This window comes from Spea bombifrons, chromosome 4 (genome assembly GCF_027358695.1).
Source record: "Spea bombifrons isolate aSpeBom1 chromosome 4, aSpeBom1.2.pri, whole genome shotgun sequence".
NCBI lineage: Eukaryota > Metazoa > Chordata > Amphibia > Anura > Pelobatidae > Spea > Spea bombifrons.
In genome coordinates, this window is record NC_071090.1 from 89,353,821 (window position 1) to 89,425,909 (window position 72,089).

At 39.8% G+C, this 72,089-nt stretch overlaps 1 protein-coding gene and 1 long non-coding RNA gene across 5 annotated transcripts; both read left to right on the plus strand.

Annotated features, from left to right (window-relative positions):
* The first annotated feature begins 7,075 nt into the window (after positions 1 to 7,075).
* LOC128490086 (uncharacterized) lies at positions 7,076 to 18,184 on the plus strand. 2 transcript variants are annotated; one of them, XR_008353912.1, is made up of 7 exons: positions 7,076 to 7,636; positions 7,984 to 8,115; positions 8,655 to 8,875; positions 10,083 to 10,140; positions 10,275 to 10,325; positions 13,841 to 13,867; positions 17,933 to 18,184. It is a non-coding gene; the product is annotated as an uncharacterized LOC128490086 (long non-coding RNA). The 2 variants fall into 2 exon arrangements; XR_008353913.1 differs by lacking the exon at positions 8,655 to 8,875 and having other exon boundaries at positions 7,078 to 7,636.
* A 1,066-nt stretch (positions 18,185 to 19,250) lies between these two features.
* On the plus strand, positions 19,251 to 57,525 carry CHD2 (chromodomain helicase DNA binding protein 2). Of its 3 annotated transcripts, XM_053461803.1 has the most exons (39): positions 19,262 to 19,872; positions 20,219 to 20,350; positions 29,562 to 29,781; positions 31,239 to 31,325; positions 32,480 to 32,538; positions 33,485 to 33,589; positions 34,145 to 34,300; positions 34,618 to 34,751; positions 35,401 to 35,626; positions 35,709 to 35,809; positions 35,909 to 35,953; positions 36,771 to 36,949; positions 37,447 to 37,571; positions 38,144 to 38,360; positions 38,474 to 38,563; positions 39,714 to 39,904; positions 41,027 to 41,215; positions 41,306 to 41,468; positions 41,769 to 41,921; positions 42,895 to 42,966; positions 43,108 to 43,257; positions 43,859 to 44,007; positions 44,095 to 44,191; positions 44,346 to 44,438; positions 45,136 to 45,303; positions 45,714 to 45,889; positions 46,213 to 46,254; positions 46,696 to 46,835; positions 47,342 to 47,468; positions 49,568 to 49,718; positions 50,064 to 50,180; positions 50,411 to 50,536; positions 50,691 to 50,819; positions 52,498 to 52,632; positions 53,539 to 53,717; positions 54,179 to 54,278; positions 54,829 to 55,033; positions 55,250 to 55,532; positions 55,816 to 57,525. In XM_053461803.1, exons 2-39 carry the CDS (start codon positions 20,286 to 20,288, stop codon positions 56,126 to 56,128), a joined length of 5,457 nt encoding a protein of 1,818 aa, XP_053317778.1. In that variant the 5' UTR covers positions 19,262 to 19,872; positions 20,219 to 20,285; the 3' UTR covers positions 56,129 to 57,525. The 3 variants fall into 3 exon arrangements, with proteins under 3 accessions (XP_053317780.1, XP_053317778.1, XP_053317779.1); XM_053461805.1 differs by lacking the exon at positions 50,411 to 50,536 and having other exon boundaries at positions 19,251 to 19,872; XM_053461804.1 differs by lacking the exon at positions 31,239 to 31,325 and having other exon boundaries at positions 19,263 to 19,872.
* The last annotated feature ends 14,564 nt before the right edge of the window (positions 57,526 to 72,089 follow it).

The following is a 72,089-nucleotide window of genomic DNA, read 5'->3' on the forward strand; positions in this document are numbered from 1 at the left end:
ATCCCTTTTATTCAGTCACTTCAGCCAAAAGATGTGAACTTTACTGATGTTCAAGTCAATGAGATAAACTGTTTTGTCTCACAACTGTCCTATATATATTTTAAAGAATTACAAAAGTCATTATGATTTTATGTTTCAGACCAATGGATTTATTGGGTCTATTGTATCTTCACAAAACTTTATTAAGCAAATCTGATTAAAAGTCCTTCTATATTAAAGGAATGCACCAGCCACTATATGAATATTATAGCTAAGAGATCCCTTTAAATTTCCATTGTTTCCCATTCTGCAGAATCCCCCATCCCCATATGCATTTACACCTTTGGACAAACACATCTCCTGCACAAAATATAGAAAACATTGTTCCTTACATGCGACTTACTTATTGTGAGTCAGCTCCAGCAATTGCGCTACAAACACTTTGAGCAGAGGTTTATGCTCATTGAGTTCAATGGGAGCACTTTCCTACCACTGATTGGTTGCTTCAAGCATCCAATCAATGTCAAGAACCACTGGGCCACAGAAGAGGGGGCTGCTGCAGCTTCTACCTGGGTGTTTTTTTATTTTTGTGGAATGCATATTAAGGACATTACAGAGTACTTTAATATGCATTCTTCTTTAGTGGGGCTGTCAGGGACAGTAAACTGATCGGATTGATATGCAAAAGACTACCCAAGGATTATTGGGAAGGTTATAACCTTTATAATCTCCGAGTCATGTGTGTACCTTAATGTGTTTACACAGAAGTACTTACGAAAGTCAGAGAAATGAATGAGAAGTAGTAGAGCGCGAAGGTAAACTTCATAGCGCTTCATTAGACAGCTAATCAAGGATAAACATAGAAACATAAAATTTTACGACAGATAGGGACCAATCGGCCCATCTAGTCTTACCATTTTTTCTGCTATAAAGACTCAAGCCTTGATCAGTCTTCGGTATCGTCTTAGACTCAGGATAGCTCATATGCCTACCGCTTTATCGGTAAAGTAAAACTTCCTTACATTACATTTAAGCCTCCGGCCTCCTAGTTTTAGATTATAACCTCGCGTTCTAACATTTATCTTCCTTTTGACGGAAACTTTCATGTAGTTTGTTAAATCCCTTTGTTTAGAAATGTTTGCCTTGACAGATAATAAAGTTATTAATGACATATTGTAGGAGGTTGGTCCGAATGATCCTCCCACTAATTATATTACAAAGCAGTGCCAATAACATATATATAGTATATACACTATCGTTCAAAAGTTGGGTGTCAAGGAAATTTTAGCTGTATAACATAATCGCAAAAGGGTTTTCTAATGATCCAATGATTTAAACTTAGATTAGCGAACACAACATGCCATCGGAACACAGGAGTGATGGCTGCTGATAAAGGGCCTCTGTACACCTACACAGATATTCCTTCTTCTGTGTGTGTGAGAAACCAAGCGCAGAGTCAATACCTGTGTATTTTACATGATTGTCCTTCAAGGCCAATGTTCTCCCCCTGCCCTCTGTATGGAGATTTATTATCCAGGCGTCGGTGAAAGGCTAATCATGGAATTTGGTATATGAAATCCGTAGACTGGCGCCTATACCAAAGTGATTTTGTTTTTAATGGAGTGAATGGTGTGCAAGGTGTATTGTAACTTATGTATTGAAAATGTTTACAAGGTGGTTACAGATGTGCAAGGATCAAGTCCACACTCCAATAGATCTAGATTTTGTTTTTTAAGAGCTCAATCCTTGGACAATTGAAATGGATTCGACAGATGAAGTAAAAGATTGCTACTCTAGTGAGAAGTGTCACGAACACAGGTTATTGGCCTGGCTGAGACAGTCACACTATGCTTTTCAGTATCAGGGGACATGGAACCAGAAGAGCCACTGCAGACTCCCTGTTCCTGTACCTCTGCCCCTCCAACAGCTAAACCATACCTATCCCCTAAAGCTTGCTTGCTAGGTGTGGGCCGTTGGTGCACATGCCCCTTCACCTCTTTGGGATACAGGATCCTGGGTGCTGGTACAGACAGGCATACCTCTACCTTCTGGGCTCCCTCCCAGCTACCCACTACTCCCAAAGTTTCACACAGTACCTTAGGTGGGGCAGGGCTGTCATTCAGCCCTTCCGGCTCGCAAGCAGTCTCCTCTAGAGCATAGTGACACAGCATCCGGCCCAAATCATTCCCCAACAGAACATTAACAGGGATATCCTCAGAAACACCCACTTCCCGCAAACCTTTTCCCGCACCACAATCCAGGTACACACGTGCCAGGGGCACAGCGGGGCACAGCGGGGCACAGCGGGGCACAGCGGGGCACCCCCCCCCCCCCCCCGATTCCTTTGATGGACATGGTTCTTCCAGGGATTATGTCCTCCGTATTCACCACTTCATGGTGCACCAAGGTGAATGAAGCTCCAGAACCACAGTTACATTCTGCAGGTTATCCTCCCTTTTCCCCACATACCCACCCACAAGCAAAACTGATGGTGCCCCTTCAGGGGAGCTTCCACCTACACGAGCAGGTTGGGGTGGATTTCTAGTGGGGCAATTAATTCTCAGATGCTCAATCTGGTTGCATCGAAAACAACGGCGGGCATGCGACTCTCCAGACATAGCCCCTACCCCATTGGCAGTTGGTGGTGAAGTCCTCACTGCCGATCCAGGTTGAAGTACCAGCTGACACAACTCCACGCCTGGATGCACGAATGTCGGCGTAGTCCTCTGCCCGCTCTGCGGCATCCCTAGCTGTTTTCCTATCGTCTTTCTTTCTAAAATCCATTCTCGTACATCAGGGCTCCCGGTCTGTAACTACTGTTCCAGGACCATTAAGTCATTAACGGCTTCAAGGTAGTAACTTGTACTCCAGTAACCCATTGCTTGTATGCAGTTTCTAATTGTGTAACATATAGAATGCAGCTGGATGACGCACTCTGCTGCATGCTCCTAAATGTTTTCCTGTAAGCCTCAGGAGTAAGGTTAAAAGTTTTTTGCAAGGCAGATTTGATTGCCTCATAATCATTATCAGACTCTGAGTAAAGGGACACAAACCCCACAACTGAAAGGCTTTTCCTTTCAGTTGTGGGGTTAAATATCTCCCCCACTGGTATGAGGATAGTTGGTGCTGCCTGCACACTTTTTCAAAACTTTTCAGGAATACATGTAAATCAGTCTCTTCTTCCAGGGAGGGAAATTCATCCTTGCGGAGCCTACGTGTGCTGGGATCTGATGCATTACTGTTCAGTGAGGACTAAACAGTGGACTGCAGCTCGGTCTTTTCCAGCTCATGTCTCCTTTGTGCTTCTCTTTCTGCCAGCCTTTCCGCAGCTTCTCTTTCTGCCAGCCTTTCCGCAGCTTCTCTTTCTGCCTGCCTTTATTGTCTCTCTGCTTCTCTTTCTGCCAGCCTTTCTTGTTTCTCTGCTGCCTGCTGTTGAATCATCACCTGCATGGCCTCCCAGAGGATTTGAAGCTATCAGTTGCCGAAATAAATCTGTTGTGCAAATGTCCATAGCACTTTGAGGGGTACAACCACTAGGCATTCCAATAAGTAGTGCTCCTGCAGAAGTAGGGAGCTCTGTAACCCTTTCGGTGTCAGTCTCTGGCTGGACAGTGTGCCTGTCAGTCTCCATAAGGTCAGCAATAAGTTGTTCCTTGCTTTTGCCAAAAGTTTGCAAATCCCTTGCTTGGCACATCAATTCCAGGGCCTCTTTGGGTTGTTTGCGCTAGGCCTCCATATTCGGAAATGGTATAGAGAAAGAAAAACAAGAGTAGGGAGGGGGAACTGTTTTGCACTTTGTATGTCTTTTTAAATCAGCACCGAGCCCTGTCTTTGGAAATTACACAAAAAAGGTATGCCATTTCTTCTAGTGCTACAGGTGAATCCAGTCAGCACTAAAAATCTCTAAATCCCAGCGCTATGCCACCAGTTTGTCACGAACACGGGCTATTGGCCCGACTGAGACAGTGGAGAGAGTGTAGCAGTGAAAGGGTTAATGACACCAGCTCCCTGGTTACCTGTTGCTAGTCCCAGCAACCACTAAATTAACCCCAGCAATCCCTCCTACACTATACCCCTAGTATACAATTTGTTGCCACCATCAAGACTTTATATCGGGCATCTTAGGTTACCCCAAACACATTAGAATTATAGTATATCAACCTTACTTTACTAATCAGACATATATAATTAACCCTTTGGTAACATATTCCACAGAAGAGTGAGTTCATATTAATTTGAGAGCAAAAACAAGAGTGCTTAACTTTTTTTTGATGCTTATCAGAATATTTTAATAAAGGCAAATATTGACCTGCTTTTGTCTGATTTGTGATTTGTTTTCCCTCTTCACAATTTTGTAAAATATCCTATGCGTAAATGGGTACCAGGTATTGCTTATTTGAATTTAGTTTTGTATTCTCCCAGTAGATGCATAGAGGTTGCTGTGGAATAATATCAAAGCAGGTGCTTCAAATGCATAACTGTATATTGTTTGTGGGCACGAGAATCCAGGTGGTTGGAAAAAATTTGATTTTCATCATGGGTATTAAGCGATCAGAATTTGCTTTAACCTCTTAATGACAATTGACGGCTTGGGCATGTCACCCAAAAACGAAGGGTTAACGACAATTGACATGTCCGGACCATCATTTACGTTCACTTTCTGCACCCAAAAGGTGTTGCTGTAATGCCTCGACGTCGAAGCATTCAGCAACACCGCGATCGGCATCCCGGGGCGTCAACGTCCGCCATACACTGTTTCAAGAGTTTAGGGGGCAAGAACTCCCACCACAGGGCATGCCGTGACTGCTCCTGAGCGTGGTCACAACCGCCAATGCAAGTGATTTTGTCGCTCGCACGATGGCGGCGCCCTTTAAAAAAAAAAACAAAAACAATCGAGTTGAAAAGACTTCTCAGGAGTGTCTATCCAGGCCCTCCTGAGAATCTGGCTCCACTTGCAGGTTGAATACAGGTATTGCATTCAACCATGCAAGTCAATGGAGCCGAGCTTTCTAATCAGTGTGATTGGTAAAAAATAAAAATAAATAAAAATAAATTAGTTAAAAAAATTGCAAAATGTAAAGTTCCAAAAAAATGTAAAAAAAAAAAATATAAAAAGGCAAAAAAAATAATACATACATAGCGCTTTAGCTTAAAACAATTCTCGCATGGAAACAATTAAAATACTAGCATGCTAAATGCCGATGGGGTGTCTACTTTAAAAAAATGTATGATTTGATGGGGTAAATTGAATTGGCTGGGTTCTATTAACACAGGGGGAAGGATGGCCACACATCTAATTTCCAATTAGAAAAATGCACATCTCCCAAATGTGGCCTTTTAGTTCCCACAAACCTGACAAACCCATGAATGTAGGGTATCACTGTACACAAGAGATGTTGCTGAACACATATTTGGGTGTTGTGTGACAGTGACATATACCAGGAGTTGTAAATTCATAGGTGTGTGGGGAAAAATACACACAAAAAATATTACTGCAAACTTTGAAGAAATGCTGGTGGTAAAATGTATGCATGCAAAGAGTTAAAATACCAGCATTTGAAATGCCCTGGGGTGTAAAAAAGGTTTTATAGAGCACACTGAAACGGCCAGGCTCAAAGATGTACCAAATGCCAAAGTTCAACATTGAAAAATGCGCATGCCCCAAATATGGCCCTTTTGCCCCCAAACAGCCAGGCAAACCCATTCATGTTAGGAGATGTTGCTGAACACTATTTTATGACAGTGCTATATACTAGAACCTGATAGTTCATACCTGAAGTAAAATGTGCGTGAAAAAAAATGCAAAAAAATGACTACCGCAAAGTTTGACAAAAACTGGTGGTAGAATTAGTGCATGGGGTAAATTGCATTGGCCGGCTTCAAAGATACACAAAATGGCACATGGGGGAAGAATTACCAGATTTGGAAAAACGCTACCTGTACTTATTGCCCAATAATGTGCTGAAAAAAACAAAAACATTGGGTATTTCTAAACTCAGGACGAATAGTAGAATCTATTTAGCAGTTTTTTTCGTTACCTTTTATGGATGAGTAAAAGATTTTTCAAGTAAAATTTAGAAAAAGTCATTTTTTTTAAAAAAAAGTCACCATATTTTACACTTTTTAAATAGTAAATAATATGACACAATCAAAACAATGTCATCTAAAGAAAGCTCTTCTTGTCCAAAAAAAAACCAATATATAACTTGTGTGGGTTCAGTAAATGGGAAAGAAGAAAATTACAGTTAAGCACGAGCAGCGCAGAAATGTTAAAACGGCCATTGTAACGAAGAGAACAAAAATTAAAATCAGCCTTTGTCACGAAGGGGTTAAAAGAACTAGTTTTGGGCTCATGTGCCAAATACATTGGGTCATGGATAATGTTCGAGTTCTGCACTGAACACCCCCAACAGTTACCGGTTCGACCATTTATAAAACATTTTACCTTTGAATCCATATACTTTGAATCTATGTACCCTTAAATGGGAAAACATGGGAAACGATAAGAAATCATTATGGGTCCCCATTGAGCTCTTCCAGGTCAGCAAGGCAGACCACCTAATTCTCTAAGTTAGGGGGAGGTCGAGCTCATCAACTCTCTTCAACATCCAAATGTATCAGCACTCAACTAGCGCCAATTCTTTCATTCTGAGGAGAGCCTGTTGGGCTTCCATCTCAACAATAACACCAAAACAATGTTTTTGTTGGTCACCCTATATTTATAATTTTGCATTCCTAAAAGTAGTACATAATTTCAACACTAGGGAGGCGCTGGTGGGTCACCCTATGTACTCCAGCACTTGTGGATATGGGTTATATTTCCTGCTCTTGAAATACCAATTTACTTATTCTAGTTTAAAGAAGTCTTCCTCCCCCCATTACCTCCAGGGGGTTGTGGAGTTCAAATAAAACTCCATTTGCCCCACTATCACTCTACACAGCATGGCTTTCCAATATCATGGCTGACCCAAGAAAGCTAATACCCAATCTCTTAAAACACGGCTTGCTCTTACACAACTTCCTGTCCAGAAAGGAAGTGATCTGTTCCAAGTACTACAGCATTTGCCAAAGATTTGAAGACAAAAGACTCGTTTTTCTTCGTTCTGGCTCTCAAAGGGTGTTTGCCCCTGGTGCTAGGGGGTAATATCCGAGGCACTAAGGCTGCCCTGGCACCTTACATAAAGGGGGTTATCATTGCCTGACCCTTCCCCATTGCTCTTGGATAATGGTGGAAATGAAGGGGTGGGTCTTTCGTGCATCACCTGAGTTCTGGGGTAAATGTAGAGAGTGTCAATCACAAGCCGAGCTCAGAGCTGGGAAGGAGCTACAGATGGCGGCTGTGCCTGAGAGAGCGCACTCAGCCCGCTGCCGTCTCCTGCGCTTCAATCAACTTTCTTCAACTTTGTTTCGCCCCCTGGGGGACCCCCACCCTTCCTCCTGTCGCCGCGAGTATCGAGGGGCTCCGGAGCCCTGGATTTTGAGCCGTTTTTTGGTGTCCGGTCTCCGGCGGGCAGAAGGAGCCGAGGAGTCTGCTTGTTGTTTTCCCAGCTCATGGCGCACCTCCATTTTCCCCGGGACTCTATCATTTTCATGTATTTCCCCCCCGTTTGTTTAAATACAAGGATTCCCATCCGGACCCGGTACATGGGCTGACCAGGTGAGCTTCCTACCGCTATCCATTTATCTTACTGTGTGTTTTTACTGCATTTTGCTTATTTTTCTTGTTTTTTAATCGTCTTTTCTGTGTGATGACGCAATAGTAAATAACGTGATTTACATCGGGGGGTGAGGTGACATGATCAAACTTTACTGCTGAAGGATGGCCTATCCGATCTGTCATTTTTTGGGGGGCACAATTGTGTTTTTTAACCATTTCTTCGGGCTGTGCCGCTTTCGTGTCCTGCTTTGTTCTCCATGTGATCGCAGCGTTCGGTGTGTCGGCTGCCCGTGCGGTAACATGGCTTTAGCTTGGGGGGATCTTACCTTTCTCTCAACTTTTGACAGCAAATACCTGGGCATAGTACTTGAAAGGCCAGTCTGCCATCTGCCTCCGGTACTACGGGCATCCAAGATGATGAGGAATAAGGAGAAACCCTTGGAGGACGAGGACGGCTCAGCCCACAGCAATGCATCGAGGTACGATTTGCAACTTTCCTGCCTGCTTTTCCCTGTCTCGATACATTGTTTACCTGGCAGGCATGCTTCCAGCCTCACATTGGCATATTTGGATTTTTTTTTAGACTTTTCTCCGTTTTCCTTCCTGCTCTGACCTTGACTTTTTTCCTGCCAATTGTAAATTGGAAAAGTTGGATGGGGAATCCAAGGAACCCCCCAAATACCAGTGAAAAATGTGACCATGTCTCCCAGGCACATCTCACCTCTCACCATTGCATTATTTTGTGCTTAAACCGTAGCGTTTATGTTCCCGGCTATCTATGGGTTAACAGGCCAGGCGCCTAATGCAGCCTGCAATGATAAGGAGGTAGCAAACAGCTGAGGGGGAGCAGAAGGAGGAAGGCGAGTGAGGCTGCAGCAGCAAAATGGCGGAGGCAAGCGACGTGAGGCAAGGCTACAGAAGAAGGGAAATTGGGTTAAAATGACCAGATATGTATTTACGGAGGGCCCGTTTAGGGTGGGCGGACAGCGTACTGCTTTTGTCCCCCCTCCCCTTAAAGCTAGGCAGGTTGGGTTGAGTGGAGGGGAGTCGTTGCCTGGTTGGTAGACCGAGGCGAAGGCAAGACAAAATAACCAATAAAAGAGAGAACAGAGCCTTGTGTGCAGAAGAAACCCGCGCTAACGGCTGTTACCCCGACGTGTAGAGTATTGGGGTACCAGGTGCTTGTGGCCCCTGAAAGCCTCCTGCCAGATCCTCCCTGTAATGGCGCCCACAGGCTCGGTAAGTATGGCAGCTTCTTCTCCCTTTGTCCTTGGGTGGGGAAGAGAAAAACACGCGAATGTCCTTGAAAACCTGTGACCCAGGAGAGTCGGGGAACTTCTCCCTCGTCTTCTATCCCCCCAACACCTCTTGGACACGGAGGCTGTTACCCGGAGTTCACTCACATACGCAGATGTTTGGGTTTTTACACAATTTTTCTATAATTTAATGACTTTAGTCCCGGCTTCGTGCATTTCAGCTCTCACCATCTTTATAACCCAGTCCCCTCACCCGAGTTACACATCAGGTGCTTCACATTTCTTCATAATATCCGGTAAAAAAAACAAAAAAAAAAAAACACCGTTTTGATGAACACTCAGTTGACTTTAATTATAATAAGTTAATATTAAATGTCTGCAAAATGAGAACAATGTAATGTCTAAGCTGTAAATATATTACACACATTGTTCTAATGGGTGTTGGCTTTTAACCCTATCTAAGCCGTTTCAATTTTTATACTGCATTATGCTGCAGTTCTCATTTACATTTTTTTTTTTTATTATTTCTTGCCTTTTTTTTTTTTTTTAGTGTCCGGTCTATGTGCTAGTGTTGTCATAAAATGGAAACATTTTTTGGATTTTTGCGTGTATTTTTGCTTATAAAACGTCTAAAAATGTAACATTGAAAGCCGTTCTTTTTTTTTTCTTTTTGTAGAGTTCATAACTGTAGCATGTTAGTAATTTAAGAATTATGCGGTTAAAATTACATAAACTGCTGAAAACCTAGTGATGTTTTTTTTTTATATCAATGCAAAACTTAGGCACATTTAGTATATTTTGTTTGATTTAAAAAAAAATGAATTCCAATTTCTATGGGTGAAGCATTCATAATAAACTAAATTAGAAATGTTTATTTAAAATCCTGTAAATGGTGTACCAGAATACATGAATTAGTATTTTCGCAATAATTTGAGTACCGCAGAATTTTAAGCTTCTATAATTTACTTTATTAATTAAAACATTTAATGTGATGTTCCTACTAAGAAAACAAAATTGGGTACTTTTTATATTCTAAATTAGAAATCTGTCAGCAATGAGTGTGAATGCACAAAGCTTTATTTATTTATTTATTTTGACCACCTTTACCTTTGTTCCTTGATGAGTTAAATATCTCAGGTATGTATTTTTCATAATGAATGAGCGTAACTTTATATTTCTTTTCCTCACAGATGAAAATGTCAACTTGTACATTCTTTCCTCCTTAAAAGGTTTCTTTATGCTCAAAAGGTATGTACTGTAGTTTATACACTCCCATTTTTTTTTAAGTGTTTTTCCGTGCATAACCAAAATACCTGCAGTTTACATTACATTCTACTTCGCATTGGAACACATGTAAATATCTTGTGTTTTTTATGTTTTAGATGCTATTATTTGCTTCTGTGAATTATCAAGCTGATTTTTTTTCTTAACAAGTAAGTATTGTTCCAGTAACACAACTGTTCGTGCACATTACATTCTAAAAATCTTATAATCTTGGCGCAAAGAAAAATAAATCCTAAATTCAAGCTTTTTACTGGTTTAAAAAAAAAAGCGTTCTGTTATGAGTACAGATATTTGTTGTAATATCTTCTAAATCAATTATAAAATAAAATGCAATGTTTAAGGGAGTTATATTTTAGTGTGCATCATTATTGAATAATCGGTCTTAAGTGTATCATTTTTGTGAGAAACCAAGCGCGGAATTAATACCTGTGTATTTTATGCAAAATTTACTTCATAGAAGGGGACATTTTTCCTTTCCCTTTGTTAGCTTAAAATGTATGTGTGGTTAGGATGAACAAATGGTCTACCAGAAAGATAATGCACTAGAATAATATATTTTAAGGCAGTATGCTTATCATGAAGTTAGTGGCGCTTTTTTCATATTTATGAAAACTTTATAGCTACATAAGCAACTATTTCTAGAATCTTGTGCAGTTCAGACGCAACAATGGGACGTTTCCACAGCATGTAACCCTTTCATTTAATAAAGAATTATCTTTACATTATTATTGTGACAGATAAGTAAATTCAGAAATAGTCGATGGGGTTAAGGGAAAAAACAGGTTTCAATGTACCGTCTTTCCATATACATGTATGTTCATCTGCAGCCCGTGTGAGTCGTCAATGGTAATTCTGTCTTCAAGTCTATTACATAAAATGTCCTGTAACGCCTGTCACAATCAAAGACCACCCTTTTAAATGTTAATTGATGGAGAAGATTTAAAACATTTGTTAAAGCTGCTGTCCCCTTGGACAAAACTCAAATATTTAGCTCTAAAAGGACACATCCGTTGGATAGAATTACAGCACTGTATTCATTAATGTAGGTTGTTCCAATCAGTTTCCCTTATCTATAGGTCATGCGTTATTTTGGATGATTTAGCCTGCTCAAACTCCACCCTGAACTGATTTATCTGTTCCTCCATATACTCTCATTTGTCCGTGTCCTGCTGGGTAATTCGGACTGAGCCATTCTACTGTTAACTATGCAGAGGCCTGAAAACGTTATGCAAAAACTGTTTACAAAGTTTAACAAAACTTATATTTTGAGAACTTATATTTTGGAAACTAGTTTTTAATTTTATATTGGTGGTGGTCACCTTCATGCACATTCACTGACAAATCTGTTCTCTCCTATGAAATTGTAAGCTCATAAAAACTGCAGAGACTTTAAAGATCTACTTTTCTTAATTTCTATCGACACAATTTAACTGTGCCTGCGCATGTATCACATCACATGACGATGATACAAGCAAAATAATTATAAATAATAAGTTAACTGGCGGTGGAGAGCTTCAGCGTTAGAGCCCTGCGGGACTAAAAAAAAACAAAAAAAAAAGTCCCGCGCCCGCCACGTGTGTCTAGTCCCGCGCCCGCCACGTGTGTCTAGTCCCGCGCCCGCCACGTGTGTCTAGTCCCGCGCCCGCCACGTGTGTCTAGTCCCGCGCCCGCCACGTGTGTCTAGTCCCGCGCCCGCCACGTGTGTCTAGTCCCGCGCCCGCCACGTGTGTCTAGTCCCGCGCCCGCCACGTGTGTCTAGTCCCGCGCCCGCCCCCTTACCTGATCTGCAGATTTCCCGCAAGGCTGCCTTCGCACTGCACCCTCACAGCGTCTCTTCTCTTGTTCCGCCCAGGAACACAGCGGAGTCACATGATGTGACGTCGCATCATGTGACCCTGCTGGGCTTCTGGGCGGAGAAAGAGAAGGGAGCAGTGCATGTCTGAAATGTGTACAGTTGGCCCGTTGCCATCTAGTGACTTGGTCAAAGTGGTTTAGCTATCTTAGGCACACTGAGAACTGTATCCTTAAATGCTAATAAGCAAAGGGCCATCTAGTATAATCTACAATACAAACACTGCATGCGGTAGTAAAACCATCTACTACTTAGTATAGTGTTATGTCAGCTCTAACCCCTTCTGGGGCATTTCAAGGACCTTTCGGACGAAATTTAAAATGTGTCCCACTGTCTGCCTCGGCAGGAAGTTGCATCACTTCCTGCGCCTCCTGCACTGTGCGACTGCGCAGCAAATGGGGGAATCTGGTATCAAAAGTGTGCAGTAGGCATATGGACAGCATAGACAGACTTGAATACTTAAGTAAAAAAAAAAAAATGCTTTTGCGTGTATAGGTGTGCAACAGAAGCAGAGAATAGCTGGAACTGTGATTTGACACCCCCCCCCTTCAATCTAGGGCATATATACGCTAATCTGCAGTACTAAGTGAAATGCTATCTCCCCCCATTTCAATTCCGTAGTGCATTCTGTTAGACTAAGCTATTTAAACACCAGTTTTAGGTTTGTCTAAGCAAATATAACTTGGCATTGACAGAGCTCTAATAATCATGAATGAGGTAACGTTTACTCAATATAGGTATTTCTGAGAAATGATTTGGGTATTTATGGTACAAAATATCACATTAGCTTTTTTTTTTTCTGGCAAGTCTGTTACATAAAATGTTTTGAAACACCTGGCACAATGGAATAGACAGTTATGTTTCATGTCACACTTATTAAGGTCCGTGGGGGGTAAGCAGTGTTGTAAGTCAGTGAGGTGCAACCAAAACCTTAGAAGTACCTGCAATGGCTAATATTACATTTAGAAAAAGTCTGCTTTGGTACTACATTACTGTATACAACACTAAAAGACTCCCGCTTTTTTAAAAACTATTTAGCTTGTGGCATTGTGTTTAGCATTTCCACATCAGGATTCCAAACAAGTCTAAGCATGACGGGATGAATTAAGAGTTGAACAAAAAGCCTGTCACAATGCACACATTTGGTTATTGTGCACAACAACCTTCAACAACCCTGTAGCCTTTTTTTCCATAGGATACCCTAGATTACACAACTGTGGCTTCAACATAAACACTTGCATTCAGTTTCATAGTTTTCCTATTGACCTCGAGGCCGCAATCTGTTTCTACATTTTTTTTTTTCTCTGTAACTCCCCCCTCCATTTTTTTCTAACATGTCCTATAACCAATGCAGCCTTATGTGTTGATTTTGCTTCATTTATACAACCATTGCAAAGGTGGGGGTTCACAATGGAAATATCCTGAGATGTGGTTACCCACTCCATGAGGTAAACAATTATACACAAAGTCTCTTTAAAAACAATCATACTGATAAAGTAAAACTGCAAACTATAAATAAAGCTTAAAACTACACTGGCAGCATTTCCCTTTCAAATAAAGCATACTATGTCAGGTGTTGCAGGACCAAACGTGTAGTGAGATTTCTTAATTATTCTTTTCTTAGCAGACTGTGGTCTATTAAAATCTTTGTCGTCGTGTCTATTACGTGACTGATAAAGGACATCAATAATTTCATAGCTAAACTAAATGGCAACGAATGTATATATTAGCGAGACTGAAATGCTAACACAATTGTTGTGATCTACAAGTTGCAGTTTCCTGTTTCTAATGTGTGAATTTTTTCTATTCCAGCTATTACAGTCCTATAAAAAGTGAATGGTAAGTTCAGTTTGTTTCTTATTTCAGTCAATGTGTTTGTACGCCTCTACTGTATTGTTGGCTGCTACATTTTAGTAATACTCAGTGTCATTTTGTTTTCAAGAACTTGTCAGACTTAAAGGTGCTGTGCTGAAGTTGGGCTAACTAAATGCAGTAACACTGATAGTATTAAATGCCCCGATACATCCCAAGAATAACTCTTCAATTGTGTAAATGCCTCATTGGCAAAAGAATGTGGACACAGGTTTACCGTGATTTTTTTTTATATCTATTTTTCCACAAAATGTTTAATCCCACAATTATGTTAAATTAACATTAATGCAAAGCTATTGTTTAAGTGGAGCAGCAGCTTTAAGAGCTGTAAGAATAAACTTAGTTCCTAAAAACTACTTTCAGACAAAGCATTAACTCTCATAAAATCTTGGTGCCTTTAGGTTTTAGAACTATATAAACCTTAGTTGCAGGGCTCTGCCTTCTGTTGCAGCTAATTGCAAGTAGTGGTGTGGTACAAATATTAAATGACTTCATTATGTCTTAATAGAAGTTTAATTGTCATTTAGAAACAAAACTCTGACATGATGGCCTATGCTACTCTATACTACGTCATTTGCAGTATGCACAAATTATACCCGTGTGAGTTTAGTAGATTCACTCCCAGGATTTGCAAAGTTTGTTCCCCTCTTGAAGCTGATTATCAGTAACAATATGTTGAAGGGAGTGGAAGTTAGAACAGAAAACTTTGATCTGCTGGTTTTGCTGCTGATCATGGCTTCCCTGCCCATATAATGCCAACTTTACCACAAAATGTCTCCAAAGCAGTATACTGACCAACAGACAAGCACAACTGATGCCCTTTTTACGGTTGAGTAGGAGGTATTCATCCAGTTGTTCACGCCAAGCTACAAATAGGTCCTGGAATATGTACAGCTTAAAATAGACATTTGCTGTCACAGTAATCTTAAATCTCCATATATTGTGCTGTCCGTAATTCACACCCAGGCAGTCTTTTGCACATTTTCATATGTTTGGCTGGCTAGTATCCCCCAACCTACTTTATTTTCCTTCAGTTGGATCTGAGAATCTGTTGATCAGTGATTGTCGTAACGATCGCGTTTCTTGTATGCGTATCATCTCTTGACATAGTATTGATGGTGCTGGTTGAGGAGTATAGTTGAGTTGGCTTTGCTATGAAATGTTATAGAACACTATTGGGCTTGAAGTGAACTAAATTTCACCAAAGCAATTAACACTTGCTTTAGGTAGTTTAAATAAACGACTCTTAGTTTTGATAAAATGCATTATATTGGCTTTTTAAGGGAAATGCGTAAGCTGGGAGCCATAAATGTTACCTTTTTGTATGTACAAGAAATCAGTGTTCTAACTTGGATAACAAAATGATATCCTAACAATGATACTGCCAAAGTTCAAATTCCTGGGAGAAATTCCTAAAGTATGCTTAGTGGTTGTGGACTTTGTAGGGTTTTTTGCCTTTCAGCACCTATATAACGGAATGGATGTGTGGACACAGTGATGTGTGCCAAACATCCCTGGGTGTAGGTTTCCCTGCTAAAGGGGAAACATTAGGGGGTAGCGATGGCTAGAATTACTAGAAGTGGGGTGCATCTGTCTGGAGCAGCCCATGCTATAAGACATCTGTCTGGAGCAGCCCATGTTATAAGACATCTGACTGTTGATGGATTGGTGCTCTGCTTCAGTTGCTATGGGCATCATGTGACTGCATGTTTCTATAGTCTTTGACCGGAGAAATTCTCATGTCTTCTACTGCTTCTATTTTGGTAGATGGATGTGGTAGTTCATATGGAAGGGCCTTTCATTTAAAAACTTTTGAAGGGAATACAGCATTGTGTTGCAAAGATGTCCTAAGTGTTAATGTGGAATTATGTGGCTCCTTTTTACATATTGTCTCTAAAACTAAGCTCTGAGGTGTTTGTCTTCTGTGTGTGGTTTCTTTGAATGTTACACAGCATGTATTGGTATCAATGCCAGTGTTGTGTATTAGCTGCTAGTCTATTGACGGTTTTGTGTCTGGATGTGTATTCCTTTAAGCTAGAACATACAATAACCTGCCAATTATAACATTACATGTATTGTAGATTAAAATAAACCAGTGTTGTGAGGTTTGATCTGCAGTCGGAGTGTATGTATATATTTTCATTTTTGCCTATTGCGTTTCTAATCTTTATTGCTGCTTTCTCTTTTATTATGCTTTCTGTAAGTCTCCATTGGTTCTCGGGCATAATAGGGTGCAGCTACTCTTTAATATGTTCTAATTTAGTCTGTAAGACAAAAATGCCTTTTGTGAATTTGATCATGGTACCTTTCTTGGCTGAGATGCTGTTTATCATTGGAATTTAGTAAATTTTACCTTAGGGAAGTGAAGATCTGTGGCAAATCTGTTATAGCAGTTACCTGATTTTAATTCCCGCCATTTGCCTGACCTCACCCGTACAAATGCTGACAGAGCATATCAACATCCAAAAAGAAAAGGGACACTCCTTCACTAATGTCATTCATTTATCAAGCAGGATTCCCAGTATGGTCCTCGCAGGTAGAACTTCCATGTCTGCTGTGCATGTGCTGGCAGCATTGGGTGCGTGTGCATGGCGGCACTGTTCAGGAATCAGTCTGGCATACTAACTTATAGCAGATAAACGCTGTCAAATTGAGATGGCAAGAGGGTCGTAGACCAAAGCAAGAGTCCCCTGCAAAACTCTTCACCAAGCATTGAATGCAATGGCGTATACATAGATATACCTGACACTGAAGAGTGGGGGTTTATCTTTATGCTAAACATCCTTTATCTGTAGGCCGCCAGTGTACACTTTTTATGTTCTCAACTACTTTCTGTACGCAAATACCACCCTGTGCTGACTGTTTACAGCCATGCTAATAAAGTCCTTTCCCGCATAGGCTTTAATGTCACAAAATGCCTTAAGATGACTTTTTACTACTTTTGTGTGGTTTGTGATATGGAATTAGTGTCTGTCCAGTAGATTGTAATGGCTACAATGCATACAAATGACTAATAACGGACACGTTAATGACTAGCACTTCGTTCCAATAGTGGGGAGAAATAATAATGCAGAAACTGTTGCCAAAGTAATCCATAATCAGAATTACAAAGGTGTGAAATGAATGATAAATGAAGGCAGATACTTAGTCACTTGTGGCTGCATTTTACTTTTGTGGTGCTGGGAGCATCTGGGTTCGATAAGCGTTTGGGTGCCGGTGTGGGGAAGGTGAAGAGGTTTATACTGTCTTTAAAATGGTTTTGTATAAACACCCGGTGGGCCATGTAGAGCCTAGGGGGGCTTAATCTTGGTTATATGGTGATAAATATTTGTTGCTCTCTTGCAATGTCTGCATGCTGGCTGCCATTATATATATGAAATGTTTCCATTAACATTGGACAGCTCTTCCTTTTCTAATCATACAAGCAAAAAGGAGTTCATTATTGGCAAGCGTCAGTAACCTTTTGTAGATCGACTATCATGTATGAAAAGCCATGACAATAAAATGGCTTCCCTAAAGGAAAGTTGTGTGTCCCGAAGGATACAGAAACCGTATGCATCTAAATACCCCCAATGTACTTAAAAAGCAGATGCCCCAAATTACGTTCTGCATTTCTTCATGTGCATTTGATTTAAATACACAACAAACCCAACTGGTGTTTGTGTGATTCTATACTTTGAGGCAGCCATTGCACTGTGTATTCCAGGCTGGACCTGTGAGAATAGGAACTTAAGCAAAGTTTAAGGCCAGCTAAGAACCAAGGAGATGCAGAATTACATGATTGTCCTTCAAGGCCAATGTTCTCCCACTGCCCTCTGTATGGAGATTTATTATCCAGGGGTTGTTTAAAGGCTAATCATGGAATTCTGTGTATGAAATCCATAGACTGGCGTCTACATCAAAGTGATTTTGTTTTTAAGTTGTGTGCAAGGTGTATTGTAACTTATGGATTGAAAATGTTTACAAGCTGGTTACTGATGTGCAAGGATCATGTCCACATTCCAATAGGTCTTTTTAATTTTGTTTTTTAAGAGCTCAATCCTTGGACAATTGAAAAGGATTCAACAGATGAAGTCAAAGATTGCTACTCTAGTGGGAAGCGTAATGGATTGGACTAAAATATTATTCGTTCAAGAATGATCATTTGAAAAATGGACTCTTTACGAAACAATTGGGTTTACTATTGATTTGTGAACTGCTCTTTTACAATGTTTTACTACATTTTGTGCTTAACTTTTTTTGACGATTATCAGAATATTTTAATAAAGGCAAATATCGACCTGCTTTTGTCTCATTTGTGTTTATTTTCCCTCTTCACCATTTTGTAAAATATCCTATGTGTAAATGGGTACCAGGTATTGCTTATTTGAATTTAGTTTTGTATTCTCCCAGTAGATGCATAAAGGTTGCTGTGGAATAATATCAAAGCAGGTGCTTCAAATGGATAACTGTATAGTGTCTGTTGGCACGAGAATCCAGGTGGCTGGGGAAAAATGTGTTTTTTTTCATCATCATAGGTGTTAAGTGATCAGAATTTGCTTTAAAAGAACTCGTTTTGGGCTCATGTGCCAAATACATTGGGTTATGTATAATGTTCGAGTTCCGTGCTGAACACCCCCAACAGTTACAGGTTTGACCATTCATAAAACATTTTACCTTTTAATCCATATACTTTGAATCTATGTACCCTTAGATATGTGATCTTCATGGGAAACGATAAATCATTATGGGTCCCCATTGAGCTCTTCCAGATCAGCAAGGCGGACCACCTACTTTAAGTTAGGGGGAGGTCGAGCTCCTCTACTCTCTTCAACATCCAAATGTATCAGTACTCAAGCCTGTTGGGCTTCGATCTCAACAGTGACACCAAAACAATGTTTTTTTTGGTCACCCTATATTTATAATTTTGCCTTCCCAATAGCAGTACATGATTTCATAGTTCCAATATTTCAACACCAGGGAGGCGCTGGTGGGTCACCCTATGTACTCCAGCGCATGTGGATATGGGTTATATTTCCTGCTCTTACAGTAAAATACCAGCTTACTTATTCTAACTTAAAGAAGTCCCCCCCCCATTACATCCAGGGGGTTGTGGGGTTCAAACAAAACTCCATTTGCCCCACTATTACTCTACACAGCATGGCTTTCCAATATCATGGTTGACCCAAGAAGGTTAATACCCAATCTCTTAAAACATGGCTTGCTCTTATACAACTTCCTGTCCAGAAAGGAAGTGATCTGTTCCAAGGACTACAGCATTTGCCAAGGCTTTGAGGACAAAAGACTCGTTTTTCTTCGTTCTGGCTCTCAAAGGGTGTTTGCCCCTGGTGCTAGGGGGTAATATCCGAGGCACTAAGGCTGCCCTGGCACCTTACATAAAGGGGGTTATCATTGCCTGACCCTTCCCCATTGCTCTTGGATAATGGTGGAAATGAAGGGGTGGGTCTTTCGTGCATCACCTGAGTTCTGGGGTAAATGTAGAGAGTGTCAATCACAAGCCGAGCTCAGAGCTGGGAAGGAGCTACAGATGGCGGCTGTGCCTTAGAGAGCGCACTCAGCCCGCTGCCGTCTCCTGCGCTTCAATCAACTTTCTTCAACTTTGTTTCGCCCCCTGGGGGACCCCCACCCTTCCTCCTGTCCCCATGAGTCTCGGGGGGCTCCGGAGCCCTGGATTTTGAGCCGTTTTAAGCCGTTTTTTGGTGTCCGGTCTCCGGCGGACAGAAGGAGCCGAGGAGTCTGCTCGTTGTTTTCCCAGCTCATGGCGCACCTCCATTTTTGTGCGCTCTGAGCAGCCCTTCCTCCCGTCCTCCCTACCAAGACACCTCTACCCCCCAGACCCCTGCCCCCCAATATTTACTCTCATTTCCCCGGAATCTATCATTTTTAGCCAAATTCTATACATTTTTATGGTTTTTTCCCCGTTTGTTTAAATACAAGGATTCCCATCCGGACCCGGTACATGGGCTGACCAGGTGAGCTTCCTACCGCTATCCATTTATCTTACTGTGTGTTTTTATTGCATTTTGCTTATTTTTCTTGTTTTTTAATCGTCTTTTCTGTGTGATGACGCAATAGTAAATAACGTGATTTACATCGGGGGGTGAGGTGACATGATCAAACTTTGCTGCTGAAGGATGGCCTATCCGATCTGTCATTTTTGGGGGGCACAATTGTGTTTTTTAACCATTTCTTCGGGCTGTGCCGCTTTCGTGTCCTGCTTTGTTCTCCATGTGATCGCAGCGTTCGGTGTGTCGGCTGCCCGTGCGGTAACATGGCTTTAGCTTGGGGGGATCTTACCTTTCTCTCAACTTTTGACAGCAAATACCTGGGCATAGTACTTGAAAGGCCAGTCTGCCACCTGCCTCCGGTACTACGGGCATCCAAGATGATGAGGAATAAGGAGAAACCCTTGGAGGACGAGGACGGCTCAGCCCATAGCAATGCATCGAGGTACGATTTGCAACTTTCCTGCCTGCTTCTCCCTGTCTCGATACATTGTTTACCCGGCAGACATGCTTCCAGCCTCACATTGGCATATTTGGATTTTTTTTAGACTTTTCTCCGTTTTCCTTACAGCTCTGACCTTGACTTTTTTCTCCCCATTGCCACACCCTAAGTTTTGATTGTAAATTGGAAAAGTTGGATGGGGAATCCAAGGAACCCCCCATATACCAGTGAGAAATGTGACCATGTCTCCCAGGCACATCTCACCTCTCACCATTGCCTTATTTTGTGCTTAAAATTCATGTTTTTTGGCAATTTAATGCCGGAAGGAAAATGACCTTGTGTGTTTAGTATCTGCTGCATTGCACCATTTTCATTACATACAATTTCTCTGAATTTTCTTTAGTTTTATTTCACACAAGGCCACACCAAAGCCTCGGTGTAAATTTATAGCAGTTTGCAAACTTTTAATGAGCGATGGATATAGATGTCATATCAAAGCCTTTTTTGGAAAGTACCCCCTTTCTTTTTTAATTTAAGAAGCAAGGTTTGCTTTGCTTTTGGGTTATTATTTCAAACACTGTTTTAACTATTTTAATAAACTTTATTTCTCTAATAATTTTCTTCTCTGTATTTTCTCAACCCCTAAAGTTTTCTTAAATCTATTTATTTGCTTTTGAATATATTTTATAATTTTTATTTGTATTTGCTTGAAGCATATTTGCCGTGATTATCTATTTTGGTTTCCACATATTAATAATTTCAGTGGCAAAGCAATTTTTATTAATACCTATATTTATATGGTATCTCACGCAACACATTATTACTGTAAATGAAGTGAATGCATGTACATTATATGGAATACATTTTTATATATATATATATATATATATATACACATATACATATATATATATATATATATATATATATATTAAATTGGTTCTTTTGTGGTATTTTTTTTATCTTATGATACCGTCTGGGTGGTTGGATAAGAATGTTTCTTAGCATTTAATTATTTCGCAAATTTTAAGTTATGAATAAAATGTTTAAATTTGAGATTTCTTTAAATTGCCAGTGACATTTGGTTAGGATGTGCTTGGAATATGCCCTATTTTGACAATTTTAAATGTAAATGTTGTAAATATAGACACTTATGGGTCTTGTTTGCATTCATCGCTGTATATTTTGCAATTCTTGGAAAGAATCAAACGATTCGCGAGGTTTATTTCCTGCTGTCTTGTGGCAAAAATAGTCTCTGAAGTTCTCCATTCCCCGAGTCTTTAATGTTTGTAATATTGTCTGTTTGATATTGGTATTTTTTAACCCCTACCTCCATGTTTTAACGCTGCTTTAAATGTGCTTGAAACCAAAGTTATTAAATTAATTGTAACATTTTCTCCAGTATATATTATATTTCACTTTTTGCTGGCCGGCAGCTTTATTTACATAACTGCGGGGCTTTTGTAAAACGGGCATCTTCAAATAAAACAATTCTAAATGTGTGTTACATTGTCATAATTGTGTGGCAAATCTGGTGTTGCTTCTATAGGTAAATATTAAACATTATTATGCTTTTGCATTACTATTTATTCATATTACAGCTGTAGCTAGAATAATAAATAGTATTCTTTTCTTTATAGCAGGGTCACTCGAAGCAGGGTGCGATCACCGGCTCTAGCAATAGGGTTGTTTTTTTTTTTTTAATATGCTGGAATACGGCAGCCATTTTAGGGAAAAGCTTCAGATAAGAGCTGCAGTGTAGCAAAGGCTGTCGGGTTGGTGTAAAGCATGGGTTAAATCGGACAGATTAACAAATAAAAAGTCATATTTTGCAGCGGTTAGACAGTCATCCACACAAACGCTGTATGCGGATTTTAAAGTGTAAACAGTCGCTTAAAACACTGCGATTTTCTGCTTTCTGCCTCGGTCACAAAATGGCTTTTCTTTGTGCTGCAAAGCCAGGCTGACATTCTGTGAGGCACTGTGCGCTCCACACAAGCAGGAGGAGGAAGTACTTTCCAAGAGTTCAAAGGCCACCTTGTTGTTGCTCTGCAGCCCATTGGCTAGCAGCTCCCTTGGTAACAGGGGGTGTCGGGAGAGCCCAGCCCACTTCTGATGTCGGCGTGAGTGTCATTTGCAAGTCCCTCCCTCTTGGCAATTGGTTGCAGCTTGCTCAACCAGCTGGAAGCAGCTCTTGTGTTCGCTTTTTCCTCCTCCTCCTTCTGGCTGTTGCTGACAGCGAGTGGGGGAGAGATCATATTACAAGATTTGCTTGTTAGTATGTATCCTGCACACACAAAAAAAACCATGAGCGGTGGGTATATGTATCCATGGCGATATATATTATATCACACTATGGCTGATTTCATGTATTGTTTTTATACAAGAAATCTCTCTCCTTGCAATGATGCTTTTTCATGAATATCCCTTTTTTGGCAATTGTCTAATCCCACCCTCTAGCAGCTAAACAGGGGTTATTTTCATCCAGGAATCATTCCTATAGGCTGCTCTCTTAGCGGGGCATTTATGGATTTGAATCATAGGGACTATAGATTAAATAACAGGGGTGGTGAATGTGTGTGTAATTAGCTGGTAACAGATAGTAATGAGATCTTTGTTACAATGCGTGTCCCCTGAATCTATTGCAGTATTCCAGCCATCAGCGTTTGTGTACAGGAAACATCGCCCTGCGTGCTTTAAAAATGATTCAGTGGGTTTGGCTGGGGCACGTCCGGTACGCCACGTGCCCTTTGCTCACGTTTTTAACAGATACAGATATCCTAGCTCGACATTTGAAGTTATCCAGCCCCTGGTTGTTCCTCCATGCTTTCTTTTGTGAATACATCGGTTAAAGCTGATAAGGATGCAGTGAAGCCGATGCAATCTGCAGGATCCTCTACGGTTCTCCAGTGTTTTGACTGATTACTCCGGTGTTCTCGTTTAACATGATTGTGTTTTCTTGATGCTAAAGCAGTTAATGACACATATAGATAACATGCTATTTTAACCTTCTTTATTTTTTGTTTCCGATAATACTGTAGTTCTTTGGCCGACGGTTTTCACAGGCTTTGCTGGGCTACGGCTCTAGTTTCCAGCCTGCGCACAGTCTCATTCTGACTGAGGATCATAGGAGTTGTAGTTCCTGCTATGTTTCCTTCTTGCAGTGTTTAAAAATCTGCCCGATAACCAAGTTGTTTTGTTCTTGCATATAAACAATTGTTCGAAGCAGTTTTGCATATTTCGTAACACGGACATATTTCCGGAGATATTTGCATGGCTGTCTCTTGGCTCAGATTGGATGTCGCTAGCCTTGATTGTCTGACTGCCCCCTCTGTGCTTGCGCAATGGATTTCTCCTCCTTGTGCTGTGTTTTGATGCAGGAGCAGCGAGGCAGTTATAAGCGCACTGTCACTTACCCTTGATACACGAGGGAGGCAGACACCAATCATTTCTCAAGGACCCAGCGCCTAACCATAACTTGTACCGTTACACACATGAACGGTTCTTCCGGTGCAGCCGTGCCCACCCGATTGTTACAGGCAGGATGAACATCACGGAAAAGTACATAGGATGTTTTTACTAAAGCGAAGTGAATTGCACATTTAACGCACTGACTTTGCATCATGGAGCTTCTCGTGTGACATCAGCTGATCTGGCCCTGAATAGTACATAGTTAATATGTGGAGTGTTTAGTCTAGGGATGCACCGAAATGAAAATTCTGGACCGAAGCTGAGAATTCAGGATTCACTTGGCCGAAACCAAACTGAAAATGACCCTCCCTCCTTTAAAAAAAAAAAAAAAAAAAAAATTATATTTATTAAAAGTAAGTAACACACCAAAATGAGACATAAAATGCAATAACAATATTAATATACATATATATGATTACAGGTTCCCTATGCGCCCCCCTCATATACTCATTTATTTACAGATACTCATTCATTCCCTTAATTGCTCATAAACGCCCTCCCCCACCCCCTTACCTGAACTGCAGATCTCTCACTCGCAGCCTACTGCAGGAGCCCTGCTGCTTCCTCAACAACTTCTCTGGCCCCTCCCCCAGGGGAAGAAGGAACGGAGCAGAGTCACGTGATGTGCATTCACATGACTCCGCTGGTTCTTGCTTTTCCTGGCCACGATGCTGCTTGCACACTGTGCAACCAACGCACAGGTAAAGCAGCCCAGCCACTGCGGACGATTATTTTCAGGCGTTTCCTTTTATTTCGACATTTTTCCGATAATGCCCTTCTCGGCCGATATATTTCGGCCACTGAAATATCGGTGCATCCCTTGTTTAGTCCTCCATAATATATAATTGTATTGTAGAGGAACAATGTGTTGTGATGCCGTTTTGTAAACAGGGCTTCATGGATGAAAGAGAGCCTTTGGGGTCTCTCATTCAAATAATTTTTTTATAGTTTGTCCACAATGCATGGAACGCATAAATTGCAGGAAAACAGATTTTAAGCCTCTCTTCCTGGTGTTGTTGTGTACTAACGTGAACTCTGGGTTCATCCATCCTTGCCCAGGATATATGGAAGGAATGAAGCTAAGAGACTGAACCCCTTCCCCGCAGTATGACCTGGCATTCCCTGTTATCACTCTACCCCTAATGTATAGATTTCCACTGTTTTGAAACTGAAGGAAATAAAAATAAACATTTCCATGAAATAAAGCATTCTTTGCCTTCAGTATACTTGCTTTATAGAAGTTTAAATATCTGGTCTCAGTCTGCTTGATGAACGCATCAAGGGTTTATTTTACTGCATTTAGGTAACTATGCAGTTATTCATCTCAATGGAGAATGTTTTTACTATATAAGGCCTGTGGGTTCCGGAGGGAACAAACTTCACCAAAGTGGGGGTTTGCAGGAGAGGTAAACATTTTAACTCCAATATCACATTGCATTTTTTTAAGAGTCTCCTGAAGAAATATGTGTTTTCTCTGTATCGTGTATGATTAAGTTCTAGAAGAGGTGGCCAGCGCCAACAGAAGAGGATCAAAGACTTGATAAAAGTGCTAGCTCTGATTTCTTCTCTTTTCGAACCGGGTATAGTTCATGAGGTCAACAAAACTGTGTTAATCACACATTGTTTCCCTTTTGGAGGAAACTTCACAGAGGTTGACCTTCCACAACGCATAGTGATACCAGTGAGGCAAAATGTTCCACTCGCCTCCAAACTCCTGCTTTAGGCAATAAACACCCCAATTGTGCTTTGTCAGCAGAAAATGGCACTCAAATATACCAGGACACACAAGGGTAAAGAGCAGCAGTTTCCCCCCCCCCCCCACAAAGACTAAACTTAAATATTGTAGTGGTATGGGTAAGGTTCGGAGGAGGACATGTTTACTCAGTAACTCCTTTGTAAACTATCCTTAGGTGACATACAAAGAGTTTAAAAGCGCTTGTCAAACATTAAGCAGCCCAAAAAACATGTTTAGTAGAATGTAATGTGTTTAATTTTAAAGTATACAGATGGGAAAAATGGTTTAAAGGAAAACCTCCTCTATTAAAGGTTGTTAACATTGGTTAAGAAAAACATTCCTCCAGATGGAAGATACTACAAGCAAAAGTCTCAGACCAAGTAAAGGGGAACTGTCAGGTTATCCCAGATTCTTATACCCACATACAATGATTTATTTTTTCCTCACTTAATCTTTCAGCCAGAGGAACTGCCAGTGTATTTTGTTTTTTTTTGTACTCAAGTACTAGACGATCATGCACAGTCTGCTAAAACAATGCACACGTCACCTGAGAGCATTCTTTTGAGTGATCAGGGAAGATGAAAGAATGTTTTATGGAGAACCGTAATTTCAACCTCATTTGCGACTAACAGCCTTCACTCTTCTGGGTAGGCTTTACTGAAGACTTTGGAGCGTGTCTGATGGAATTATATAAGGTCAGGCACTGATGTTGGACAAGAAGGCCTGCCTCGCAGTCGGCATTCCAATTCATTCCAAAGGTGTTAAATGGGGTTAAGGTCATGGCTCTGTGTAGGCCACTCAAGATCCTCCACACGAAGCTTGCCAACTGTGTCTTTATGGACCTTGCTTTGTGCACAACAAACATTATAGTAGGCAGTATGCACAGTCCTTGTGCTGCTGTAACTTCCAGAGACTGGAACTCTGTAGTAAGTAATGCTACAAAGGACAGAAGCTTTTTATGTGCTTCAGCACTCGGCAGCCCAGCTCTGTGACGTGGTCTACAGCTTCATGGCTGAGCTGTGGTCGTAGACTCTTCCCCTTAATAATAATAATAACACAGTGGGCCGGGGCAGATCTAGCAGAAATTTAATGAACTGACTTGTGGAAAGGTCATCCTATAACAGTGCCACGTTTAAAGTTGTTGAACTTTTCAGTACTACCTATTGTACTGCCAATGTTTGTCTTGATTGTACACCTGTTATTGATGGGTGTGTCTGAACCACCTAAACTCAATAAAAGGGGTTGCCTGCATTCTTTTGGTCATATAGTGTAAATCTGATTAAATTAAAAGTAGACTGTTAGTGTCTTTTCATACTATTTGCTGTTAATGGTTTTATCTCTGATGGGACAGTTCCCTTGAATTGTTTATCAAAAAAAAATGCAACTTGTACTTGCTGTAAACGCCTGGATTCTGTATAGTCCCATTCAGACTTATTCTGTTTAATCACAAACCTGTGAGCTAAGCGTATGACATTAAAATTCACATGGTACATACTGTGCACCACATACAGTGTTGTTTTTCAGCGAAGAATGGTGAAATAAACAGATGACGCCATACATATGGTATAACTCAATAAATGGTGCAATAGTTTGTCTAACACGGGCGGAAAAAAAAATATCGCTTCGTATTTCAAAACACTTAAATCTTTCGGTTTCGATTTTTGTTAATATATTCTAGCACACACTCAACTCAGTCGTCTTAAACTACACCGCCACAATGGAGGTATTTAAAGTATCTGTAAGAATTGAGAGAGGGGGAAGGGGTGGGTCAAGTGTTCTCAGATCTTATTTTAAGAAATGTGTAATCCTTTGGTGGGTTTTGGTCAACAAAATTATAATGTCTCTAAAATATAAGGAAATCCCATTACTGTGTAATAGCGAATCCACTTCCCTCGATGGTTTCATGGGAAATAACTGGTCCAGGATGTCCATTTTGCGATATTTTACCTTTTAATCATGAGACTTCTAGATGAAATGAAAGCATGCTTATGAGTCTTATACTGTGAAGAGATAATTGTGGTTTTAGCTCTTTTGCTTCACTATTCATTATTAAGGGCCAACAATCTCCCTGAAGCAGAAGCTCACTGAGGTTGGTTCTTCATAATGTTTGGTGACGTCAAGGAACTGAGCAGCGGCTCTGCCAAGTCTCTCTAGTGAATAAACCCTTTGTAACTTAGGTGGTTGTATCTTTCGTCTACTCGACTACTCTGCTGTTTTTCACTAAACATACAGTTGTGTTGCGATGATACATTTGATCTCATCAGCTTAACAAGCAAGTTTCTCTTGCAAGTAACAAGGTGGCCCTGCATGCATAGGTAAAACTGTGCACTAATTTTCACTTGTGTGTGCACAAAAATATACTTTTAATGGGAATACCTGGGTAAGGGAGATGAATCTTTTCTTGGTCTTGTTCCCTGGTGACCTGAAAGAGAAGCAATTTTATGTACCTACATGAGGTGATTTAAGTTAAGCGCCGTGTGGCTTTTTGCCAATCTAAATAACCAAGTTTGCAACAGATCCATTTTTTGATTGTAACCATATACAGAGAAGAATTTCATGCTGCCCAAATCTAGAAAAACACATGCTTCCAATGTCCATCTGCCTCCTTCTCTGTCCTGATATCACTCTCCCGGAAATCCAGAAAGCTTAGTCTTGCCTTCCTAGTGACTTTCTTTAGGTGGAACCATCCCCCTTGATGCCCAAATCTACATATTCCTCTATTCTCCCTCATGTTTCTCCAAACGTTTGCCGGATATGAGTATGTCACTATGTTTTACAGCACTGAAATTTACTATAACGTATATAGAAAAAACAAAAAAGTAGAGTCATTCTACATTTTATTAACATTATTTTAATGACTTACTCAGAAACCTAAATCCTACCAATGGATCACAAACTCTCAGTAAAGCCCATTCTTCTATCTCTACATCTCTAACCATGCTAAAACAACAGGGTCCCTCTTTGGCCCTTTGAAATGTTTTCCAAATCATCCAAACGTATGACAAACACATCAATTAATAAATGTATTTTATTGTGCATGATTCCAGCAATTCTGTGCCTCTTAATTTCTAGCCGTTTTTCATAATGGGTTTACAGGACAATTAAGTCAATTACTAATTATTAATGACTTATGTGTGAACAATTGTCAGCTTTCGATGCCATAATTTGAATTCCAGAATTTTGTTAAGGCCAACCACCTGTTTGCAATCAATGACAGGAGAAGAGCTGTTCTTGTGTTTGAGACTCCATTTTGTGAGTGAATGGCAGTGACTTCCATAGAAAATGGCGGTCATGTTATTTTCTTACCCCCCCCCGCCCAGTTTCCAAGCTCATTTCAAATGAGCACTTGCTGCCCTCTGCTGGTTGTTGTTACTAACAACAGTCAATACTTCATGGAACAGAGAGAGGAAGTTCATATGTGGAGATTTTTTTTTTTTATTTGTGAAATGCTACCTAAAGTCTTGGAAAGATGAAATCACATTTGGTTTAGTTTTGAAATGAACTTGTCGTACCACATTAGATTAGATTGGAAGCTTATTGTAAATGCAATGTGCATTTCCTTTGTTGCTTAAGTTCTAGATAACATATCCATGCCATTAAATAAGTACACTGAACTGTTAAAAATGGTAAATAAACTATATCTATCTATATATATATACCCCATCTGCACCAGTCACTTCCACCAGCTGTCACAGACACTGGTGTCCAGGGGCTGACACCGGCTCTATGCCTGGTATTCCATCAATTGGAGGAAAAGAAAAGTATTTTTTTTTTTTTCAAATAATCTTTTAATTTATGATGTTTGACAGATCCTTTTACGTAAATTTAAATGTATAATTCACATTGACCAAAACAGAAGAATTAATAGAATTTTTTTTTTTTTTTTTTGGAAATGTAGATACGATTCTTAAGAATACCTATACTTGATGAATGTACAGTACACCAAATATTCACAATTCTCCTTCTCTCTCCATCTTTTTCCCCCCCTGTTTATTGCAAAAAAAAAAGCCGGTCTGCCTCGGAGCAGTTCAATCACTCTGCCTCTGGTTCCGACTCTGGCAGCCAATCAGAAAGCGAGCACGGCAGTGAATCCAACAGCACCTCTGGATCTTCGGCAAGCCAGTCAGAATCAGATTATGAATCAACAGGATCCAAAACACAAGAAGCACAATCTGAAACCAAAGGAAAAACTCTGCCCAGAAAAGAGAGACTGGCCGACGTGAAAAAGGCAAGCAGTGCTTGTTGTAAATAGAGCCAATGCAGTAGTTGGATAGAAAAGAAACACATGTGCGTTTTTTCCGTTTTACATATTAGAATAGAGAGTAAATCTCTTTCAGGACATGAGAAGCTTGAGTATTCTACCATTAATACAGGGCTGACAATAGACACTGGACCAGGGCCAAAGTGTCACTTTAAACGGCATGCGTAGCTGAACTGACCATAAGGTCAGCAAATTGCTTGCATGGTTTTTCACTTTTTGCTTTTTATTAGAACACCCCATCCCCAATTCTGTTACATGCATGTTGGTGTCCATTTTGCTTAGTGTCCAATGTATTTTGCAACGTGCAAACCTGTGTACGCTTTCCTGTTAGAGTTAGAATACGAAACATCGGCATTGGTTGGCTTCTCCCCTGCTTGCTTCTAACCGATGCAGGCAGAAAACTTAAGTATACATGTAGGTTGAGCTCCCATTAAAGTCAGTAATGCTTGTGAGCTCAGTGCCAGCCACTAAGAAAGTTGATCTATATAATGGCACTACTGCGCATGCATTGATTAGCGTGTGTAAAAATGGACTCCAGTGTGTATGAAAAAAAAAATATTGTAAGATTGATAAGATCAATCATCAAGTTAAGTATGCTTTGAGACCCATTTATGTACTTTAAAACATACGGAAGATGTACAAAGTACAACTTTTTATGATCCACAGCAGAGTGGATTTCATGGTAGTTCTCTGTGGGGTCTATTTACTAAATGGAGAGTTGTGTTTCAACTCCTTGTCTTCACTGTACACCATACAAAGTCCGACTGTAGTGAATATCTGCTGTAGGAAATGCTTGGCTGACTGAATAATGAATTATACCGGTCCTTCTGCGGCCCTTGCAGCCCTTCTTGCAGCCTTTCTAAAACCACAACTCTCCCTTTAGTGAATAAACCTCAATGACAGGTGAGTCACAAGGTTGTGTGTTTAGTCGATATTGTTAGCTCTTGCTACCGCCATCAGACATAGTAGTTTAGTCTAAACACAGGTTCACTATAAACATAATTAATTCTTTTATGCACTGAATAGGAATACAGACTTGTAATATTAATAATATGAAAAAAGAAAAAAAAATAAACTGGAAAAAAGTAGAATTATTTCACAGGCTTCTCAGAATAAAATGCTGATAGTTCATGTTTTTTTCCGTTAATAAAAAAAAAAAAAATAACCCAAGATAGAAATATTTTCTATACTTTTCTGAATTTTATTTAGTGTTAGGAACAATTAAAATAGAAGCATGCACCACACAATAAAAGATAAATAAGCTTAAAAGATGAGTGTAGCATGAGCAGGGCTTGTTAAATCTTTAGTTTTTATTTGCTATTCATGGGGGAGGGGTGAGAATTCAGGGGGTACTCACAGTCAAGGTTTACTGTATATTATATGGGGGGGTGAAGCAGGCCCCTGATGGTCTGTTTATTTTTCAGATGTGGGAAGAATATCCTGATGTTTATGGGGTTAGGCGGTCAAACCGAAGCAGACAAGAACCATGTCGATTTAATATTAAAGTTGAGGTAAGACTACAAAAAAAAAAAAAAAAAGGAAAGAATGTAGGAGGTTCTTATCAAACTTTCATAAAAGTTGAGAGCAGGTTAGGCAGTCAGAGTAGGACATTTAATTAGTGGAAGAAGCTATATTAATTGTAATCAAAAGGGGACAGACCTAAATTGTGCTACTTTCTCAAATGCTTTAAAGCGCCTGAGATAATACCTTAACTGAAGCTAGGTGAAATCAGAGTAATCTCACAATAAATACAATTTCTCATTTCAAAATAAAACTACAAACGTCATCTAACACAATTTGAGTTAGTATGATATCCTACAAGGACTTGTCCATGCCACCAGTTGCTTGGAAGCTCCTTGATTAAATGCTTTTTTTTTATTTTTTTATATGTTTTTATAAAGATTACTCTGTGTTCTACAGTATAAAAAGTTTAGTTGTATTTTATGTTCAGAAGTGCTTTTATATATTGAACAGTATAGAAGTTGTAGCTGTTCTAGCACATTCTTCTTTTATGACCCTGATCCTCTTATCCTGTTTTCTGATGTCTGTCACTGGACAGGCAGTCTTTAAAATAGCCCACCTCTTCTTTTAGATGGTCAGGGATGGGTGGATGGTTACAGGAATCATATAATCAAGGTTAGATTAAGTCTCTGTAGAGTAATGCAAGTAAGAGTGCCGATAGTGACCACTTTCCGGACGCTGCAACGTACTGGGACCCTCTTCAAGGTCCCATGAAACGAAACGGAAAACAAATAGGAAAATGGTTAGCCTGGTCCTGCTAGGTCACATTTGTTGCTCTTGTTTCCATGGTCCAAGGCCTAGAATAAAGGCTTTTTGTTTTTACATGGACATTGTATCCTTTTCGTTCCGGAGATCAAGCTGGCGTTTTCCTATTTGTTTTCGTTTACCGTTGAATGTTAAATCACTTGACCCTGCGGATAAAATATTAACATATGTTGTCCTGGATGACATGAGCCGTTACTGTGTTCTCGCACACCCTGCTGCATGTAGAGTTTTTTTCTGTGTGGGTTAGGGAATTAATAGGAATGTGTGTGTATATATAGCTGAATGTGCTAACTTTTGCTTATACTTTCGACTCTCTAAGTTTTACACCATAACCAAAGGCTGAGGTGAATTCCAGTAATTCTCTCTTTCTTACTTATAGAGTAGCGAGTCTGAAAGCGGAAGCCCAAAAAGACGACCCCGGAGAACAACAAGGAAACCGTAAGTACCAATGGAGACAAGTTTTCCCCTTACCTTTTTTTCGTATGTCTTCATACCTGTAGGGCCTATGGTTAACTGTGGCAAGTTCCAGGGTGTCCTCTTCCAGAATGAATCTCTTCTAAACATTACTGAAACCTGTTAGGAAAGTCTCATGGGTTGGGATGAACCTATATGGGTGATGGGGAGTAATGGACCTTACTGAGGAAAGTTTCTTAAGCTTTATGTGACATTTGGTCCACAATTCTGTACCTTCCTAAATGATAGAGGGTAATAAGGACATCCGTAGTACAATACACCATGTCTTTAAAGGGCTCCTATAATACAAGGCATCTCTTTGGACACCTTGATCACCAGTTTTATTTTCCTCACAAAAATGTTTTCTACTTTGGTGACTATTTTGACTGTGTCTCTTCTTTGGAGGACAGTGCTGGTTTTGTTTGTTAAAAAAAACAAAAAAAATAATAAGACTTAATTGAGCCATTTACCCAGCTTTGTTTACCTGTTAAACTTTATGACCAGACTGTGTTTATTTTCAACTTTATCTGGAAATGTCCTGTCAGTATTTGTGTCTGCAGGGAGAGTAAGGTAGTTATACCAAGTCATGCTCCGATAAAAGGAATACTTTGGGCCAAATAAAAGTGCTGACACCTAAAGAGAAAGTATGCAACTGTGAATGTAGGTGCTGTACACACCCAATCTTTTACTAGCCATCAAATCTTTGTATGTATATGTGTTTATACATATACACACCAACTTGGTTATCCAATTAGAAATGTAGTGTTCTTGTGGTGAGCAGCTGGTAAGGGCAGTGGCAGCTGTGACTTTTCCTTAATTTAGTGAAACCTAGTAAAATTTACCCCATTTCCTTACTTTCAGGTCCCGCAGGCTGATTAGTGAAAATGTCAGAGCCAACAAATTGATTACATTTTCAAATCTGTTTTTGTAGAGAAAAGAAAAAGGATTCTGATGAAGATGAGGAGGAGGAGGCCAGCAGTGCAGAAAGCGACACTGAACAAACTAAAGTCAGATCCCGACGTCTGCAGCCCAAACGGTAGGGAAACATGTCATTTCTTTTTATCGGCTCAAAAAGTATTATCACTGGAGAAACCAGTGGTACGATATATATTCTCGCCCATTAATCCGCCCTCTTGGTTGCTGTGGTGATAAGTCTTCTTACCGGATCTTGATTCTCTGGATCATCTGTGGTTTACACTGGCTGGGGTTACATTGCAGGAGCCCTTGTGAAGATTTCTTGCTCTCCCTTGACTCCTTAAATATGTAATTTACAATTTAACCTCCATGTGTAGCCTTGAGCAAACATGGCCAGAAGGTCTGTGGCAATGAGAGGATGTACGTCTAAGCTCTTTTTGTTTTACCTTTTTATGGCACTGTACAAAGTGGCACAGTGACACACATCTCATTGAGAACGTGCTTTAAGTGGGAAAAACAGCCCTGTTGTCTGCTGTCAAATTCTGTTTTCTAAGATGTCTTAGAGCTCCATCTGGGGTAAATAGAAGTCACTTGGTATCTTCATTCTTCTCTCAGGGAATCTTTTAAGGTTGAGGTTACTTTTCATTTTCAGTAATCTGATTGTTCAATAATTTAGAACAGCATCCAAGGCTGCAGGACGAAAACAGATGCCTCAACGGGGAAAGAAGAGAAAACAAGACTCTTCAGAGGATGATGACGACGACGATGATGATGACGACGATGATGAAACCCCTAAAAGGCAAACTAGGCGTCGAGCGGCTAAGAATGTCAGGTAAGTTCTTGTGTTTACTTGCCAAGATGTCAAACTACAAGATTCTTTGAGAAACCAAGTAGTATTGAAAGGTTGCAATCTAATGCCAACAAAGGTATTATCTTTACCTAATGTGCACCAAATAATTTTTGCAGTTAGTGGCTACATTCTTGATGTTTAAGTTATAGGGGCAACATTTCTGTTTTAGGCCTGTTGGGTTTTTTGCATGTCTTAGTCTGTCCTCTTCCAAGCAGATATTTTTTTGTGTGAAGTTTTAATAGTATTTATACAGTCTACCAGCACCCACATTGTTGCATTGTGTCATTTCTTGGTAACAGCTACAAAGAGGACGATGACTTTGAGACTGATTCAGATGACTTGATTGAAATGGCAGCAGAGGAAGCAGAAGAACCAGAAGACAATAGTGAAACTATAGAGAAAGTATTAGACTCCAGAATTGGAAAGAAAGGAGGTGAGAACCAAACAAGGGATTTTATTGTGTTAAATATGGAGCAATCAGGAGCAACATTTAATTAGTATTCATAGTGATTGATCTACCTAATGGCAATGTGTGCTAAAATTCTGTACAGATTATGGTATCATTATTAGAAGGCTGAACAATCTTATCATGACAACAAGGCTAGTTTACAACTGATAAACAAGCAAATGCCATAGTTCTGTAACTGTCGTGTTTCTCTTATGTCAACATGTATAAATGTTTATCTTGCAAAAGCTTCAAATGACCCATTTATTTTTAAATTCCACCTAAAGGTGAAATTTGCGTTTCTCTAAGTATTAGGGTTTTCAGCTGTGTAAAAATGCAGGTAATGCAAAGTTCTGTGTGACACAGGGTAAAATGAAGCCTTACTTAAAGCGATATAAATGTGACATTAGGGGCATAAACAAGTAAAAAAATAAAATAAAAGAAACACCAGGGATTGGCAGATGTTGGCAGCTTTCAGGGCAATAGTTTCCATTATCCATAGCCTAGAGTGTTAAGATTTTTAGTCTTAAATATTAGTAGTCCTGCAGCTGCGTTGCCCCATCGCATAGATACCTCTATGCCAAAATATTGTAGACCTTTTGGTCTTCATTATTATTATTCATTATTGTTCTTACAGCTACTGGCGCCTCAACAACTGTGTATGCAGTAGAAGATAATGGGGACCCCAATGCAGATTTTAATCCTGAAACTGATGAAGGGGAGCAACAGTATCTCATCAAATGGAAAGGATGGTCTTACATACACAGCACCTGGGAGAGTGAAGAGTCTTTACAGCAGCAGAAAGTGAAAGGCTTCAAAAAGTTTGAGAACTTCAAAAAGAAGGATGATGAAATCAAACAATGGTATGCTTTGCGCCACTGTACAAGTTTTGCAATACCACAGAATCTTGTAGATGCTGTAGATGATCATAATCTTTTTTTGTAGGTTATCAAAAATTTCACCTGAAGACCTAGAGTATTATAACTGTCAGCAGGAACTGGCATCGGAACTGAACAAGCAGTATCAGATAGTCGAGAGGGTCATAGGTAAGTGTGTTCTTATAAGGGCTCTAGTTTAAGGTTGATTTAAAATTCCTGTTTTGTTTAAAAATGTCTAAAGTGTATTTCTTTTTCTTTAATATTCAGCGATGAAGGCTAGCAGGTCTGCTTCTGGGCAATCTGACTTCCCAGGTAATATTCAGATATTGGGACCAGTGTGCACATATGCTCTTTATTGCATGTGCATGAATGTAACGGGGGTGATATCAGATGTGAGTGCAGTTATTTTTGTTTTCAGGGTCTCTTGTATGTGCCAATCAGGTCTGACTCATCAGATAAGAGTAGGGCATGCCCAGTGTGACCTTGTGCATAAACATAAATGGCTAGCAAATTATCATGCTAATAGCCTTTTGGTATGTAGCTGTTTAGTTACCTTTTAAAATGAACAGATTTAATACTGATTGTGTAGAAGGAATTTGAACAAGTTTGGAACTCACAAGCATCATGAAAGTGACTAGATACTCCCACAACACAGCTTCTATGTGGCACACTTTAGTGTAGCATTGGGTGATTGTGTTCCCAAACCCTCAAGGTCTTTTTATGTTTAAAGCTGACACCAACTTTATAATGTGGCAGAGGAACAGCCCTTTTTACTTATACTTTGTAGCCACATTATCGTTACTCACATTATCTTACTAGTTATATGATATAAAGAAATACGATATTGGTTTATAAAATGCTTAATGCACGCTACATCCCTGTGTTTGCTATCTGACTGTTAAAGTGACAAGCTTACACCTTTTTATGGAACTAGAGCCCCTGTGACCCTTGGTAGTGAATGATGATGGGGAGCTACTCTTCAGTTAGCCATAGAGCTGCAGTATGCTCAATGTTATTGAGATACTTCATGTGACATTCATCTTTTTTACTTCATTAAAATACATGAGCATTATAAAAAAAATACATGTGTGGCAGCTAAAATGTATTTTTTGTTGTTACTTTGCTTTAGCCCAAGTCAAGAAAGTCTCCTCTTCCAACGAGCCTGAATACCTGTGCAAGTGGATGGGTCTCCCGTATGCAGATTGCAGCTGGGAAGACGGAGCTCTGATCAACAAGAAGTTCCAGCACTGTATTGACAGCTTTAATGCCCGAAATAACTCCAAAACCACTCCTGTAAAAGACTACAAGGTGTGAATATCCCTTCTCTCGTTAATCATGCCCAAAACTTAGAAGGCACTGAATTTCTTTCCTCTTTTTATGTTCTTACCCTCTAGACTGTAAGCTCATTTGAGCAGGGCCCTCCTCACCCGTTGTTTCTGTATGTCATCTTGCTATGTTATATACTACTTATGTCCTGTCTACCCTTTGTACAGCGCTGCGGAATTTGATAGCACTATATAAAACTATAAATAATACTAAAAGAACAGCATGCGTGTTATTCCAACACAGCGTAGTCTCCTGGAGAATTCTTAAATTCAGAGTTTAACAGCGCTCCCACCATTATTACCAGTTTGAGACGAGAGAAAGATGCTTGTCCTAGCCTACCCATAACGTAATGTCATAGTAAGATAGTTGCCAAAAAAATCTTTTTCAGTGGATCCGCAGGCGATAACTAATCTTGTCCTTATTAACATTTACATCCTTGTATATTTTCCTTTTCTTACTGTGTATTTTTGTACTTTTAGGTTCTAAGACAGAGACCCAGGTTTGTCACCTTAAAGAAACAGCCTGCTTACATTGGGAATGAGATTCTGGAGCTACGAGACTATCAGCTGGAGGGTCTGAACTGGCTAGCTCACTCATGGTGCAAGTAAGTATCTGCAATCCACTCTTGGACACCAAATCCTACACGTAACAGTTCTTTATACTAAGTAGATCCATGTGATGGTACTTACAGATCATAATAAGCAGTATAATCTCCATATACCACGGGAGCAGCAGCTTTCTTCGTTTAAGTAACTATTCTTTTAGGAGTTGTGTGAGGGTAAATCATGAATGAACTCTCTTGTACTGTATATTATTTCCCCACTTTATAAGACCAGATACATCTGAAATGTTTACTGGGATCAAAAACCTAGTTGGGAGAGCTATAGATGGTCATAATAAATTCAGTTATACTTACAGTTGTGTACATGAGATTAATAGAAGCACTGGAGGGTGATTCACTTAACAATGTACTCTCACCACATTAACTGTGTTTACAGAGGTTAAATAATGCAAGAATGGCTAGTTGGTCCTGCTTAATGTATAGTTACTGCGGTGAGTTAAAATTCTTCATCTCACACCCACTTACATCATGCTTTTTAATAACAAACCTCATGGTCTTCTTTTTAAGTGCATTCTAGTTTCTGAACAATTTCTCTCTTTGTCTTTTGATTGTAGGAATAACAGTGTAATACTGGCAGATGAGATGGGCCTCGGAAAAACTATACAGACCATTTCCTTCCTCTCGTATCTGTTCCACCAGCACCTTCTTTATGGTCCTTTTCTGTTAGTGGTGCCTTTGTCTACTCTGACATCTTGGCAGAGAGAATTTGAGATATGGGCACCCGATATTAATGTGGTGGTTTACATCGGAGACATGGGGAGCAGGAATACGGTGAGTATCCAAAATCCAGATAAGCTGGTGCTGAGAGCCACCAATATCTCAGCGTTCATATATATATTGGACCTTTAACCAGCTTCAGCTGACCCTTATTTTCTTTCTTTCAGATACGAGAATATGAGTGGGTTCATCAGCAGAGCAAAAAGATGAAATTTAACGCCGTTCTTACAACCTATGAGATTTTGCTTAAGGACAAAGTAAGTTTTTAGATCAAAAAATGGACTGTTTTGTGTATAACATTGCAGTCACCAGTGCTCTATAGCTGTAGGGAATCTGTTTTGTGGTATGCTGGCAGTATTAAATTCACATTCACTGAACAAGCTTTAGTATCAACTTGGTGGTTTTCATGGCTATTCCTGAACATCTGGTAGCCTCACAAGGTAGATTTGGTGGCGGAGGGTCAGGGCCGCGCCAAGGCAGGTGCACGCCCAGGCGTCAGGCAGCAGAGGAGAGAGAGGTGCTGAGCGGTCTCTGAAACTTTTTCCCAACGGCCACGGAGTGCCTCTTATTGTGGTGGTGGGAGAGCAAGGCTTCTGCCTCGGTGCCTGCGCTTGATGCTGTGCGCTGGAATATGACGTCATATCTCGGCGCTCAGGAGTGAAGCCGAGCACACCGCTATGGAACAGCCGGACAAGTCCTCTGCAGTTTTGTCTCATGAATTTCCTTGTTATTTATCTACTTTCCTCAAAATAACCTCTAAAGATATAGTGGGGGGGGGCACAATTTTCTGTTCTAACCTCTGGCGACAAAAGGAGGTAGCTATGGCTTTGCCCCTCGTGCTCAGCGAATTCTTTAAAGTTAGAGCGCCAAATGTCATGGACACATTTAATGAAATGCTGTCTTGGGGTCAAAGATATCTCTGGCGACCCGTTTGGGCCGAAAATGGCACTGACAAACTATTTGGGGCACCGACAAACTGGGACAAAGCTGGCATTGTGGGCATTGAATGACATTTTACGTCCCAAAGAGGTAAAGTGGTTGCCATAGAAAGTGGATGTGTTTAGAGGGGGTTATGTTTAAGAGTTAGCAATATTCCCACACCCACCTGGAGGGCGCCAAGAAAGTTTTTCTGCCCTGCGGATGGTTCACCCCCAAAAACATGTTGTCGTATCTTTTGAACATATCTCAAGAGAAATTTCCCAAGTCTTTCCATGTATATGCGCCTGTTACATATGTTAGGTATTATGTATAATGTATTGCTTCATTAATTCATTTGTATGATAGAGAGTGAGGAAGTTTGATAGATTGGGTTTACCCAACTACCTGTATAACTCAGTGATGTTAAAATGTTGTTTGCCTTTGTATTTTGAAAGGTGGCATGAAAGCATATGTTTCTTCTTATTGTAGACTGTTTTGAGCAGTATCAACTGGGCTTTCCTTGGGGTGGATGAAGCACATAGATTGAAAAATGATGATTCCTTGCTCTACAAAACACTCATAGACTTCAAGTCCAACCACAGACTTCTGATTACTGGGACTCCTCTACAGAACTCTCTGAAGGAGCTATGGTCACTCCTGCACTTTATTATGCCAGAAAAGTAAGAACCTGGCTTTTCTTCAAATTTTGTTCCAATATAAATTGTGGTCAGTTGTGATATTTTGGGTATTTTATTCTTCCAGCTCAAACACCATAGCAAGCTGATACTATGACAATGCTAATGACGTCCATTCCTACACAGACTTTACTTAGAGTATCTGGGTGTTTTAAGACTGAGCTATTCTATGGTGTGCTGCAGGCAGCATGCTGACTGTTTAGTGGATTGGGCCAACGTACCAAAGCCAGAACACATACATGAAAGGCTAAAGGGCAACTGGCTGAAAATATTATGCTAAGAGTAGAACTGTTTTAAAAAAATATTTGCAAATATGTTTGAAAACTTATCTTTAACTCTAATCTAGTCTGCACAATGTATGTGTTATGTTAAAGAGATTTGCTGATTTTACCTGCATGCAGGTTGGAAAGGTTTACTGGGGTTTACCGTTCATAATGATTAGTATAGTCATGAAGTTGGAACTAGAGCTCTAATGCAACCTCCCACTTCAGTTAATATACCCCAATATGAATGTGAAATATACTTTTATAATATATCAGGTATTGCAAAAATGAATTCAGCAAGCTTGCATACTCCAGGTAATGAAAGCAGATTAATTTTTTTCCTGAATTTAGCATTTTTCCAGCTTTATATACTGAGTAAACCTGGATGCTATTTTTACAGATTAAAATAAACAATAGTGCTTTATTAATATCCTATTTTATGTGTATACCGTAAAAGAAGCCATCTTACTTCTCTCCGCTGTGCATCCCCCCCGCCCAAAATACGTTTTCTCTCCCCTATCTTCATAAGAGCTTAAGAGAAAAAAGGAGATAGAAACTGCATAGAAACTCGGGATCCGCTAGGTGAACTTAAACTAAGTACCAAAAATAATACTGATAGCAAACAAAAAGCATAATCTGAAGGTAGTTCCAATAAATGAACTTGGATATGCTGGTGTGATCATGAGTATTGTCTAAATCGTCAGACATGGCAAGGAATATCTCTTATCTTCTTTCCCCCCATAACTTTCTAATCCTATATATATATTTTTTATTTGTTGTGCCATTTCATAGTTGTACGTGTTAAGATCATAGCCACAGTTTAACGTTCGTCATACCATTTTAGATTTGAGTATTGGGAAGACTTTGAAGACGACCATGGCAAAGGAAGAGAAAATGGCTACCAAAGCCTTCACAAAGTCTTAGAACCTTTCCTTCTGCGACGAGTCAAGAAAGATGTTGAGAAGTCTCTTCCAGCCAAAGTCGAGCAGATCCTTCGTGTAGAGATGTGTGCTCTGCAGAAGCAGTATTACAAGTGAGTCTTCCTCCTGTCGGAACCGTGAAATCTGCGTTCTCCATAAGTGCAACTGCAAATTCACACAAACGTATCCCGTTTATTTTGCAGATGGATTTTAACAAGGAACTACAAGGCGTTGTCCAAGGGAACACGAGGTAGCACATCTGGCTTTCTTAACATTGTCATGGAACTGAAAAAGTGCTGCAACCACTGTTTTCTCATCAAATATCCAGAAGATACAGAGAAGGAGACCAGACAGGAAGGACTGCAGGTCAGATAATTGATTAAGGGATTCTCTTAGAATATTATTTGCGGCCTAGTGAGGATTTAACTACCTCCTGTAAAATTTGATAAACACTAAGCTAAAGGTAGTGGTTTCATAGATTTCGCAATCGTTGAGAAATAAAATAAATGAAGCCATAAAAGCAACAGTGCTACAAAATTTGATACTTCCCTATCAAAATCCATGTAAACAATTTGTGGGGGTGGGGAGATCCAGTTCACCATTCTCTGTTATATTGGCAGTTGTTTTTTCTTGTACATGTACCAGTAAGGGAAATTTCTTCTCCAGTCATTGATTAGGAGCAGTGGGAAACTAATTCTGCTGGACAAGTTGCTGACCCGGTTACGTGAGCGAGGAAACAGAGTGCTCATCTTCTCTCAGATGGTGCGCATGTTGGACATCTTGGCTGAGTACCTGGCCATCAAACACTACCCTTTCCAGGTAAACCATGGTTGAAATGCACATTGAACTGCATTTTAAAATGGGTCTAGTGGCAAGGCGCTTTGTATCAAGGAAAAGGGTTGGCTGTGAAAAATATATTTCCCTTTTTTTTCTTTTTTTTTTTTCCTCGCCATTTTCTGTATGGGTAATGCTATTCTGTACATACAGTATGCATCCACTAAAGAGAAAATGTGAGTACTTAATATTCTGAAATGTAGACTTTTGTCTAATTTGTTGCTTGCACATGTAACACAGTACACAGAGGGGCATCTGACAGAAAGTATTCAATAAAAAAGAATGTAGAATCTTCCTAGATCTCCCACCCCAATAAAATCAGGGCAGCAAAAATTACTAATGGTCAACTGGCAGGCAGGTTGGCCTGCTTTAAAAACAAATGTGTTTGCAGTGCTAAGTATGCATGCATGTGTCTTGGGAGCTTGCATTCACATTCTCCCAATGAATTTCCCTTAAAGGCAGGGTTCAGGATATGTATGGTCCGTCAGCATACTAGCCTGCTATAGGTATAGGGCTCAAGCTGTCTTGTAAAAACATAACATTAGTTTTAGAGTGAAAATAGAACAAGGAAAAAACACGTGAATGTGCAAAATAAAGAAAGAAATATATATATATATATATATATATATATATATATATACACACCCCTACAGGCTCCGCAGCTCCCAAAATAACACTCCTCATTAGTTTTAGAGTGTATGTTTGGTTTGCCCACACCTATGCTATGCTATTACAGCTCTGATTCCGAAGATCCTACTCCGATAACCAAAGAGTTAATTACCAAACACGTAAGCAGATCTGCCCTGTCACAGGATATCTATTTGAAGGGGACATGCACGAGGTGCACAGAAGTTATTTTTAATCTGTGGTTAAGCAGGACAAGATCCGTTAATACAAATTTCTCATTTCGATCTTCTGCAAAGAGCATTTCCTTACCATATGCTATGTTTTCTTGTAGAGATTGGATGGCTCAATAAAAGGGGAACTTCGAAAGCAAGCATTAGACCATTTCAATGCTGAAGGTTCGGAGGTAAATCTACCTTTAGAAATATACTCTTGTTTTTGTGAAGTACTAATTTTTCTGCCTCACAATAAATAACAATAAATTTCAGAATATTCTAGATAAATAATGTGAAGCCCATTTCTCCAACTTGATATTTCTGTCATTTAGGATTTCTGTTTCTTGCTCTCCACACGCGCTGGTGGTCTGGGAATTAACTTGGCATCTGCCGACACCGTCGTCATCTTCGATTCAGATTGGAATCCGCAGAATGACTTGCAGGCACAAGCAAGAGCTCATCGAATTGGCCAGAAGAAACAGGTTTGATAAATATTGTTTACGCATTTTTTTGAATTGTATAACAGGCCAGAATTCATAATAACTCAAAATGTGTGGCTAACAGCATCCTAGCCTAAAAGTTTAGGGTAAATTCAATTTCTGACATCACTTTTTGTCCGTGGCAATATTCTGTACTGCAAGAGTAACGTTTTAATCGCTTACAGTAAAATTGTTAAAATTGTTTTTTTTTTTTATAAAGAGCAGTTTAAAACATTAATGGGCACAGGGGGCAACAGGAAAACTCGCAAAATCTTTCAAAGCGGTCAATAATAATAGAGAGTAAAGCGGCAGCGAACTGCAACAACGAGCTTCTTCAGTAATAGAATATTTTTAATAATAAAGATTTGGTTGTGCGATACTCGAAATTTGTAATCTGAGGCTTTCACACCCACAATAAATATTTATTATTAAGCAATTGGTAGGTTATCAGTTATGTATTATTTTAGCATCACGCTTTCCCTAGTAACTAACTTTTATGCCGATGGTCCCAATTAATGATTGCTTTGCGGTGGTTTGAGAAAAGAATGCATTCGATTGCCGGTATCTTGTTATACAGCATGAAAATAATTCAGGTTTTCTGCAGGTGAACATTTATCGCCTCGTCACGAAGAACACTGTGGAAGAGGAAATCATAGAGCGTGCTAAAAAGAAAATGGTTCTTGATCATCTTGTAATCCAGCGCATGGACACCACTGGCAGGACTGTGTTAGACAACAGTTCTGGAAGTTCAAAGTAAGCAGAAGGGCACATTGTAGATGTAGCATTGGTTCACGTCAAGTCTTTTTTCGTAAATAACTGCTTATTTTTTATCCCTTCCAGCTCCAATCCGTTTAACAAAGAAGAGCTTGCTGCTATTCTGAAGTTTGGGGCTGTAGATCTTTTCAAGGAACCTGAAGGAGAGGAATCAGAGCCTCAGGTTAGACACATTTTTTTTTTTTGAAGTATAACGTTGAATTTAAAAAATGAAAATGTTTTTGTTCCGCATTACGGTTTCTTAATGGTGCTGCTAGCATATGTCCATTTGTCTTTTCATTTACAATAATTCGTGAGAAATGTTTCCTTTCTTCCAGGAAATGGACATTGATGAGATTTTACGCCTGGCTGAAACAAGGGAGAACGAGCCAAGTTCCAGTGCTACTGATGAGCTTTTATCTCAGTTTAAGGTAGGAGTGAAGGCTTAATATTTTTCTATTACAAGACCTAATAAAATGTTTATATTTAAAAAAAAAAAAAGAGAGAAAACCGAAATCAACTGATATATTGGTTACATTCAAACATGGAAGGCATCCAACAGTTGGCCTAAGTTGGAAATAAGACAACAAATTAGTTCTCAAAAGTTTGACACATTTGTCCAGTCATCATGTATTAACTGCACCATACAGACCCATATCAGTCTTTGAAACTAAATGCTTGCCGGACAAATATAAGTCTAGCTGTAGATAGAGCAACTAGTAACTACATTAACCAAATAAACAACATATGACACCAAAGAAAGTAAGAAAACACAAAAAAGGTAGTCAAGAATACAACCTGATTTAAGTCCCCTTTACAACAGGGTACTTCCACGTTAGCTTTCATGACTAAAACAAATCTGTTGATGGAATTTTGTTTTTATTGGTTTATTGTGTCATTAATGCTAAGATAAAAGTAGTCTACTGCAATGCATTATGTGCATTACCAATATATATATATATTAGAAATAATGTGTGTGTGTGTGTGTGTGTGTGTGTGTGTGTGTGTGTGTGTGTGTGTAAACCCGTAGCTGATATGTGCACACTATTTTATTTTATAGAAAAAAAAAACTTGAATCAGTAACAAAGAAGTTCTTCCAAAGCAACTCACATTGTCTCTGTTTTTCAGGTGGCCAACTTTTCAACCATGGAAGATGTAGAGCCGGAGCTGGAGGGTCATTCTCAGAAAGATTGGGATGACATTATTCCAGAAGATCAGAGGAAGAAAATTGAGGACGAGGTTCGACAAAAAGAGCTGCAGGAGATTTACATGCTTCCTAGGATTAGAAATAGAAAGGTGAGACTTCTTTCAGAATCAAAAAGTATGAAAGGTCTCAATCAAAATGTATCATACTATCTGTGTATGTCTTAACTGTTGGTGTGCTGCTGTTATGGGATGTTTTTATGTATTTATTTCTTATCCAAATATTATACAGCTCCATTGGATTTGATGAGAAAACCAATTATATATTTTTTTATATTTAGGAGATGCACAGACCCTCATCATCTGGACATAAACTTTTACTTATGTTTAATTTGTTAAGACCAAGAACAATTGTAGTCTGAGAACAGTCTTGGTTTATGTTCAATCTATACAGTGGATTTTGTGATCCTTTTACAGGATTTATTCTGCAAAGTAAAGGTGTGCATGAAATCTGCTTGTAGAATGAATTCATTTATTAAAGTGCAGATTTATAACTTTTGCAGACACAAGCAAATGACAGCGAGTCTGATTTGGAGTCCAAGCAGAAGGCTCAGCGCTCGTCTGGGTCAGAGAGTGAAACTGATGATTCCGACGATGAGAAAAAACCTAAGCGCCGGGGACGTCCCCGCAGTGTGAGGAAGGACAATGTAGAGGGGTTTACGGATGCAGAAATAAGAAGGTCAGTGACCAGGAATGCCGTACAGTGGTAGCTGGGTTTTGCATCTTGTTTGTTTGCCAAGCAGACTCTTGCATGGTGATGTCTAGACATAAGTTACCAAGCTTTAGGTTTAAATGTTTTCATGGGAGGGAAGCTGTTAGTAAAAGTCATTCCGGTCCCAAACATATATTACCAATTCCAAATATAGTAAAAATATTATATATTTTATAATTGGATGTATTTTTTAACTGTTATTTTAATATTTTACCACGTTCATTTTAATTTTTTTTTTTTTTTTTTACTTTGTTACTAAATGTAACCTCAATGTTTTTTTCCCCCCCTAGGTTTATCAAAGCATACAAGAAGTTTGCTGCACCTCTTGAAAGGTATGTTTGTAATATCTTTCTTTTCCATGCCTTAAATGACATTGTTACAAAACAAAGAGCTTTCTGGATATCTCCGTGCATATATAGATAAGTTGATCTTGACAGACTCTGTTATCTCTGTTATCGTAATATATGCAAATCTTTTGCACCCCATATTCACTTCTGTGTATCTATTGAACTTGTCCATGTCCTGAATTTCAGTGTAAAGTGTTGTACACCTGTACAGGGAAGAATACATAAGTTAAAGGAAGGCATTAAATGTAATAAGTACATTTAACATAGATAGTGTTGATCCTGGGAAAAACGTGACAGTCTTTGGAATTGATCAAGGATAGAATTACCCATGAATTGACCTTTTCTTCTGGAAAATGACTTACAAATGCATAGCACACAGATGGATTAATATGTTGGTAACACTTGGGATTCTAATTTGTTTGCTAGATTGGAGTGCATAGCTCGGGATGCAGAACTTGTGGAAAAATCTGTAGCTGATCTCAAGAGACTGGGTGACCTTCTGCACAGCAGTTGTGCTTCTGCCATGCAGGAATACGAGGAACAGCAAAAGGAAAATCCCATCGAGGGTAGGTTTGCAAATAGTCCTCTGTAAGGAACACATATAATGCATGGGTGGGCAATTATTTAACGTAACTGATTTTCATACCAAATGGATATAATGTTTTATATGTAATAAGCGGTACTGGAAAAGCTTGAATAATAAGATATTTTAACCTCATAATTCTTGTGTACACTGTACATTTGTAGTCCAAGCGGTATTAGTATGTATTTTACCTCTAAGTGTTAGGATAGTGGTGTTTTTTTTTTTCATTTAGAAGGTGCAAGTGTGCCTTCTGTTCACATATCATGAGTTCCTGAACACCTACTTTTTATTTATTAATAAAATACAAATATGATTGCTGAACCATTAACAAAAACCAAAACACTTTTTTTTTTACACTTTTTATTATTCATGCCTCCTTCGCTTAATAGTAGAGGCTTTTTCAGCTGACCTGTCAGATTTAAGAACTATAATCACCCTAAAAGAAAAGGGATATTTAACAGCACCATCATAGACTCTATTCTGTGTTAGGAAAAGGTCCTGGCAAGAGGAGGGGCCCTACCATCAAAATCTCTGGTGTCCAGGTGAACGTAAAAGCCATTGTCCAGCATGAGGAAGACTTTGAAATTCTCAGGAGAGCCATCCCAACAAATGAAAAGTGAGTGGGTGTACGTTCACCTCTCTGGCAAGGTTCACATTATTTATGGTGCGATCTGTTATTAGGTGAAATCTAGAGTATTATGGGTTATTGAAACAAAAGGAGGGGTAAAAAGAGGTAGTAACTCTCTTGTAGCTGTAATTAGGGCTGAGTGGTTTCAGAATGTAAAATAGGGCGTATAAATAAAACAAACAGAGGAGTAGGTTAGTGCTTGGTTTGCAGAAGGCTTGGAATGTGTGAGAAAAAAAAAAAGTACTTGCACTGACTCAGGAGGAGGCTGTCAGAGTTTGTGCCGTCTTCTCACCTCCTGAACATAGCATGACTCCGCGTGAGATGTCCCCACACCACATGCACAGGGGAGGAACACGATACTATGCCGATTGCATAGCAAATGAATGGTTCGGGTCCTGCAAGGGACCCTTTGTGCCATCCTTCACTCTGACACACCTCTTTTCTCTCATGTAGTCAAATAGACAATAGGGAAACATAGCATTGTAGGTATAGATCAACTGAATAAGACATAGAAACCCTGTATTTGCAGGTATAGAATAATAGATAATACATGGAAACGTAGCATTGCAGCTATAGAGCAATTGAATAACACACAAACTCAGCCTTGCAAGTATAGATCAACTGAAAATAACATGTAAACTTGGCATTGAAGGTATAGATCAAATAAATAATGCATGGAAACCCTAAATTGCAGACATAGATCACAGGTTGCTCACCCCAAAGGCCAGCCCTGGCATCCAGATTGCACACATAGGATTTGCCATGGAACCCAGACTGCACACATGGGACTTGCCCCAGCACCCACTTGCATCCACAGGACCTGCCCAGGATCCAGATTGGGCGCATAGAACTTGCCCCAAACACCCTGCCTGTGCCATCTATGCCTCCCAAGTAGCCTTTCTCTACATCTTTGCCCCAAGCAGCCTGCCTGTGCGATCTTTGCCCTCTCAACAGATATACATCCATGCTAACACACACTTAGTCACACATACTTAATTCTATTACCACCTGCACCCCCTACCTTACCTGCAGCTCTCTGTGGTGCTTGCACACTGTGCTAGCAACTACTTTTTTATTCCCCAAGGGAAGCAGGGACACAGCAGACACATATAACGTTCCTGCTTCCCCCAGGGGCAGTAAAAGAGAGGCAGCTCACACAGTGTGCAAGCAACACAGAGGTACGCTGTGGGCCAGCTGGGAAGTGGTCGCAGGGGTTGCCGTTGTTACGACCTCTGCAACCGTGGTTGTTGTGGGCTCAACGGCCAGCTTCTATGGTACCCCAGAAATGACTGGGCAAGTGCTCCTTTTACCCCACATCAAAGACAGCCCTTAGAGGGGAGAGAGGATCAAGACAAAGAAATGTACTTTCCCAAGATAAACAACAATATCCCCAAAATACATATTTGGTACATATACAGAAAAAAAACATGCATAATCATGTAAAAAAATAACTAAAAAGGCCACAGGTTTTGAATGGTTGCATTGTTTTTATTTTTACGTAATTTCCCACAAAATCATACTTTTTGGCACAGGTGTCTTATTGGTGCTACAGTTTGTGGGTTTAATAAACGTATGCATACATGTCAAGGGCAGCAATGTCACACCGTTTACAGTAAATTTGTAATAGAACGTAATGTGTTTTTTAGTTTGAACAGTCTTAAATGTGTTCTTTCGGTTTTTGCCCATAATGGCTTTAGATTCTCTCCTATTGAATAGGACAGTTTGAGGGATATTGCTTCCTTCTGTAAACTGCCTTACTTAGATCTGCGCAGATCTAAATTATTTTAATACATATATATATATATATATATTATTTTATAATATATGTATATTTTTGAATCTATATGGATACATATCATGCATAAATACAATTTGAATGAATACATGGTCCATGTAGGCAGGAATGGTTAAGAGTGCCATAGTTTAGGTTTCATCTTATTTGGGAAATACCCCACCCCACATATTCATTATTTAGTGAATGTTATCCAGGTGTATTAGGATAGGGTAATTAGATTTCCCCTTTCAACCTCATAAGATATTTGTATCTCTGTGATTTCCCCTAACCTGTATTTTTCGGCATGTTGCAGATTCCGATTGGCCAGTCGGGTTAAAGCTGCCCATTTTGATGTCGACTGGGAAATTGAAGATGATTCAAATTTACTACTGGGAATTTGTGCACATGGTTATGGGAATTGGGATCAAATTAAAAGTGACCCTGAACTTAAATTAACTGACAAGGTAGAGTATGCTTTGCCGTGTTTTTGTTTATGTTGTTAAAGGGGAAATCCCACAGTTTTTTCACTAGTATTAGTTTAAAAATAAGTTTTAAGAAAATGTTTCTAGTTATTGTATAACGCTTTTTTCAGCTGTTATTTTGTCTAATCTATACACATATGGTCAACAGTAGCCAGACACTTACTTATGCCATAAATCCACAATACTGTATTACGATTGACAACACTATAGATTAAATAAGACCCCATTTTTGTCAATGCTAACCTGCATTGCTGTATACAATATAGTAAGGAAATGGAATGTTGGGAAAATGTTATAACCTATTCTGATGTCTAAATTCACTTTTAGATATTGCTTGCAGAATCTGAGAAGAAGCCTCAAGCCAAGCATTTACAATCCAGGGCAGACTACTTGATGAAACTGCTGAAGAAGGAAATGGAGCAGAAAGATGGTCAGGGAGATGCGGTATGAAGAACATTTTTATTAGATGGTTACTGGTAGCAAGTTTTACCATCTGCAGTACAATCTGGATTGGTCTACATTAGGATACATCTTTTAGTGGACCTTTCATCAGCATCGCTTTTAGTTAAATTCAATGCATTTATCCATAACACAGGTCCACTTTCATCTAGCCTTATGTTTAATTTATATCCATTAATGGACCTTTTATAAGTACAGTCTTCTTCTACTTGTAGACTAAGTTAAAGAGAAGAAAGCCACGTGCAAAAAAAGATAGTACAGGCAAGCTGAAAGATGAGCATGGCAATGATCTCTCTTCTCCCAAACACTCTGACAACCCATCGGAAGAGGGAGAAGTGAAGGTGAGCCCGGCCTAGCTATCTTACTGTAGACATGAACGCAGATTCATTTGTAACTTAGTAGAGGTCACGGTGTGCACAGTTCATACCATTTTGTGTCTGCCTCAATGAATTGTGTGCCAGAGAAATATATTTCATGTTTTTTATATCTTTAAAGGAGGATGGTGCAGAGAAGAGTCCTAGCAAGAAGAGGCAGAAGAAAAAAGACAACAAGGAAAATAAAGATAAGCAAAACCAAAAGAAGGATGGAACCAAAGACAAAAGGAGGACTAAGAATAAAGACAAGGTATGAACACGTGAGGGTTGTTGTGCTTATGTGTGTGTTTTTTTTCTGCATGTATACGTAAGCAGCATTTGTTAAGAACATAGATAAGTGGCCATAAATCCACATAAATTAAGGAAATTTGAAATGGAGTGAGCAAAGTACCACAAAAACTATGTCAGTAAATGTTTGTGGATAGGGGAGAAATATTATAGTTCCCCTTATTTTGATTAGCGTCTGTTGATCATATCCGGTTTACACCATTTGAAATGTATTACTGATCTACAAGATGAGGCATCTCCTGTTTCCCCTCCATTTTTCTGTGTCTAGGGCAGGGGTGGGCAATTAATTTTCCAATGGGGCCACATGAGAAATTGGAATGGTTTTAGAGGGCCAGACCTCTACAAACTACAAACTCCGAAGCCTTGTCCATTTTGTTAACTTATGTGCTGTTTAATAAAGTTATTCAAGCCTACGTCATTGGTAGAGGTGCTTGAATAAGTAAGGCCTGAATAACTATTAGCACAGCACAGAAGTGAACAAAATGAACAAGGCTTCGGAGTGCATACCGTATTTTTCGCTCTATAAGACGCACCTGCTGATAAGACGCACCTAGATTTTAGAGGAGAAAAAAAAGGAAAAAATATTTTGAGCTAAAAAATGGGCTAAAATATTTATTACAATAACTGAATAAGCTATGAACACAGTAAGACACACGCAGTAAGACACACACAGACACAGTAAGACACACACAGACACAGTAAGACACACACAGACCCAGTAAGACACACACAGACACAGTGAGACACACACAGACACAGTAAGATACACACAGACACAGTGAGACACACACAGACACAGTAAGACACACACAGACACAGTGAGACACACACAGACACAGTAAGACACACACAGACACAGTAAGACACACACAGACACAGTAAGACACACACAGACACAGTAAGACACACACAGACACAGTGAGACACACAGACACAGTAAGATACACACACACACAGTAAGACACACACACACAGTAAGACCTCCCTCCCTAACCCCCCTTCTCAGTATCTCCCCTCTAACTCCCTAACCCCCCCTTCTCAGTATCTCCCCTCTAACTCCCTAACCCCCCCTTCTCAGGATCTCCCCCCCCCGCCCCGGTCACTTACCTTAAACTCCTGTGTTGGAAGCGTGAGGCGTTTGTCTCGGGTGCCGGCGCTTCACTGCTGATCGCCGGCGTCTGACGTCATATGCCGGCGCCCAGCGTAAAGCGCCGGCACCCGAGACAAACGCTTCCAACACAGGAGTTTAAGGTAAGTGACCGGGGCGGGGGGGGACACCGGACTCATTGGTGAGTCACCAGGACACTCTTTGCGGGCCGGTCCGAGCTATTCAGCGGGCCGGATGTGGCCCGCGGGCCGTGCTTTGCCCAGGTCTGGTCTAGGGTGACCGCATCAGCCATGTTTTTTTGCAGGATACTTGTAGTTTTCACATGTTGCTAACTAGCATGGGTAAAAAGCTGCCCTGCACCGTGAGTGATGAGTTCCTTTATATGAGTTGATACGTTCCACATTATGCAGGGCAGCATGATGCCTGTTCTGGTCATCATTTAGTGAATCTTATGTGTGTCCTGGAAAACAATGTATCTTCTTGGAATCTTTATGCTAACCCTTGCTTTTTGTTTTCCATTTCCCTTTTAAAGCCCAAAAGAGGGGATGCCAAGGGTGGCCCTAAAAGCAGGAAGAACCAGGGTCCTGTCCATATTACAGCTGGCAGTGATCCGGTGCCCATTGGAGATGATGAGGAAGATGACCTGGACCAGGAAACATTCAGTATTGTAAGCACTGCAGTGTTAAGTTGAATATATTTTTAAGATTTTTGAAAAACAAATTCAGAGCACCAGACAGAGCTTGTACCTGACAGCAGTACAACACGTGGTGCCTTGAAGGGAAGAAAAGAAGTGGAAGAGCATAATAGTACTTCTATAGAGTGCCAAATGCACAACTGTGAGAAAAACTATATATAAAAATGATAGGTGCACATGTGTACAAAAAAAAATCTGAGGAGTGGAAGGAAGTGCTGGAAGGAACAGATATGACGAAGGTCAAGTTGGGAATATAAATGTTGTTTAGAGATTTTTTTTAGACCTGAAGGATGAGGTGTGTATATGGAAGAAGCATTGATTCTTAAAGTGCTATGGTAATTGATGAGAGATGAAGAAAGAGACAAATAATTAGCTGGAATGTGTAGGTGATATGAGAGTTGAATGGTGTTGGGAGACACAAAACAAAGCCTTGTTTTGAATGGATGAAAAATAGGGCAGTGGTATGTGAGCCAAGAATGTGATGGCCAAGAGGTTACTAGTCATCTGAGGTAATGAAATAAGTGAGGGTTTTGAAAGTGATATGTCAGCTGCCCCGAGAGTTTTTTAAAAGGTGAGTTTCCTGAGACAAGCAGTGCAGATTGGGAAGTAGCAGATGCAGCATTCCACTAAGAATATAATAACACCGCAGAGTATCTCGTTCCCACGGCTTTGAAACATTCTAGGGTTTCCAATGCAGACCCATTACTTTGTACTTTTGAAGTCATGCATGAATGTAGATCTGATACACATCTTTACATTGCACCTTGGCTAGCTTCCAGTTTCATCTCATCCACAATCTACAGGTGAAAGGGGCATCTGTGTTTTTAGTTAACATATTAAAAGCTTTGAGGGGTAAGCAGTGCCTTATCTATCTTTCAGTGCAAGGAAAGAATGAGACCAGTGAAAAAAGCTCTGAAACAGCTGGATAAACCTGACAAGGGTCTCAGTATTCAGGATCAGTTGGAGCACACGCGTACCTGCCTACTAAAAATTGGAGACCGCATTTCTGAGTGCCTTAAATCCTACACTGACCAGGAGCATGTGAAGATATGGAGGAGGTTAGTACTTTATCGTGTTAGTAACGCATAAACGATTCTCAAACCTTTTTTTACGATTCACAAAAAATTACCTATATATCTACATGTTCCTATTGGAGGAATCAGAGATAACCCAGAACACTGAACAGTTCTGCTCCAGTAAAAATCAAGCACTGGTTGGCACAGTATTTAATTCTTCTTAATTCAGATTTTTTTTGATGATGTGGATTCTAGACATTTTCTACTTTTTTGTCTCTGGGCTACTTCTTGAACATAACAACCTTTCTGTCAAGTGGACGTTTTATTTGCCCATCCCAGGGTCTAAAACATGCCATGCTGTCCAGGAGCTGTAGTTGCCCAGCTCTTGATCATGTAACATGCTGTACCATCAATTCTAGTTATCTACTATCTTGCATTCTCATAGCAGTTTTAACAGCGAAAGTAGTATCCCAGTTCAATTATTGATTTTTCTTCTGTTCTAGAAATCTCTGGATTTTTGTATCAAAATTTACAGAATTTGATGCCAGAAAGCTGCATAAACTTTACAAGATGGCACATAAGAAGCGATCGCAGGAAGAGGAGGTAATATGACACACAACATATTTTTTTTTGTATGGCAAGGTTGGTCTCTTCAGGAAAGTGATCTGTATACCATAATTCCATAAATGTTTTCATTTAATATAATTCCTGTCTATGTTGATGTTTTTTAATCAATATATCAACCCTATTTCAGTTTGAATACTAAAAACCCACAAAATTAGACCAATTAACAATAATTAGTAGCTTGATGATGCGTAAGGCCCAGTGGTTGTATTGCATCAATTATAGAGGGCGCACATGGCAAAAATCTTCATTCCAACTGGGTGATACCACTGGAAGGACAGGGTAGAATATACCAACACCTTCAATCTGGATTTACTAAACTTAACCTATTTCCGCAAACTGCTGTTCTACGCTATTGTATTTTGACAGCATAGGGTGACACATGTAGAACTTTCTGTGCATGGTGGTTTCTACCAGGTCCCGCTACAGAGGGTTGTCGTGCAACCAAGGCATAATGTGCACTGTGTCCATGAGAGTTTTCCTGTTTAGGTATTTACTATTAAATATTAACTATCATCACCATTATCAGGAGAAGAAGAAGGATATGACCATCAAGAAGTCTTTTAGACCAGAGCCATCTGGATCTAGCAGGGACTCTTTTGCATCACAAACTGCTGGTCATGGGCAACACATTCAGCAGAAATCTCACATTATCCCACAACATCCACAGCAAATGCATGGACACCAGAGAGAAAACTACATTAGTCCAAATAAAAGACCCTTCAACAACGCTGGTGAGTAATACGCTTATCAAAATGAATGTAGCAGATCAGCGATGACACTAGCTAAACATAATAATGTAAAGTCCTCGGTCTTTTCATGTTCAGTCACAATTGTTTTTATTAACACATTTTGAAGTATCCAGTGGTTTTGTTATGTACATAGACTGTATTTTTTTCTGAATGTGCTTTATTCATGAATCTTTTTTGATGTAACTTTTCTTACTGCAGATCGAGGTGAGTGGAGAGATCGGAAGTTCAGCTATGGAAGCGGCGGCAGCAACAACAACAACAACAGCAGCAGTAGCAGCAGCAACCAGCCTTGGGGAGGAGACCGCCACCACCAATATGACCAGCACAGATATAAGGATCATCACTATTCCGATCGGAGACCTCATGGAGATCCCAGACGGAACTCTGCAAACTACAGGCCAAACAATTTATCCCGCAAGAGGCCGTATGACCAGTACAACAATGATCGGGATCACAGAGGACACAGAGAATATTATGACAGGTTAATATTTATTATTAGTTATGTATAAAACATATTAGTACTTTTGTCATTAGGTTGAATTAAGTACTATAATGTAGTAGATATATAGGAGTCATGATTCTAATCAACCATTTGATGCATTCTTACCCTTCAGCGCTTTTATTTGTAGTAATGGAATGGTTTTGCTCTTGAATCAATGATTTGTCATTGTATAGTTCAGAATATTTTTGCACTCCTTTTCTTCAAGGCTCTGAAAGGCTTGAAATGGTATTGTTTAAATAATGCATTTTTCTTTGGTCTTTAGGCATCACCATGATAATAAAAGGAGGAGATCTGATGAGTTCCGACCTCAAGGCTATCACCAACAGGACTTCAGAAGAATGGGTTCAGATCACCGACCACCTATGGGATACCATGGTCAAGGTCCTTCTGATCACTACCGGTCATTCCATCAAGAAAAGTCTGGGGAGTATAAGAGTACATCCCAGCAATCGTCTTCACTTTCAGATCCTCGGTCTCCCCCAATTCAAAAATCCCCACACGAATCCAAATCTCCACTGGACAGGTCTTTAGAGCAGAAAAGCACTGACTACAACTGGAATGCTCGTAAAACATAAAAACATGGAAGGGCATGATGGGCTGACTTAATAGATTTTTAGTACTAATGAAACTTCACAGTTGGTCACTTGTTGCAACTGGGACTTTGCTGCTAAAAACTTGTTTCTCAATTCTTAAGGGAGTTATGGTTTTGGAAAACCGTTCTGATGCATATAGCTGCTTTTTTGGGAACATTTCCAACACCTGTGCCAAGATCATCGATTTGACCTGAACATTTTTACCACTCAAAGAATTCTTTAGCATTTTTATAATATTTCAAAATGAGCCAATAATAGATTCCCCTCTCACCACAATTCATTTCATATGGGGTTGGAATCTACAACTCTAAATAAAGTGAAAATGCAACTTGAAGGATTAAAGTGGGGGTCTTATTTTGACATTTCATGGCTTTGCAGGTTAACAGTTCTTCTGCTATTAGTATGACTCAGAAGCACTCAGCATTTAGTGTGCTTACTCCACGTTTTTGATGCAATGTCTGTCCATGAAGCAGAGCTTTCTCTTCCAGACTTGTGTGTTAATGCACTAGGGGCATAAGAACCTGCTAATAGAAGGTTTATACAGCTGATGACGTTTCATAGGAAGTCAAAGGCAGCAATGCAGAGCTTGGGAAATTGATACAATGGAGAGTACCTTATATGACATTTCTGAATGTTCCTTTCCTCTGTCATTTCTGGCTGTCATTGGACCTCAGCACAATGTAAAACAATATGTTTGAAGGCTGTAAATATTTGAACCCCTTTTGCATTTCATTGTACATATGGAAAAATGTTTGAGGTAACAAAATGCTTGAGGGCATATTTTCTATATCCCATCTGTGGGCCATTGATACGTGGCCAATGTTCCTTGTCCTTCCATTACCATTATATCTTGTTTTTTCCCCAAAACAATTTACCACACTGCATTTAAGGGTGCAATATACATTGTCACATACCAGAGACCGGTATTTATTATAGTTGAGCAAGTGTTGCTTTAGTGGGTAAAAAACTGTATGGTATTGAGTTTGCCCTGCAGATTCTGAGTTTTAATAATTTCGGAATGACGTGTCCCTGACACTGGAAAGTCCAGGTGGCACCTTCCACTCCCTGCTTACTTAGAGCCCTCCGAGATGAATTAGAGGAGCACTCCATCCCTATTTTCAAGCTACGTGCATATTGGACTCTGGTGCATTTTACTGCATGCAAAAGGAGTCCGTTCACTATGAAATCCAATATGCATAAATAAAAATGCATTTTTGGGACTTGACCCACCATTGTTCCCAGGAATTAGTATGTAGAAAGGAACGATGGTACAATTTTATTTAGAGAGTGATGTTATTTATACATGACTGAGCACAGGCTACTTATTATTTTATTTGAGAAGCCATTTATACTTTAAAAGAAAACCCAAAAGAAATAAAGGACACTTGATCAGCGCGCTGAAGATCAGTATGAAATGTTTTATGAAATGCCAGTGATTGTGAATGGGCTCAAGCACTTTAAACAATACCAGATAACAAGTTTAAAAGAAACTACATATGGTGGTGTCAGACCTACAGTATTAGGACATGTGTGAACTCTGCACCTTTTTTGTTTTTCTTTGCCTTTTAAAGTATACGTAGTTCTGTATCACAAAGTAAAACCATCACTAAAAGGTCCTGTCGCTTCTAGAAAATTCTATTTATCCAATTCTTCTACTTCTACCACGGTAAGAGGGTACATCACACTAATTAACATTTATAATACTATAAATTTATTTTTCAGGTTAGCTTTATATATTTAAATAAATAGATTTTTTTCCATTGAAACCAAAATAGTTTTTTAAAAATTAAGAAAGGTCCTACAAAAAAGAAAATGAATATTCCTTTAAAAAAAAAAAAAGTGTTAAGTGGCTGAGCTGTTAAAAGGGTTAAGTTTTTTCGCGTCTGCCACAGAAATGAACTAATCGGTTCTGTATAATCATTGGATACATTGGTGGAAGGGTTGCCCCAGGGTTCACAATGTGGGTCTCTTGAAGCATCTTCCTTAAATGAGTTGCCAGCTACTAGTATTATTGATGCATAACGTTCTCAAATATCCTCTTCACATAAGGTATTACTGATTTTGAATGCTTTAGCCTGCTATTAACACATCGTGTTTGTCTAACGACACAAAAACCCTATGAGTGCCTTAGTAGATATATGTAATTGTATAATAATTAAGCCATGGATAATCACCTACAATTTGAAATGCTTGTCATGTGACCATGTGAATCATTTAAAGGTTTTAGAAAGTATTGCTGGCAGATGAGAATGTATTTTTTTTTTTATTATTTATTGTAAACACAAAAAAATAAAGCTCACCAAGTGTCATGGCTTTGTGTTGACATAAACCATACAGATGTACAGTGTTTGGCTGTGGCATTATGGTGGCTATTAGTTTGTCGCATTTTCAGACTGTATCATGTACTTTACAGAAGACTTTGACAAAATCAAAAATACAGTACTATATGTAGAATTGAACCCGAGTTCCAGTTTTTTCAGTTCTCTCGTAGACAATGTCATACGTTCCCTTTTTTTTCTTTAGGGATAAAAGGGGTTCATTCTGTTCTTGCCGTAGTTCATACTGCATTCATTTCATATGTACAACAATTTCCCAAACTAAATATTTTTCTTTTTGTGGTAGATACTTTAAAAAAAAAAAGAATTGAGATTGCCGATGGGAGGAAACTGCGGTGGAGCGCTGTGGTTTTTCCGATCATAGTGTAAATGTTAGATGGCCGCTCTCTTGCTGATGTAGTACCACAACTCTAGTGATCTTCAGACCAATGCAGTCCTACAGTAACTGAGTTTGACCACCACAGGTTAAGGGTTTCTTAAACTTACCCTAACGTAAATAATACTTCATACCTATACACTGTTAGAAGAATTCTGTGCAACTGCACAGATCAAAAGAATATGGATGTATTAAGTCTGGTTAATTTATCAATTTGTATTGTCACTGTGTCACTTTGTGTAAAATGCTCATTCTCCAATTTTTGTGTCGTAGTGATGTCATAATTTGGGAATTGTGTGCACAAATTAAAAACATTTACCTCAATCTATTCTTCCCATTCCCAAACAAATATTTCCAGAATCCTTTTAATATCTGTATACCTGTACAGAGGTTAAGCGGGAAAATGTATCATTGTCCTTAAGTCAGTAGTGAAAAGAATGAAATCCCAGTTAAGCAATAAAAAAGTTGTAGTAGAAAATTCTTAATTCATTTTGTTTCCTCGGCATGGTATGATTTAGAGAGAACACGAGGAAGATATGTTTTAGTGTTTTTTTTTATTATTTTATTTATAATCCAGGCAATTAAAAATTATCCCTGAACTGGCACTGTTACACCACTTTACAACACATCATATTTATGGGAAAACATTGTCCTTGTACTACGTTATACTTTCTTCTGCTGTGACTGATGAAGGTTCTGATTAAGGTGATTGAAAGGATAATTATCACTGCAGTGATCACCCATATAGCCCTCAAATAATTAATGTTTTATGATAATGATTCAGCATGGATAATAAGTGTTTCATTATAAGGAGGAAACAGCTTGAATGCCAGCAATACTTAGGTTACCCCTAGTACTAGCACACGTCCAGTACTAAATAATCTGGAGGTTCAGAGTTTATTTTGTAGCGATTCATTCTTGTGTCTGCATTCAGTCGTGAATGAGAAGGTGTGGAAGTCTAAGCCTGTAATTATTAATTTATATTTGTGAAAAGGCCATTGTCCTAGTGTTTTTCCCGTGTAAATAGGTTGTTTATATAGTATGTATTAAATTTTCCTACATTGTAAAACTGCTGTACTTTTCATTCTTGTATAATAAAACGTGGCAGAAACTTTTCAGGAGTTCTGGTCTGTTACTTGTCTTGTTTTTCCTGCATGTGATGTCTTCCTACAATTAAAGTGGACCCATAACCAAACAGATTTTATCATAAACTATACATGATATATGATGTATATAATCTTTTTGCTTTTCATTTAATGGAACTGCTTTGTAAATATGTGGTTTAAATGGAAGGGACTATTTTATCCCTGACTTCTCTTCCTTCTCCTTAGTCCTCCTCTTAAAAGCCAACCTGTTTGCAGCACACGTGATCCATTTTAATTCCATGGATGTTAAGATACTGCACATTGTCATTAAAGGTACAAGCCAGTCATCACGTGCAATTTAATGCATCAAACACCTTATTGTTTACCTTTTTTCAGCCAAATGCATAGAGGAATTAATCAGGATCCTCTATATGTTTGCCTGCCATGCCACCTCCAGCTATTTCAAATACATCACCTGCTCAGCAATATGCACCAGAGGCAGATCAAGAACACTTCGGAACATTATATACATAAAAATATACAGTGCATTAACAAGCCATTGGCTGCAAAGTATACTACATAACATTTCCATAATTCTGGTACTTATTGTATTCACCATTGGACAGTCATGGCACAATTCAGTCTTGGATTGAAAAGCTCCATATAGTCATTTTTTATTTGACCAGACGGGCTCCATAGGCAAAGCTGCAGGAGGAGCATCATTCATTCACAAATTTATAGGCCCACAAAACTGCACAGAAGTTAACGGCTGACAGACTGTCCACAGATAACCACTTCCCCATCTGATTGGGCAGTATAAAAATCATAACATAAGACCTGTCGGTTGCTTTTGTCTTCGTGTTGCTGCACTGACATAGACGCTTGGGCCTACTGCACATGCCTGCATGCACACATTTATGGTATTGCATTTTCCTTTATTATCGTAGTAGGTGATGTTCCAAAGGTCATTGTGTTTATTATGCGGAAACTGCCCGGTTTGTGTCACATCTATAAACTTGGCAAATATCATGTCATGACCCGTGTATTGCCCACTACCGCAGGTTTATTACCCTAACTAACCATTATGCATCATAATAATACATAAATAAATGTGACACGAATAATAACTCACACATGAGACCGGGTTGGATTAAGAAAATAACATGTAATTTAACCATAAACCAACATCTAACCTTTTCTTCTCTGTATGGAGGGTCCCTCCCACAACCACTTCAACTTCAAACACCATGTAGCACCAGTGGTATAAAATAACACGGTGGGTCAGTTTTAATCGTGTTATTCATTAACCTCTTATTCTTACAGGGGCATTCTCTAACCTCTACCATCTATAATTTAACAGCTCACTTTCACCTTAGAACTCCAACTAAGCCCCTCACAGGGATTCCTCCCTAACAGGGAAGGTGCTTGAACCATACTCTACAATTGTTCAACTTGGAACATCTTGGAAGCTGGCCAAATCAATTTACTCCATCAAATCATATATTTTTGAAAACTAGACACCCCGATGTATTTCAAATGCTTGTATTTTAACCGTTTCCATGCATGAATTCTACCACCAGCCTTTGCCAAAGTTTGTGGTAGTATATTTTTTTTTTTGGGGGGGGTTCCACATAAATTGTACTTTAGGGATGAATCTACAGCCCTTGGTATATGTAACTGCGAAACAACACCCCAATATGTGTTTTGAAACATCTCCCGACTAAAGTGAGACTACCCATGGGTTTGCCTGGTTGTTTGGGGGAATAAAGGGCCACATTTGGGAGGTGCACTTTTTTTTTCGTGTTGACATCTGGTCAGTCTGCATCCATGCCAAGATTGTTAGGAAGATACAGTGCTAATTTTAGCACTTGCTCATAAAAAGAAACTACTTTTTAATTTTTTTTAAATATTTTTGGACTTTTTTTTCATTTTGTTGGAACTCGATGGTTCCCCTAGTGGTGACATCACTGCATAATTATTTTTAAATGTTACCACTTTTTTTTTATTTTTTAATACATTTTTTTATTTTACCAATCATATTAGATTCAAAATCTGCAGAGAGCTGAAAACTTGTAGCTGATGCCATAAAAATTCTCTATCCCTTGGTAACTTGAAACATCAAAGTTGAGAGTGAGTTTCCTAAAAGCAGCCCAAGGGATTACGAGGCTGCTCCCGGCTGCTTTGTACTTAGACATGACCCTAACAAGTGCTCATGGAGCCTACTGGTCCCCTAAACAGCATGCGCATATGGCCTAAGACCTGATAGCCACTGTCCCAAGTGTCCAGAGCGGGAGAATCTATGACGTGCCCACAATTCTAAACTTTTTGTAAAGGGATGAGGCATCACCTGGCATTACACACACATTGGATCTTTCATTCTACAGTCACAAATATGCCTTCTTGGAACAGTCAAAGGACAGACACCTCTTGTAACCTGTTACAGTTGGTGTTATCTGCAGCCTGGAAGACAATTCTACTCGTTGTGCAAATAAAATTCAATAGATGCCTTTAAATATGGGCTACTTGATTTTTAGACAAGAAGAACATTCAGGGATATGATTGGCTATAAGCACAGGATTAGTTAAACTCATGAAAATAATGAAAAAGTGCATATGCATGCTTGCAGAGATAGTATAGAAATATGTACATTAGGGCTGCAACTAACGATTATTTTAATAATCGATTAATCGGCCGATTATTTTTTCGATTAATCGATTAATCGGATAAAAAAAACAATATGCAAATTTTTCGTTTATTTAAAAGAATTTAATGAACTGGATGTTAAAAAACAACTTAAAATTTACATTAACATTCTTATTTTGTTATGATGTAATAAAAAACAATATTTTCAAAGTACAAGAACCCAAACACAATATTTATGAAACAAAATAACCCCAAACATTCTGAAAAGAGGTGGACTATTACTGTTCAAGAAACTTTGCCCCAGCACTTTGCACCCAGCACTTTGCACTTTGCACCCAGCACTTTGCACCCAGCACTTTGCACCCAGCACTTTGCACCCAGCCCTGGCACTTTGCACCCAGCACTTTGCACCCAGCACTTTGCCCCAGCCCTGGCACTTTGCATCCAGCACTTTGCACCCAGCATTCAGCACTTTGCACCAGCACTTTGCACTTTGCACCCAGCCCTGGCACTTTGCACCCAGCACTTTGCACCCAGCCCTGGCACTTTGCACCCAGCACTGGCACTTTGCACCCAGCACTTTGCACTGTGCCCCTGCACCCAGTCTCTAACTCTGCCCTGCACCCAGCCCTGCCCCCACATTCTGCCCTGCCCCCACACTCACACTCTGCCCTGCACCCACTCTGCCCTGCACCCACACTCACACCCTGCCCTGCATCCCCACCCCCACTCTGCCCTGCACCCAGTCTCCCACTCTGCTCTGCACCCACACTCACACCCTGCATCCCCACCCCCACTCTGCCCTGCACCCAGTCTCCTGCCCTGCACCCCCCACCCCCACTCTGCCCTGCACCCCCACCCCCACTCTGCCCTGCACCCCCACCCCCACTCTGCCCTGCACCCACACTCACGAACCGCTCTGTGCGAATGGAGCCACTCGCACAGAGCGAACCGCTCTGTGCGAATGGAGCCACTCGCACAGAGCGAACCGCTCTGTGCGAATGGAGCCACTCGCACAGAGCGAACCGCTCTGTGCGAATGGAGCCACTCGCACAGAGCGAACCGCTCTGTGCGAGTGGAGCCACTCGCACAGAGCGAACCGCTCTGTGCGAGTGGCTCCATTCGCACAGAGCGATTCGCTCTGTGCGAGTGGCTCTGTGCGATCCGTGCACATAGACATGAAGAATACTTACCTCCGGAACGCGTCACATCCGTCACGTAGCTAGAAGGCGGAGACTGCAGAGCGTGTAGCAGAAGCGGGGAACGCTCGCGGAGGTAAGTAAAAGGAGCCGAGTGCTCCAACAACGAATTGATCACTCGATTAATCGATAACGGAAATCGTTATCGATGATTTCCGTTATCGATTATTATCGATTTTATCGATTCGTTGTTTCAGCTCTAATGTACATTAAGTATATATACATTGAAACCTGCTGAGAGGTCTTGTAAATTAAAATAAGCAATAACCCCTTCACAGCAAAGCCCTTACATGTGCGGGCGCACAATGCATTGTCATTAATGGGTTTAAGGACAACCAGCTGTCCTCAAGGAGGTAAAAAGGCAAAAAGAAAAAATGCTAGTAATCAAGTTATATAGGCAAGTGGTCCAAGCTATTGCACATTCATTTTGGTCATAACATTTTGTGGGCTGTACAGGAATAAATTACACCATTGTTTTATTTTTGTCACCTGCAATGTGACCAATCTTAGGCGGGTAAGAACTGTGCTGGGTGCCTCAAGTGTTGTGAAGGTTGCGCCTGCTCCACACCTACACAGAAACCACCACACGGGGGAAGCATATCCTCAAAATAAAACACTTTTCAGCTGCAAAAAGGAAAATTATGTTGCTCCTGTTACATAGTGAAATGGCCAGACCTTCTGGTATTTGCAACATGGCTGAGTGTGATGGGTGGTGTAAATTGCAGGAATTAATGGGATGTTAAGTGCTTCTGTAGATGATGCCTTAGAATTGTATTTTAAAGTAACAGATACTTAAATAATATTTAAATAATCAATCTCAGCATGCTTGTATGGGAGAACAATCTCATGCATACATGTATTTTTGAAACATGAAGAGGTTATGAATAGTCTGACAATGTTATTAATGAAATGACTTGTATTGATGTAATAGTAATAAAATAATGACTTTATCAGGGCTATCATCGGGGGCGCTCAATGGAGCGCATCTCCTGAGGGAACCTGGGGTCTTTAGAGCCCCACACATCCCATCATTAAATACACTGTCTTTAAGGTAGGGACTCATAACACGTGGGCCGTGGGGCTGTACTTCCTTAACATGCAGTGTAATGGGGGAAGAGGGCTGAGGTGAGCTTTTCTATGAGGTAGGCCATTTTGGAGGACACGTTGTGGGATTAACATGATGGTACATGACCTGCTGGGGTCCAGGTCCTAAATTGATATCGGGCCTAGAAATTTCTGATAGTGGCCCAGCTTTTTTCTAGCTTTAATCTGAAAACCACAAAGACTAACAATTATAGGCGAGATACTTTGTGGGCACTGTTGCTCTCTCCTGCTGGATCTTGGGTCGTTTAGGAAGATCAGAGAAGCAGAGAGCCTCGATATAGTGTCATGTACCAGTGTTCTGCTTCAATACATTGCAAGGTGCTAAGGTAAGTTGATGTTCCTGCCTTGAACCATGCACCCCAAACATAGGTGTCCCACTTCGGGTGCCTGAAATGTTGGGGCTATGGAGTATTACTATACTGAGAATTCTTTTTTTTGCTAAAGTATGTGAGCAATTTCAGAATGTTATGTAGCTCCTTCCTATATGTGCCTACCCTGCACTATATTGTGTACTGTGACCTTCATTGGTTGCGTGTGCTATCTGCATATGTACAATAAGTTTACCAACGGGGTAGGGACTAAGAAAATATATTCAGTTTAATATACTTTTACTATTTAGTTTGAAACTTATAGGGAAATAGTGTGGGGGGTGCCATTGTTGGTTTTTACCCTTATTTTTACCCATGGTCAATGTCTAGCTGTGTATAGGATTGCCACCTAAATGTAACTATAGCAAAACCGTGCAAATTGACTTGGCTACTGGCACCCAGAAAGCACCCAAAATATGACCAATTTAAAGAGAAAACATAATCTGAAGCAAAGACCTTTGAGGTTGTGAAAATGTGTGACTACATTTTTACTTTTTTCCACCCACTCTTGGACCAGTACAGCTTACGTACGTGTTCTTTATTACAATTAAAGAAAAACAGAAACGTGAAAGAATCAGCTCATTTATATATAACAAAGGTCCCCAGGTATGTGAATTGTGTCCCACATGAAAACACAAAATAGAGCAAGGTAGGATGGTGAGACAATAATATTTTGAAGAATGACATTTAATATAAAAAAATGGTTTAATTGTGCTTTCAGAATACCTCCATCCCCAAACCATGCCTTTTATTAATTCCTGAATTAAAGACTGCCCACACAAGACTTGTGAAATAAACCTCAAGTGCTCCAGAGAGTGAACAGAGAGCTGAGGAAAACTGAAGAAGGGAGATAAGAAGACCCTACTTCTCTTGTTTGTCAAAAGCTTGTTGATGTGGGTCTAAGTACAACAGAGTGAAAAGATATAGCTGGAGAACAGATAAGCTGCTTAATGCCAGAGGCTCCGGGAAGAAATGACAGGAACAAATTATCACCTGAACACATACACTAATGGTGCTATACAGTTTAATCACATATCACTTTGAATACCCACTGCTTTTGTATTCTCTATAGGGTACCCCGCAACTTGTGCTAAGTAGGTTTTTGTTACTTGAAGCAGAAGAGCAAGAAAACTGACAAAGTTTTGTATAGGTGTTAGTTAGCTCTTGTTTTTCCCAGCGTAAGTTACATGCAGTAAATCATTTTTTCGCTAATGCTGAAAGTCTCCATTCCTAGTTGGATTTCCGACACTAATGGCCATTGCTAGCCTTAGTTGACATTAGATGAGCTGTATGTGACAGTACATTGCTTGTGTAAAGAAATGATACAATTTTTCCAGTGGCATCACTTGGGGGTCATGCCCCCCCCAACTGAAACGCCATCAACAACTGTGCGCAGTTGCTGCTGGAGGAGCAGGGTGGGTTTTCCCTCTAATTAGCCCAAAATAAAAAGAGCGAAAGGCTCTCTGTGCCCCTGATCCCTCAGGGAGCACACCAGCTATTAATGCTGATCGCCGGGATATGACTTTTATGTGGTAGAAGTTGAATGGCGTACACAGAGTCCTGACCTCAATCCCATCAAACACCTTTGGAATCAAAGATTGCGAGCCAGGTCTTCTTGTCCAACATCAGTGCCTGACCTCACAAATACTCTACTGGATCAATGGGCAAAAATTCCCACAAAATCTTGTGGAAAGCCCTTTCAGAATAGTGGAAGCTGTTATAGCTGCAAAGGGGGCCAACTACATGTTAATGTCTGTATTTGGAATGGGATGTCCCTGTTGGTGTAATGGTCAGATGTCCCAAAGAGCTGACAGCACTACGGCTGATCTGTAGCTACTACTAGACATTTCCACTTCACAGTAATAGCACTTACCGTTGGCCCCGGGCAGATCTAGCAGGGCAGAAACTTCACAAACTGACTTGTGGCAAAGGGGCATCCTATGGCACTGCCATGTTTAGAGTCACTGAGTTCTTACGTATGACCCATTCTACTACCAACGTTTGTCTACAGAGGTGGCATGCCTGTGTGGTTGGTTTTATACACCAGTTAGCAACAGGTGTGGCTGAAACATCTAAATTCAATAATTAAACAAAAGTCCCAATACTTTTGTCACATATATTGTGCGTGTGTATATATTGTGTAGATTATATATATATCTATCTATATCTATATATATATATATCTATATATATATAGATATAGATATATATATATATATACCGTATTTGCTCGATTATAAGACGACCCTGATTATAAGACGACCCCCCAAAATCTGAATATTAACTTAGGAAAAAAAGAAAAAGCCTGAATATAAGACGACCCTAAAGGAAAAAAGTTTTACCAGTAAATGTTAATTCATGTAAACTATTTTTTTTAATAAAAGCTATGATTGAGAAAAATATTTTTTTTTGTTTTTATTTCTTGTATTTTCCAACCTGTCCCCCAGTTACGCACATCTGCCCCCAGGCTTGCCACACCAATATGGCACTGTGGCCCATGATATGCCTTTTAACCCTCTATATGCCACTGTGCCCCATGGTATGCCTTTTGACCCCCTATGTGCCACTCTGCCTCCAGAAATGCCTTATACCCCTATATCCCATTCTGGCATTTAGGGGGTTAAAATGCATATTATGGGGCAGAGTGGCATATAGGGAGGTATAAGGCATTCCAGGAGGCAGAGTGGCATTAAGGGAGTTAAAAGGCATTATATAGAGCACTCTGCCTCCAGAAATGCCTTATACCCCTATATGCCACTCTGGCATTTAGGGGGTTAAAAGGCATATTATGGGGCAGAGTGGCATATAGGGAGGTATAAGGCATTTCAGGAGGCAGAGTGCACTATTAAATGCCCCCTTAACGCCACTCTGCCTCCTGAAATGCCTTATACCTCCCTATATGCCACTCTGCCCCATAATATGCCTTTTAACCCCCTAAGTGCCAGAGTGGCATATAGGGGTGTAAGGCATTCCAGAAATGCCCTACACACACACACACACACACACACACACACACACACACACACACACTCTTACTTACTTACCGGTGCTTCCAATTTCCTGCTGTATTGCCGGGGCAGCGGGTTGACGTCTCATTCCGCGGCAGCCGGAAGGAGGTGGAGTTGGCAGCGGGGGTTTGTATGCGTCCGTCGCAAATACCTTCCCCGGCTGTCAGAGATCAGGAACTCTGGAACTCTGGTCTCTGACAGTCGGGGAAGGTATTTGCGACGGACGCATACAAACCCCCGCTGCCAACTTCACCTCCGGAAGCACCGGTAAGTGTGTGTGGGGGGGGGGCGACGACAGGAGGATCCAGGTCCCCTGCAGCGGTGCGGGGGATCTGGATCTTAGTCTCCTAATCAGACCTCTATTTGAGGTCTGATTAGAAGACGACCCCGATTATAAGACGAGGGGTATTTTTCAGAGCATTTGCTCTGAAAAAAACCTCGTCTTATAATCGAGCAAATACGGTATATTATATATATATATACCCCACTAACCTTAAAGTAAGAGAAGAAAACAAATGTTTATTTGGGGTCCTGTAGAAAACCATGATATACTCAAATCCAGCAAACATTTTGCTCGACAGATTATTTTGGGGATTATATGGGGAAAAGACCTAGTTGACCTGTCTATAATAATTAAATTACAATATTTGCACATTTTTCATGGTTATAGTGTGAGAAGGTTAATTTTATTGGCCTTTAAATCTATTGACAACCCAAGTGCAATAATCTGGAGACCTAATAACACAATTATTATAATGTGAATTTTACAGATTATTTTGGGGGACAGAATCTATGGAATTGTATATTTTTTTTCTCTAAACCATCCTTACAGGAATCTCTTGCCTTCTGTTCTGTTCCCCATTAACTTTCTAATACAATTGAGTGGGTCATCTTCTCCTTCTGTGCCAGTATGTATTTAAGTGTGTTAATGTTAAAATTGTATAGTGCCAATTTCAATGTTATTTTTAATTTTCACTTTCCCCTATTGTAATAGCACTATAAATGAGATGTAATAGAATTCCCCATCCAAACCATCGCTAATTCCCATACCTGGGAACTCTCCGGGTTTGACCTGTAGAACTCCGGGAGATGGACCACTTCTCCGGGTCAACACCCAAATCCTCTGGGTCGCAGGGTCTTGACACGCCCCAGTGTTTCCCACAATGCCAGCGGGCGGCCACCAACCTCTGCGGAAAATGCCCAGTGGGCAGTGCTGGAATGCAAGGGTAGGCTCCGGGTAGCCGGAGCCCAGAAGTTCACCGGTATGCTAATTCCCCTACTAACCTGTAACTAACTTGCTATCACAATAAGACGAGGACACAGGAAGATTGGCAAGTGAACCGGCAGGCCACTGCTTACTTACAAAGCATGAAGTTCCATGCCCCATGTTCCATTACCCCAAAATCACAATGGCATGGAAAGCTCCAATGGATTATCTAGAGGCTTTTTAAGTTTGTCAACTAGTATACAAAAATAATAAGTTTAATAAGAGGCGTATTGCCCACTAATGAGAAAGTGGAAATCGAGGGCAAAGCAAACTGAGAAACTAGGTCCCCCCCCCAAAAAAAAACGAAACAAAGACACACACTTTTAATAGATTTTACCAGCTATTTAACTCATTATTTAGTGTGCTTCCTGGGCACTAAAATTAACCATTTGCACGTCTTGTTTTCTGTTCCAATTAAAATATATATTTAGAAAAGTTCATGATAACTGTCTTACTAAACTCATCATACATAGTACGTATTTTCAAAAAAAATAATTATAATAATTAGAACCGTATGCTAAGTGGCCATAGCCCCATATCCTAGCAAATTCTGTAAGCTACATAAGATCAACACATATTAGAGGTTTTGGGTTATTATGCCCCAAGCTGAAACGGACAATCCAAAAGGCAGAAAAGTAACAAAAAGCAAAAAAGTTTTGATACACATTTTTTAATATGAAACAGTAATAGTTTGCTTCCCCAAAATATTACTTTTACTAAACTGTGTTTGGTGAAGAAAACAGACACAAACAATAACCAGTGCACAAGAAGGAATGTTAAAAACCTTTACTTTTTCAATAAATAATTTACATTATCTACATGAGGCAATGTATATGAGCATGTTTAAGAACACAAAGTTTGTTTTCCCTTTTTTTTCCCTTGTGCGGTATTTGTACACCTTTTGGGTCTGTCTCGGCATAATTTAATCAGACAACTTGTTTGAACACAACCAGAATAAAGTGCTTCACTTTTCATTTCTAAACAGGGATTTCCAGCAATAAATGCAAATGATTTCTCGCCCAAAGCAACCATTCTGTCTCCTGTTTATTGGTACTACATAGGGCAGGAGTAACCATTTGGAAAACTTGTGGGATGGCGGGGAGCTATGGGAGTTGTAATTCGACAACGGCTGGAGGGTTATATGCTGACTACTCCCGACATTGGGGGTCTGCCACATGAAATATGAATTGAAATATGAAATTCTATGTATTGGACGCTTCATCGTCAGACGTAGATGATTCGCGGAAGATTTTAACAGCGGGAACTTATGTTTTACTGACAAGGATTTGCTAGCTAATTAATTCCACCCAATGGACACGAACCCACAGGACTGGAAGCATTCACCGATGAGAGAAAGACAGCATTAAGAGGAGGGTCACAAAAGATTTAAAGGTGTTCAATAAACTCGCTGTATTTAAATTCTTAAATGTTCTGCAAAACAAGGTATTTGGGTGAGATATAGCAAATGTTGCCTGGCCATGGTATCTGTTACTGCATTCCAAGCGGTGTAAGTACGCCCCCTTTTTTAAATATTTTTTTGAACAAATGCCCACTTTTTTATTGGGGTGGTTTCAGTGATGAAAATATCCTTTGTATAGGCAATAAAATGGACAATATTTGAACAGCTGCCATATGATCTGGTCTCTATTTTTCAATAATGGCTTGTTAAGAAAACTCTTACAAAAGAGACACTTGTAGAATCAAATGTGTGAGTTTAAAAATAAAAATCGTAAAGTATTTGAGAGGTGGCATATAAGCCAAAAACAAATATTCTGACTTTTGTTCTATAAAGCAGTAACCTGCATCATAGGCTAGGAAAACATTTGCTATAATGGTATAAGGGATATGAAGATCTAACTATTGCAGATGTGGAAACCATCTGACTTGTGTTACTGTTGATAGACAGCGATTCCCATCATACAGAGTATAATGGGAATCACAGTCTAATGTCACCATGCACTAAAAAAACACCTACAGTGTAGGAGGAGTTAATACAAATTTCAAGGGAGAAAAGTAGTGAACACAAGTAAATTGGGGTTTCTTTTATACACTGAAACAAATTACATCTTGTTATATATATATACACAGTGACACTAAAAACCACAAGAGCTCCATATATTAGAGAAAACATAAATTACATCCAACACATTGCATTTCTCTGCTTTACATGGGATCTTCTAGGTCCGTATATACACTATACAATTGCTCCAGTATTTCATGTCATGCCAGTAGACGCTGTGTAGTATGATCTCAAATGTTCACTATGCCGTTTAGAGATTTATCTTACAATAACCTGGACTTTTTCCCGCTAAACCAGAGATCACATCTCTACGAGCAAGAGGCCTCGTTTAATATAGTCCCTGCTGTTGACGCTCACTTCTCTTTGCACCATCTCATTTTGAGTGATTACGTTGCCTCATAAAGGTAGCAGGACAATTAATTTACTCCCTTTTTTTCTTTTTTAGGAACCGCTTCCGACGGTGTATATTCCCACCCGCAGTTTGTAAACGAAGTACTGTAATGGGCTGATATCTCCAGTAATAATCATTGGGACCCA

Excerpts from the sequence above, each read along its gene's own strand:
- CHD2 (XM_053461803.1), top strand. The coding sequence starts at position 20,286 with ATGATGAGGAATAAGGAGAAACCCTTGGAGGACGAGGACGGCTCAGCC. Across the intron at positions 47,469-49,567 it reads GCCATCCCAACAAATGAAAA|ATTCCGATTGGCCAGTCGGG; the intron begins GTGAGTGGGTGT and ends GGCATGTTGCAG. Across the intron at positions 50,181-50,410 it reads AAGATGGTCAGGGAGATGCG|ACTAAGTTAAAGAGAAGAAA; the intron begins GTATGAAGAACA and ends TTCTACTTGTAG.